Below are 71,434 nucleotides of genomic sequence, written 5' to 3'. Positions count from 1 at the left end.
TCATTATAGCCTGATTGAGTATCAACAGAGTCAACAATCTCAGACCCCAGAGAAACATGCAAAGACGGGGGATGTTCACGAATGTCCCTCAAGTTAGGTAACACAATCAATACAGATTTCTGCAAACACATTTACAATCTCAATTTACACATGATCCATCTAGCAATCATCATGAGACAAATCAAAACACAATTATTGCCTTACATCCTTCTCTGTGTGAGCATCCCTCACAAAGTTTGAGTAGTACTCCATAGCCCGTGATGTAGAATCACTATCTATAACTTCCAAAATCTTGCTGAATGTGTTTGGGAGTGATTTTGCCGTCTCCAAAAGTTCTAACCTCACATTTTTTCCCTGCAAGATTGAACAATTACCAGTTTTATGTATTGATTTCTAAGCAAAAACATACACCAACCTCTTGGCAAAATATCAGTGAAGTGGCCCACTATCATAACCTGCAATCCAAGCTCTTGACAGGCCTCAACATACTTAGCTGCTGATAGAGCTGAATTTCTTTTTATATCAGCTTCCCTGCGCTCTAGCTCTGATATTTGTTGCTGAATCTTTTGCACCTGCTTTTTCTGATATGGTCTTCATATTTGAAAAAGAAGTAATCAATACTATAAACCACATAATCATTAAATGTATAATTTACAAGCTTTTTGTTAACAAGAGGGAAACTGCAAGAGTGCATACATACATTTCATAGTTTACGTTTTGAACCATTATTTGAGCAGCCTCACCAAGGTAAATATGATCCTTCTCAAAAGCATGCACAATCGCCTCCCAAGCACCCTGCCAAATCCTAAGATACATTTCACTACCTAATAAATAGTTTAAAACAGACACACCCATGCCCGCCCGCCCACCCAGAGAGAGAGAGAGAGAGAGAGAGAGAGAGAGAGAGAGAGAGAGAGAGATGACTGTCTTACAGCGGCACCTGATAGCCGGCCAAATATGTTCCGGCTTTCTGGAGTTGACTTTAGAAGAACATCATATATTTGTTTGGACTCTAAGTAACCAATCCCTGAAAACAGTATGCTAATCATCATACAACCATGAAAAATGGTAATAATAAACAACACAGCACACTAGCATCTAACCCCATATGCTTCCAATGGAAATTGAATAAAAAAAATCCGCATGTAAACTATGTGAAACCTTTGAACTCTACAGCTCCACATTGCAGATATGTCTCAGGCTAACATTAGTATTAGAATTATAGCTCAATATTTCATGAAGACCCACATTATTATTATTAATATTATTATTCTGTGACGTGGAACCTCGAAAAGGCCGGGCCCTTCGGACCCACCCCTGAGGAGTAAACCACGAATACATGACCCCACCTGCTAGAACCGTGTATCAAGTAATCAAGGGAAACTCTTAGTGCAGAATCGAACATAAAATGTCCGAGTTTACGGCTCATCCCAAGCCTGCCCTTTGACCACTACCCTGCACCCCAATGGATATGAAGACCCACATTATAGACTCTAATAAATAGCATTATTCATAAATTAAGTACTAACAACAACAAACAAAAATGCATAGAACTAAAAAATTTAAAATTTAAAATTAAAATAAAATAAAAAATAAAAAATTGAAAATAGCACATATAACTTAATTGAAAAACAGAGTGATGAAAAGTAGTTATTCTGCAAAGGGGAAACTACACTTACCCCCTCCAACTTCCATCCTATTTGTAACGTCCCCCCAAACTTTAAAAAGCGCCAATTGACCCTCTCAAATTACCAGGCTCTCACGTGCCCATGTAGATAAAAATAAATAAATAAACATTGTGGAAGGAGACTGTCAGATTGGTCGTGGGTCTCCATGGCCATAAACCAAAGGTTGTCCCTTTTTTTTTTTTCCTAATCTAAGGACATTGTTGTATTTTCACATGTCTGTCAGGGGGTATAATGGACAATTTAAGCCATGCGTACAACATGTGACTCATTTTCTGTCGAATTTAACAGAAAATTCTAACGGAGGGAGCTAAGTGAAATGGCTAGGGAGTTAAAGGGGGTCAATTATAAATTTTTAAAGTTTCGGGAGACATTGCAAATGGGGTGTAAGTTGGATGGATAAGGGTAGTTTTGTTTTTGCAAAATATGAATTATAATTTTGGTTCTTGGAATCCATAGGGTCAATAAATCTGCCATTGCCCCTTCGAAGGCAATCTGAATTATATATATATATTTTTTTTAATGGTGTGGAACCTTATCAAGGCAGGGCCCTTCGGACACACTTCTGGAGAGTAAACCCCGGATACACGACCCTACACGTCACCGTGTAGCAAGAAACAAAGGGAACTCCTAATGCGGAATCGAATCCAGGATGTCTGAGTCTACGGCAAGTCCCAAGCCCGTCCTTCAACCACTAGGCTGCACCTGACGGGTCAATAATACGAATTATATAATTAACTTGACCATGTCTATAAGATGATGGCATGGTGTTCAGATTTTTATCTATAATCTAGTTTCTATTGTTTTGAGTCTGCTGCACAGATCCAGTTCAGTCTATCCAATTTGTCAAAGGAATATATCTTTCAGAACATTTTGAACTAATTCCATTAATTTTCTTCCCCAGCAAGTTTTTCCACAACCAAACAGAGGCTACTGGATTAGCTATTCTGACAAAAAAAAATAGGAAAATAAATTCCAACCAAATTGCAAGTCTTAGTATAACTAATCCAAAATCAGCAATTTCGCCAAGTAAGGATAGGTCCTATGAGCTGAGACCAGTACCTATACAGCCTTTTTAGTGTCAGCTTAGGCGACCCTAACACCACACACTACTTTTACTCTTCTCCATTTTCCAAAAACGAAAACAACATAAACATCGAACTCTCATCCTTCAATTTTCTCCGTAACCAAACACAGTATAATAAATTCTAACTCTCACATAAAGTTCATAATGATCAACAACATAATTTGGCATCTGAAATACAAAAAAAAAGAAGCCAACCTTCAGAGTCTAGGGTTTGGAAATAGGGATCGATATCCTTGGGCAGCGTCGAGAACTCCTTCGAAATCCGAGCCCTTATCGCCGCCAAACGTTTTCGCCAATCTGCCGGTATTCGCTTCCGATCGGCCAACCATTCTTCAATCGAAAATGAGATTCACCAAATTCAAATCGTGTTTACCATCCAAACATCAAAAGGGCAGGGCTAAAAAAAAAAAAAGTGGCCACAACTACGGAATTGAAGGTGTGGATGGGAGTGCACGTTTGGTTACCTCCGAGACGAGAAAACGTGATGTCGATGGGGAGGTTGCGAATGTCGCCGGGTGCCTGCATTTTCCCGGAAAATATTTTCCTCGGGAAATGAGCGAATCGCTAGTTTCAACTTTCCTTTCCAGTAAGTTTTTGAGAAAGTGAAGGTTTTTGCTCGCTACTCACGTTGGTCTTCAAGAAGTCGGTAATGGGTTTGGGCCAAAGAAAAAAAAAGGGCAAATGTTTAATAAATTCATGAGTCAAAGCACCATTTGAATTTGATTTCACCTTTTGAAAATAAGTATTTGATGTTTAACTTTTTCGCAAATTTAAAAATAATCATTTCATCATTTTTCCATCTATTTTTTTAACTTTCGTCTGGGTGAGTCAATATTTGTCCATGTAGACACATATAAATCATAGTAAAAATGATAACGTTTTGATTTTTGACTTTACACGTCATCCCCAACACGCACGACAAGAGTTTTAAGCATAAAACTGAAGATTGAAGCCCATCGTCAACTCTTGGGGAAGGATGCTTAGAAAAGAAAAAAAGTTATAAGAAGGAGAAGTCGCTAGTGGAATGGAAGCCAAATATGATCAAACCCATGCAAATAAGGTTGAATAACGGTAATTTTTTTACACCATAGTTTCATATCTTGTTTCATACTGAAAGTTCTCCAAATTTGACTGTTTAGGGTTTGCAATCACCGTCATGGTTGTCCTCTTCAATGTCGTCTGTGAAAGCTGATTTGGGTGTGGATGCACTAACGTGCAAATGCGGCCTTTGATCTCCATTAAGAACCTCTTTGACGACTGCAAATTTTGGGAGGCGCTTCTTTGGGTGTTTTATATATGATGCACAGAAGGTAAGTGAACCGTACCCCAACTATTTGATAATATGCCCAAATGAGTATCACTTATGTGAATGTATGTATAACTGGTCCTTTTTTTGGGTGTGCCGTGTATTATGACGCTTATTCTGTTTTTTGTTTTGTTGTTTTGGTTAGAAAGCCGGGCAATGCCGCTTTTTCGTTTGGTTTGACAAAGAGACATGTCCCTGGGGAAATGAAGTACTGCCTCAATTGCGTAATGAATTGAATTGCTTGAAGGAAGAGGTTATACAATTTAGAGCATGAAAGAGGCAGCTTACTCAAATGTTGTTGTTTTTGACAGTTGTGTTTATTGCTTTTATGAGAGTATGGTTGATGGGGTGTAAGGTCAACCATTGACAATGTATGTAATGGTAGTGCTTGTAATGTTTTTATCTGTTTGTAATGGTAGTGTGTTTGTGAATGAAGTGTTTGTGATGGTACATTCAGCTTTGGCATTTTTGGATGGTTGATGGAGTAAATCTAACACTCTCATTTTGTGACTTTGGATCATTGTATATATGGTACTCCTATTATGTGGAATGTGCAACAATTATGTATAATATCTTATGTGGAATGTGCAACAGTTATGTATAATATATGTTTGTCATCATCATAAATACATGTACAATACCAACACAAAAACAATAACACAAAATATTGTTCATACCACCAACATAAACTTAGGGACCACATGCATCCCAAAACCTTAACCGTGTTCATCAAACCACAATGTATATTATCTACCTATTTGTCATCATCATAAATACATGCACAACACCAACACAAGAACAATAACACAAGAATATTGTTCATACCACCAACATAAACACAGGGACCATTTGTCCAAAAGAGCAATATTCACTAAATACATCAACAAAATATTGTTTATACCACCAACATAAACCACATAAACTTATCCAAAATAGCAACATTCACCTAACTACATCCACAAAATATTGTTTGATAATAGCTTAAAAGTGCATATTTTCTCTATTAAAATAAGCATTATCATACTATGTTTTATTCTAATTCTTGCATTTAATATTTAATTGTAGAATATTGTTTAATTATTAAAGTTGAGCTTAAATTGATATAAATGCAATGAATTGTTATTTTGAAGAAGACCAAAAGAAAAGAGGAAATAAAAAAGAGAAGAAAATAAGCTAGGGACATGCATGTCTTTTCTTGAGAATTAAGAGAGCCCAGATTCTTTCCAAGAAGAGAATCATGTATGATTATTTCCTTGATAAACGAAGCAGCAGCTGTGATTTATTTCCATAATGAACTGGCAGTACCACATATTGATTGGACATTATTTACTTTCCAAACTGGTAGAGGACATGATTATTTCTATGAAGAGCTGCAATACAAAGTTATGTTTTCTCGTCTCTTATACACATACATGAGCGGCATCAAACAGAAAAGTCAAGTTTCCTTAATAAGGAAAGTGCGGCACTGCAGACCTAGCCAAATTCTCATATATATGCTTTCTTTTTTCTTGGGGTGGAGAAGGAGAGAGAATAGCCAAGGAGCACAGAAGAGCATAAAAGCGCAGAGTTTGAATTTTTATTTTATTTGTTTTCAATTTATGTTTAGTACTTTGATTATGGAATTTATTTTCAAAACATGAATGGCTAAACCTCTAGCTAGGGCTAGGTGAAGCCTAGTATTTTTATTATGTTTTCTTGGGACTATTTGTTTTTTATAAATGAATGATTCAATTTTGGGGATGATTTTTATTTGAGGGTAATTTAATGAGACAAGATTATTTTGATTCCTTATGATTTTTGTTTATATCAAATGCTTACTTTGTTTGATTTGATATGATTCGAAAATATATTGAATGCTTAGTTTATTGTGTCATGTTTTTGAAATCAAATTCTCAATCAACCCATGTTTGATCTACTTTATATTTTTTATGTCTCATGAGTACGTAATAAAATATTAGGTGGATCCTTGAAACCCTAGTTTTTTCCAATATTTTATTCCAAAGCAAATCTATTTATTTTAGTTTCATAGTTTACTTTTTAATTTAAATTATATTCCTTTGCTCCACTTTCGAATGGAAACCAAAAGCAATTCCTTTTTTTTTTTTTTTTTTTCAATTATTCTCTTGTATCTAATCATTCCTTGTGGATCGACATCAGACTTACCGTGATTTATTACTTGCGAAAACCTACACTTGGGTTTGTACCCTTTTTGGTCCAACATTGTTCATACCACCAACATTCACCCTCTACTGTTTATCCAAAATAGCAACATTTATCTAAATACAACCACAAAATATTGTGGATACCACCAACATAAACTATCCATTGTTTATCTAATATAGCAACATTCACCTAAATAACCTTCTATACACAGATTGTTCATCAAACCATTCTACCAACTGACACGAATGTTTAGATCATTACAAAAATGGGAAATTACACTTTACCCTCCTGATGTATCCACCTATTGGCGATCTAACGTTCAATGTTTAATTTTTGGTAGATGACGCCCTGATGTTTACCAAGTGTGTCAATCTGGACCTTCTGTCCACTTAGTCTATCAAAAGCGACGGAAAAGAGGTCACATGCCACGCACGTGACCTTTTAAAGCCTAACTTTCCAAAATTACCCTTGCTTTTATTCAAAACACACCGTTTCATTTAATAGCCAAAACACACCGTTTCAACAACCCCTTCTCCCACAACCAATCCCGCCACGTTGCTATCCTGTCCTGCAAACCAGCCAAAACACACATATATGCTTACAGGAAAAATGGGAAGCGAAGCTGGTGGGACTTTCAAGGAGCCGAGCTTGGTGTCCATTGTAGCAGCTTGTTGGACAGAAAATGTGGAGAGCTGAGCTAGACAGAAAATGTCGACCCAACGACATTCGAGTCCGACCCGTAGTTGTTGAACTTGCGTTCAGAGCCTCATTGTTGTTCTTCACATAGCTACTGAATCTTTGGTCACTGGCGTTCTCGCTGTAGGTTGAGAACGTGTGGGCATGGCCATTGGAATTGTCAGAGTAGGAAGTGAACCGGAGGTTGGGGACGTTCACGTCGTTGGTGTACTTGGAAAACACACCGGAGCCACCGGTGGCCCATCAAGTCTCGACTGTACCGACGAAACGAGTCGACCGGGAGATTCTCGTCGAAGCTGTTGTCTGCTGTCACGTGTTATCATCTCAACAAAGCTCTACGAAGACTAGGCCAGAAAAAGCAGAACAACCCAGGCCTCCGATGAGCCAAAGCACTAGAGGATCATCTCATGGACTCCTCTCAGACTCAATGAAATAGTAGAAAAGTTGCACATCATCCAACTCCCCCACGCTTATGTACATGTATGTCTAATTACAAAATTCATATTAATCTTCATTATCACCTTCCTTTCTGATGCTACTGTTTATATATGCATCAGAAACAAGCATATATATATATATATATATATATATATATATATATATATATATATATATATAAATCACAAGTTTGATGGACAACCCATTACCCATGCATGCTGAACATGAGGGGTAACTGAAAATATTGTTGGCAGGGGTGAACAGAGGAATGTTAATGGCCTCTGGTTTCTCAGGGTTCTGAAATATTAACCTCTGGTTTCACTGTATAAGCATGCGTAATGAACATGTATTCGGTTTTCATTTGTTATAATTTGTTTGATCAAGTTATAACAAACATGTAATTCTACTCGTGGTTTTCTTGAGGACCTAGAGCTTGAGCTATTCTTCATTCTAACAATCGAGCTAATCTAATTAATCTCCTGCACGCTAATAACCTGTTAAAGAGCCTGATCGATCCCTGTCTTAGCTTTACCATTTTCTTCCAATATTAATGGAAGAGCACCTGATCACTAGTTCAAATGTCACGTATTTAGCTGGGTACACGTCTAGGTGGTCTATAATGACATACAAACAACAATCATAAATATGCTATAAGTGACTAAACAAGATCATTGTCGTGGATGTTTTGTTTGTTCAAATTGAGGTTATGTCTAACATATTTGTACAATATATATAACCATTAATTGTCATTCTCACTCCCAACTTCACGCAAATGTCCAGCCTTGATAAAATAACCCCATCTACACCTAAATGTTAAAGCTACCAGCGTAGGCTTATAAAGTTGGTGGGAGAACTAGAACTGCATGCAATAATTGTATGGAAAATTTGGTATAGAAGATATGTTAGATTTCCTCTCCACAGCTGCATCATGTAGCCTCCAATGGACGGCGAGTTCTTCGTTTTCTTTGCATTCCCTACATCATCATAGCCTTCACGCTTTGATGCTCGGTGCAGTCACCACCACCGCGAACCCGTTCTACACTTCGGGTCGATGGCGTGGGAGCTGAAGTCTATGGGACGGTGCTCCATTAACAACACTTATAGGAAGTATACCATGGGGTCGGTGTTGTCAATCAAATGCAGACTCTTCGTGGCAAGTGCATGCTGCTTCCACGTCCTAGATTTCTCTCAAAAAATCACAACAATCCAGAAACTAACTAAACTACTCTAGCTGTAATCCACGTGCTCAACCTAACTTCACGCCAATGCTGCCACGTGTACTAGGATGAACGTTTTTTAGCCTTCTATCTGTTTCCTTTTGCTTTTTCTTTCAGTTTGCTTCTGGTAACGTATGGTGCAAGTGGGTTGCTTTGGATCATCACAACTTTGGTTGAGGTATTAAGATTAGAAGAAGAAGCCTATGCGGCGTCTACCGTGTGAAGAAGAAGCCTTTGCGACTGATTATGATGATGGCTTTGTTGGGGCCCACACGCAGTAGGTCCCTGGGTTAGAGCCCTTCGAGGTCGTCGGCTTTGTTAAAACCAAATCCAAGGCCTTGAAAATTTACAGCGATCTGAAGAAGGTGAACCAGCCGATATGCCGGGCGTCCAAGGTAGCCGAGGAGGTCACCATGTTCTCTAACTTGGGAGGTCACCATGTGCAAAAAAGGAAAAGAGAAAATGGAGTGCTTGTGAAACACACCGTTTTGGAAGGATGTGGCTTAAAAGGTCACGTGCAACGCACCTGACCTCATTTTCGTCTCTTTAGACGGACTAAGTGAATGGAAGGTCCACATCAGGGGGGTCATCAACCAAAAATTGAACATCAAACGTTAAATCGCCAATATGTGGATACATTAGGGGGGTAAAGTGTAATTTCTCCTTACAAAAAAAGTCAACAACATGTTCATTGAGTAGCCATTGTTTTGCCCTTACACCTTCAAACATGGGTCTGCACAGGTTGGGCCACTCTTTAGGCCCTGGCATAGCATGTACCTATAGTTCATATGCCTGCATGTATTTTTTCATCATGTAATAGCTATCTAAAAATTGTTCAGGCTTTTGTTAGTCTATGTAAATGGCAGCACAAACATGTGCACAAGGGATACCATTGAGCTGCCATCTCCCACATGGGCATATACCTTGAGCCAAATTCATTATTCGACGTGCGTCGAACATGTAGTCAACCTCGAACTCCAACTCATTCTACCATATGCATATACAGTTCTTTGCTTCGTCCTTGGATATTTCCAACTTCTTCTAAATTTTGGGACATATTTTGTGAGTAGCGGCTCGGACTCTGTCTTTTTTTTGTTGGAATCTTGTCATCAATTGTCTTCGGATCATTTCCAGCATCGTCAAGAGAGGCTTGTCCCTAGACTCTTTGATCCATGCATTGAATGTCTCCGCAAGGTTATTTAGAAGCATATTATTCTTCGAATGTGTAGAAAAGGCATGTCTAGACCATGATGTAGGGTCAACATCATTAAGATACATAAAAGCACCAGCATCCATACTTGCTATCACCTTCATGTGATGTTGAAATAGCAATGCATTTGATGCTTTTGCAGCTCACCACAACTCATCCTTGAATGCTTTCCCTTTGTATCCCTTTGACTTGAAGTTTGCATGTAGATGACACACACAAAATCGATGCTCAGCATGTGGCAACAAATGGTCTACTGTGGGACCAAGCCCTTGCACATTTGCAACGAATTATATCAATAAAGCTCAGAAAAAAAAAAAGACAATAAAAAAAAGGCGTAAACATGACTTCCACATTACCTTCTGTCGATCAGACATAACAGTCCACCCACGACCTTCCCCACTTCCCACATAAACATCATCAATCAGAAGTCCTATAAACCACTCCTAAGATGCCTTTGTCTCACCTTCTGCAACCGCATACGCAATGGGGAACATATCATCATTCACATTCTTCCCAATGGCACACAACAACTGGCCCTCTACTTTCCCTTTAAGGTGGCAAGCATCCAAGCATACAACTGACCTACAACCATACTTAAAACCTTTTTTGCATGCATCCAAGCATATATACAACCTCTGGAAGCAAGATCCCTCTATTTTCACGTATGCACTACTATTGAGATTTGACTTCATTATGGCTTCACAATACTTCTTTATATGGCGGTATTGTCACCGCCAATATGTTGGGGGTATGTTACTGGATATCACCATTCACCCTGGTGGAGTAGTGCAACACAATCTTGGCCTTCAGTATGTTGGGGGGCTAACGGATGAAATCAAAAACTATGATGTTGATTTCATTTCGGCGTGGGAAATTGAGGACGTTGTTAGGGATCTTGGGTATATGAATGACCTAAGATACTGGTTCAAGATGGATGACAATGATGTGGAGGAATTGAGGAAGCCGTTGACAAATGAAGAACATGTAGTTGATTTTCTCAACATTGTAGAAGTATATAAATTGAAGAGTGTTCACATATATGTCGAACATAGCGTTGATGAACCAGATATTGTTGGGGAAGAAATGATTTAGAATAAAGTTTGTCCAACTGTTACTAACATGTAGCAACATAAAGTGGACAAACTATGTAAGAAATGATTTTAAGTCAACGAACCCAGGGACCACATGTCAATTGCACGTCTAATGGTAAGAATTTAAGAAATTGTTTGAAAACGAGAAACTCATGGACCACAATGTCAAACACATAGTCACTGCTTACTTTATTTTGAAATACATACCCAGGGACGACAATGACCCCACTGCCCCGCATGTGAACTGCTTAATTTATTCTCAACTACCCATACCGACAAACACATAATCCTAATTTATTGCTCCCACCACCCATTTTACAAGCCATCACAACATCAACATCTAACCCACATGTCCGAAAGTTTGCAACATCTAGACAAATATCGACATTGAAGCCGACAACTCAACAATAACAAATTCTAAACTAAAAGTTATATAAAATCATATCCACATCGGTGATCAACATCATTTCTTAAAATTTGGACAAAATTACCCAAAACCCTAAATTGAGAAAACCCTAAAATTTAAAATTATAGAAAGCTCGAGATGTTACCTTCAACACAAGGATGCCGGAGACAATGACCACGAACGGTGATGAGTGCCAAATATTGCATATGTGGACCCCTTAATTTGTATTTGTTAAACCTTTAGTTTTGTTATTTTCTAATGATTTTGATTAGTTTTGAAATTTTAGCGTTTTGCAGGTTATTCATAAATAATGGTGATTTTTGTGTGAAATTGTAGAGAAGATGAATTATTTTTCATAACACATGCACGTTGTCTTGAGTGGTGTGGCCCAATGCAGGTTATGAGTGTGTGAGAGGCACGATTTCTTCAAGTATTTCTTTCCATAAGACCTGGGTAGCACCTAATTAAAGCAATACATGTGACAACTCAAGACCGGCTGCCTCTTATGTGTTGAAGACTTGCCAAGTTGATCTCCATGCACAAAGGCAACACGTGATTTACCATGCAAAGCTGGCAGCAAGGGTCTTGGAGTTAATTTTGTTTCCTTATTCTTGAAGACACGTGGTACAGCACAAGAGAGGACTTTCTTTCCTTTGCAAAGCTGGACAGCATTGAACGCAGGGGCATTTTCCAGCAGGCAGCACATGGGTCTCTCCATAACTAGCCTGCACCGACTCATTTATTTCCATAATAAGCAAGCACCGATTCTTTCCAAAAGAATTGAGAGCAGCTCGATTTCCATGCAAAAGAGAGATACACACGTGAACTGGGCAGCAACAAATTCTTTCCATACACGTTGATTTCCATACAACTAGGCAACAACACCTCTTTCCAAACCTGGCCAGGAGACCGAAGCCATGCAGATTTGCAGCAAGCCGTGTGTGATTTCAGAATTTCCATAACAAGAAAAGAGGAGCAGCTCTTCACGGCACAGTTGGCAGCACCTATTCCCTATCCTTTTAGGACTTGGAGACATTGCATTCCAGCTTGTTCTAGCCATCCCTTAGCACTATATATAGGTCCTTCTTCTCTTGTAAAAAAGTGTGTGAGGTTAAAGCATAATTTTGGTGTCTTCTTGCAACAACTTTTCTAGTAAGTTCTTTTAATTTTTAATGTTTTCAATTCAAGTTAGCATGTTATTTTTAGCCATGAGAGGCTAAATCCTCAACTAAGGTCGAGGATGAAGCCTCACTTATGATTAGCAACTATATTCTCATGTGATGTAATATTTTCCAATTTTAATGAGTTTGATTTTCAATTGTTTTACTTCAATTCAATTTTATGGAATGATTCTTGGATATCTTTTGTGATTCAAGGATACATTTGATGATTTAGGATAGTTCCATAGAATTGATTGTGCTTGGTTTTCTTTGTTTAAAAAAAATTGAATATCCCTTGTGATTTATTATACGGATACAATTGATGTTTTGATTTAAATTGGATATCTTGCTGTGATTTACGGATATACTTGATGATTTAATTTAAATTGGATTTCTACTGTGATTTGTGTAGAGAATGGATATATGGGATGATTTTGATTGATTATTTGAAGTAAAAGTAAAACATACTTTAAATTTTATTGTGAGAACTTTGGGAAATATTATTGATCATAGGAATAGGTGCTATGAGTTTGTGAGTGCGGACTCCGATACCTTAGTGCTTTTTTTTATTTGATTACATTCACTCTAGTTAATTTTGTTAATGCTTTTGATTTTTATTCATAAAAACAATCTCTTAATTTTTGGAACTAGGTTAGGATTAAATTAATTTGGATTTAAATTTTATTCGCGAAAACGCAATTCCCTGTGGATAGGATCTCGCACTTGCACATATACTATATTGCAAACGATTCGTGCGCTTGCGAGTATTAAAATTTGCACATCAAACGGAATGGCTACTAAGAGATTTTCCACAGCAACGCTAGGGACGATGAACGGAGACCACAAGCACAGTCTTTGTTTTTGGATGATGACATGTCCCTACGTTTTCCACTGTCTTCTCTATTTCCTCCCTTAGTATTCATGAAAAATTTCAAAATGCCGCCCATTATCTTGTCACACGTGTTGGGGATGACGTGTAAAGTTGAAAATCAAAACGACATTGTTTTTACTATGAGTTGTATGTGCCTACGTGGACAAATGCTGACTCACCCAGACAGAAGTTAGAAAAATTGATGGAAAAATGATGGAAGGATAATTTTCAAATTCGCGAAAAAAGTTAAGCGCAAAATACTTACTTTCAAAAAGTGAGGGATCGAATTCAAATGGCGTTCTGACTCAGTGATTTATTAGATATTTACCTTAAAAAAAATAAAAAAATCAAACATCGTGCTTAAAGAAAGGGGGAAAAATGCAAACATAGGGTTCGCCCCTATTATGGTGTTTGGGTCCTTGTGACCCAATACACTTTTCAAATCACCTTCATTGATGACCCTGACTTTATGGCATCCGTGCCTCAAACTAAAAGGCCCGCATCTTCATAAGCATTGTCCCTGTGTAATTTCGTTCTTAGGTTTGTTTTTGGGTTGCCCAACCCTTATTGTGTTTTTTATTTTTTGTTGTAATCTGTTTCTCATATATCTAAAAAATAAATAAAAAATAAAAAAATTAGCTCTTTATGTAAAAAGTGTGATTGAATAACTTTTTGTCTCTTTGTAGTAACTCAAATTAACAAATAAGTCTTTTCGCCTTATACTGGTCTAAAATTTTGACGAAAATTGTTGAAGTGTATTTTTTTTTTTTGAAACGTGCGTTCACTGTTAAAGTGTGATGTTAATACTAATAATATTGTGACACATGTTTTTTATAATAAAAAATTAAAAATAGAAATTAAGCTATCTTCATCATATTTGGTAGGAAAAAGTCTACACATACCCCTAAAAATTACCACTCAATTGATTATGTCCTCCGAAACTTTCAATTGGGACAATGTCATTCTCAAATTACCAAAAAAAATTTAATATCCCCCAAAACCAGCAAAAAGACAAAAACGACATTATGATTTTTTCAACAAGACAAAAAATATCCCTATAAAATTTTAAAAAGAAAAAATAATAAGTTTTTTAAAAAGGACAAATTTTAATTTTTTAAAAAAAAAAAAGGGAAAGATTTAATTTATTTGAAAAAAAAAACAAAATTTTAATTAAAAAACGAAAAACTTTTATTTATTTTTCTTTTAAAATTTTAATTTGTCCACCTTTTTTTTTTTTTTTTTTTTAATTTTTTAATTTTTAGTATTTAATTTTGTTTTAGTAAGGGTATTTTCGTCATTGGGAGAACATAGACAAATTAAAAGTTTGGAAAGACATTTTTCAAATTGAAAGTTTGAGATGAACATTATCAATTGGGTAGTAATTTGAGAAGATACATGAACTTTACCTTATTTTTTACTTGCAACCTTTATTCTTTGTTATTGGCAGATAATAAGTCATGGCTACTATATATTATCATGTCTATAATAGAGATATAATCTTTTACCACCACAAATACACCACTCTTGATCACCTTGCCCATGTGGCAATGTGGTTCCCTAACTAGCTTTAGAATTTTTTTAAAAAATAAAAAATAAAAAAAAATAAAAAAATAAAAGTAAAAGTTATCACATGGGCAAACTGATAAGTGCTGAATGTTATACATTCAAGCCTCTTAATTTACATATGTTAAGCTCTTAGTTTTGTTATAGTTTGATGTTTTGTGTTGTTTTTGTGTTTTCTTGTATTTTACAGGTTTTGTAAAAAAATCCATCAAATTCCAAGATTATAACGAAGTCAGCAAACTCACTTTTGGATAGATTCAATTCCAATCAATTTTGAATTTAAGGAAAGAGAAGTCGGCAAAAATTCGTTATTTTTTAAAAGAATCCAGAATGAGCACGTTTCGGTAATTTAATCATAACTTTCGGCTCAAGTATTTGATTGCAACGAAATTGGTGGAATTAGAAAGCTAAGACAAAATTAAACAAATATGTCAGAAATAAGTTTTTCCTAATTCGGACTTTTACAATGCCAAAATTACCCCGCAATAAAAGACCGCAAATCTGTACGAATTTTGGAATCCTTTTCCTACTTGGATGGAATTTTCAGAAAAGAAAAATACTTGTAATTATTTTATTTGGACTATAAGTCCTATTTATAATTGTAATAGGATTCCTAGAGCATCTAGAGCTTCTCTAATCCCTATAAATAGGCGAGTAATGATAGGCAGGGGCCATCTTACCGGCCCCTGCCCGGCCCTTTCCTACGTGGAAAGGGTCATTTTAGTTTTACAGGTTTTTTTTTTTTTTTTTTTTTTTTTTTTTTTTTTTTTTTTTTAAAAAAAAGAAAAAATATTTCAAATTTTGAAAACCCCTCGGTTATCTATTCCCATTAGACCATTTTCTTCATTTCAGTTCAGAGCTTCCCCCCAAATTTTTCCTTCCCTCTCTCCATCTACCCATTTTCTTCCCACCGTCGACCGCGAAGAACGACCCGCCACCGCCGTTCTCAACGCACGACCCGGCACCGTCGTTCTCAACGCACGACCCAACTCCGTCGTTCTTCCAGTTCCGGCGGCGACCATTCGACCATTCCAAACGTCTTCATCTCTGTAACCAATTTGTTGGTCCCCAAAACCACTACAAACGGCCACTGTCGTTCTCCATCTCCGGCCAAAACCCAACCACCGTGCGATCTCCATCTCCGACAGAACGACCGCCGACGAGCCTTAGGGTTCCGGCGACCCATTTCCGGTCCAGATTTCCCTCATTTCCAGCTCTGGTACCGATCTCCTCCATTTTTGCGTTTTTTCAGTTGTTTTCAGAGTTGCTTTCTCTCTCTCTCTCTCTCTCTATCTTTACGGTTTGGTTCTTTGGTTTCGTTGTTTAGTAATCTCTCTATATGGGTCGGTGTGTATCGTCCGTACGTACAGCTAGGATTTTCTGTGTAGGTGTGGGAATCTGTGAGATCGGGTTTTGTGGTGATGTTTGGTTGGTGAGAAAGGTTGTTGAAAGCGAGAGAAAATGGAAATTGTTGCTGAAATTGGAGTTGTCTATGCTGTTTTTTGGTTCTCTAGAAATGGCAACGAAATTCAAGAGTGAGAGTAAACGTGGAAATTGCTGCTGAAATTGGAGTTGTCTATGCTGTTTTTTGGGTGAGATTTGGCTGATTCTTGGTCATTATTTCGTGCCCTAGATCTTGGGGGGGGGGGGGGGGGGTTTGGTTTGTCAAGGGGAGTATGACTTTAGATCTTGTTCACTCTTATTTCTGTCATTTATTTGTTGACCTGCAATCACTTCTGTTGCTATTATTTTTGTAAATTAACCATGGGAATTTGTCGATGAAGGAGTTTCAGCTTATTTACATCAGCTTTTAGTATGATTATATAATTCATGACAAATGCTTAGGGCTTTACTGCTCCTATTTTGCTGATTTCAAGATAAATTGTTTTATCCTTCCTTTGAGAATGATAGCTAGTTCCATTACTATAGTTGGGTTGTGATTATTTTGGTTGCAGAGGAAGGTTGAAAAGAAAAGAAGTTGGCTTGCAATTTTGGATCATGCTGTGTGGACCCAAGAAAGTTCAAACTCAAATTTGAGACAGGGTATATGGAGATGTTTTTGGTTAGTTAATATGAGTTTTCTTTTTGGAATTTTGAAACACTAATGGGTTTTACTTTCCTATATTGAGTGACTAATAGCTCAATATCAATTTCAGTTCCTTAGGAAGATGGCTCAACCATATGATAAAGCTGGTAGCAGCAGTAGCAAAACCCTTTTGTCCCAAGAAGATGTGGAGAAGATGAGTGATGCCAACTTGAACGAAATGTTGTATTGAGGGCTTATCTGCCTGGTAGAAAATTTTCAGTCTGATGGGTGCTTTTTTTGTGGTTCATCCTTGGTCCATGCTTACAAAGAGAATATAATTGGTTAAGTTGCGAAAGGTTGTGGGAAGAAGCTTCCTATTAAAGCAGAAAATACCCAAGTTTTCAAAGCATTAAATTTTCCCTGATCGTGGAATTTGTGAGAGTGTTAGAATGTTCTGAATGGATTCACATAAATGAATTTTGTTTTGTTCTCTTCTTTTTTTGGCGTACAAATTCCATTCTGTCTCTCTTGTAGCTCTAGTTGCACTTATTTCGACCAATATGTTATACAATTTGATAATGATTCAAATTCTATTCAATTTTGTTGCGTTTAAATCGTTTCTCCGTTTGGCTATGCCAAAATCAAAATGTGAGCTTCTTGTGATTCATCAACACTTTGCTGATTGATCTTTTACATTATGACATTAGGGCAATTCATGAATGCTTCCAAATAGACCTTGTTATGGTGAATGCTGATTGGCTTTGTAATTAGTCTTGGAAAATGTGGCCTGAGGCCTCAAATCCGCCTGCTTAAAGTTGTTTTAGTATTTTTTTTAAAGAAGTGAATGACAAATTCCAGTGTGGTTTGAACCGTCGAAAAAACACATATGCTGTAGTTTTTTTACGGCACATACGCTGAATCCATCTGAGCTATAAGCTTATGAGGTGGTAACTGTTGAACAGGTAAAAGGCCATAAATGCTGACTAACAAGGTTGCCCAATTTTAGATATTGTTGCTACGTACTCTTTGCCATGCAGCTGCAAAGATGACTATAGCTATACAACATTCAGATATCAATTTCAAATATAGTGTATCAACAGGCGTTTATTAGAGAAATTCCATATTGCATTTCTTGCACTTTTATGCTATTACACATACACTTTGTTAGATTGACTACTTGATCTCAACGACAATCAGAAAAACACTATAATTGTACACTACTACTTCATTGATTAGTCAGTAATTTACAGGTTCCCCCTTATCATATTTCTGCAATTATCTAAGGGTCAGTATGGGAAATGATTTGATTTATCGCCCTCTTCACCTCCACAATGCTTGCTTTCTTCCCATTGACACTCTCCTTCACCTGACGAGAAAGAAACACAAAAAAGAATTATCGTCAAAAATAATAATAATAATAATAAAAAGAAGATTGTCACAAGAAATCTTAAAAAGAGAAATGGGTGACTAATAGCTCACTTCATAACATCACGGCAAACATTCGGTAATTTAAGCTAAAATGGGTGACTAATAGCTCACTTCATAACAGCAGCATAAATATCAAAATAAATAGCGGTATTAGTGTCACGAAAAAAAAAAAAAAAAAAAAAAAAAAAAAATAAGAAGAAGAAAAGGAAAGAAAATGTGAAAGAACCACAGGTAAAAGAGAAAGTACCTCTGAGTAGCTCGAAGCTCCAGGAGAACAGTCAATGTAAGCACTCCACTGGCGGTCCTTCAATACGGGGTCCTTATAGCATATCTCATTGCACTGCTCCAAGCCTGGAAATGCAATTATCTTATAAAATGAAGCTTACAAACAACTATGAGAAAATCAACTCCCTGCTCCCATGAATTAGCATGCACTTCCTTTAGTTTTAGTAAAATTACTCTTTTCAAATTAAGTATAAAGGTTCAATGCATGGCTAAATCATTCAGTTAAAAAATGGCCTAGCCAAAGTGATCCAAGGATGAGTTTAAAGACATCATATCAAGACACAAGCTTAGTCACATGCTAGTGGCTTTGTAGCCCAGTGGTTCTCCTTTAAATGGGGAAATACCAGTGCTCAACAGCATCAAATATGTAGGAAAATTCTGGAATTTAGAGGAGGATTAATCACATAGTGTAGCCGCAATAACCTAAACCAGCTATATGACTAATTGACCAGCCAGTAGCTCACCAATGCCCCAAACCCTTTCCTAGAGGGAAAAAAAAAAAAGAAAAAAGAAAAAAGAAAAGGGCTTGCCTGGCCCATTATTGTGCATTTCATCAATATGTTAACACATCATCATAACTTTCTGATAAAAAAAAAAAATCCCCTTTGTGGCATTTATTTCCTAATTTAGTTTCAATAGTTCAACTATTGAAATAAATGGAAACAAGCTGCTAAACATAACACAGCATTCATCCAGCTCAACTGCAACACCGGCACCCAAAAAGATTTCAATTAAGCTCAAAGAATTTGATGCATAAAAAGCTTGGAAACAATGAAAGTGTACAGCAATGATATGCTAATCAGTTCCAGAAAACTGTACACTAAAAAATTTCAAATCTTTATTGTTTCTTTTATTTATCAAAAAATAAATAAATAGATAAATTTCAAATCTGACTTGAAAATGACAGTGAACACAATACATACTCATCCAAAATGCTTTACAAGCCAAATTGGCACAAACAAGGAAAGTAAAACTTACATTCTTCCCATGTCTCTCCATCAGCATCACACCCCTTTTTGCAAAATACTCGCCCTAAAGAACCCATGTTGGACCCAATCAGTAAGTTCAGATTTTAAAAGAGCAATAATCTTGTCGAAACAATTTCAAGAACAAAGAGTTCAAAGTGAATACTACTTGAAAAGCAGCCCTTAACCTGATTGAAGGTTTAATAGACAAGTTTTGAAGAATCTTGCGTGAACCAAAACCTCTGATGCACAGCCCCATCTTAAAACAATTTGACTAAATTGTTCAGATTCATACATTAAGTATACTTGCTATAACCTAAGCAAGGTAACTCACATGCCCAAGTGACCAAACAAAGTAGATTTTATGGTAAAATGACATTCATAAGATGATGTTGCATCACTATTGCTAACATCGATTACTAATCAGGCTTATTCAGTACAATATAAAAACTACTTACCGATTCTATAAGTGTAATGAAAACCCAATGGATTGGAAACGATTAATACAAGCAAAGCACTTCAAAATTTCCACAAAAAAGCATTGGTAGAGAAAAATAACAATTTAACAACATTAAACATCGATCCCAGTCTAGCAACATCCCAAGTAACAACTTGGTGATAAAGTAATACAGCGAAAATAGCGAAACAGACTTCAACCAAATTCGAAATTCACACTAAAAATCAGCAAATATGAACACATGCTATAGCGAAAGAGAGAAACCCCAAAGAATTACAACCCATGTGAAACGGATTCAACCACTACTATCTACAATTAACCAACGAGAAACCTTGAAAATTCCAGAATTAACTTACCCCTAATTTGGTGATGATGATGCTGTTTAATGGAACCCCAATCGTGGTCTCGGCAGCACCCGCGAACCACCGGATATGGCGGGACCAACAGTTCCCGGATTTGGGGGGAAGACGGAACTGGAAAACGGCCGGAGATGGAAGACGGCCGATGGGTGGGCTTTGGCCGAAGATGGAGAACGACGGTGATGGAGATGGAAGTAGACGGTGGGGGACCTCGTCGGAACCGGAAGAATGACGGAGCTCGGAACGGTGGTGGGCTCGTGCGAAACTGGTTGCCGGAACCGGAAGAATGACGGAGCTCGGAACGGTGGCGGGCTCGTGCGAAACACCTCGTCGGAACCGGAAGAATGACGGGGCTCGAAACGGTGGCTGGCTCGTGCGAAAGTGGTTGCCGGAACCGGAAGAACGACACTCCTCCGAACGGTGGTCGACGGTGGGAAGATTTTGGGGGTAGATGGAGCGAGGGAGGGAGGGAAAATTTGGGGGGAAGACAAAAATGAGAAAGTTGGGGCCCCGAACTGGTTTTGCAGTATTTTGAAATTTGAATTTTTTTTTTTTTTTTTTTTTTTTTTTTTTAAAAAAAGGTGTAAAACTAAAATGGCCCTTTCCACGTAGGAAAGGGCCGGGCAGGGGCCGGCAGGATGGCCCCTGCCTATCACTACTCTAAATAGGCACCTAGCCTTTGAAGAAAAAGACACACAAGCTTTGAGGAAGAATCAAATGCTACATCAAGAAGGAGGTTCTTCCTAGTTTTTATTTTCTTTATTCATTTATTTATTTTCTGTATATATATAATTTTAGTTTATATTTGTTGTAACTAATACTTTAGTTAGGGTTCGATTGAAGCTCTAATCATGTCTCTTTAAGTTTTTCAATTTGCTTTGCTACAATTTATATATTGATGTTTAACTTGATTAATTCTTGTTTCTTGAATTCCTTGCATGTTTATGTTTGGCCATCATATGCATGTGGTAACGATTTGTTATTTATGTCAATTTGGATGATCGAGTCATGGGCATAATAGAGTAACAAAAGAACCCCGACACAGGTTCTTTGATTAATCAACATAAAGACAACTGGAATAGATACCATATTCCAATTTGAGTGTGTTTACCGATTTCCATAGATTTATGCTTCCTTGAAGAACAACTTAGTAGATACCATGCTAAATCCTTCAAGGAAGAAAAGAGTTAGAGTAGATACCATGCATAACTTGTTGCTTAGGGAAATAAATAGCTTTAGGAGAAGATACTATTCCCTTGTGGCTGGTAAATATTAAGCATCATGTTATGATTGTAGTACTGTGCATATTGCGAATCTTATTTGAGTATGATTAGTGGTGGATATTGAAGCCCTACCTTTTCTTCTTATTATTTTTAATTCAATCTTTTATCCCGTCTTATTAAATTTATTTCTTTTAGGAATATCTTTTTAAACATAATTTACCAATCCTCATGGGAATGATTTCGTATTTGCCTACTATACTATCTTTATGATCTTGTGCACTTGCGAGTAAAACGTACAAGTATTTGCCTATTTATTTAGGTAGATATTTGCACAACACAAACGTGGTGAGGAGTTATGTCTTGGGGTGACAATGTATCATATTTCTCTATAATATTACCACTTAAAAGTTGGCATACAGATAGTACTTGTAAAATGACGTTTGCAGCTAGCTAAATTTCGTGACAATTTTTATAAAGAGATATGATTCATTGCTAACTTTTCACACAACTAAAAACACAACTATTCTATGTGGCAGGGAATCATAGGCTCTCTAAAAAAAAGAAAATCACAACTATCCTATGATTCTCTACCAAATAAAATAGTTGTATTTTTAGTTATGTAAAAAGTTGACAGGAATCATATCTCTTTTAGAAAATAGAACCGGCCGATTCACAAGATTGAAACTTATCTTTTGCCCAAAAAGTTTCGGCCAAAAAAAGGACAAAAAAAAAAAAAAAACAAACAAAAGAAAAAGAAAAAGAAAAAGAAAAAGAAAAAAGGTTGTATTTTATCTTGTCAATTCAATTTAATACGTGGAAGAAGAGTTGAAAAAATAATTCCTACAGAATGTATACGAGTAAACAAAATATAAAAATTTCTTATGCTTCGTTTGTTTTGGCGTAAAATGATTTCGGCATTTTACGATGTTTGGCAGGGGCGAAAATAATGGTCAATGGAAATTATTTTTAGTTTGACCATAAAAGCTTATTTAATTTTTGAAAATCGATCGTTTTTCGAAATTAAACGCTTCGTTCTTGCACGCACGTTTGATATCCGATTGTCGGAATCTAGCCGGTGCCGGAATTTGACAACATCCGGCCATCGAGAAATTTCCGATACTAGAATCCGGCAACATCCGATCGCTATCGTCGGAGCCGGCAAACCAGGTTCCGACCATGGTCAAAAGCGGCCGGAATAGGCCAAAATAGCCGGGATCCGGAGGAGTTCGGTCGGAATTCAGCCATTTTGGCTAAATCTGGCCAAACCTGCTCACCGAAATCCAGTAACGGTGACAGGACGTTGCTGAATTCCGGCGACAATTGCTTGACTTTGATTTTTGCCTTTCATAATTTTTTTTGTGTAAACTAAACGCTGAAAAATATTTTCAAGAAAATCATTTTTTCTAAAAATGATTTTACCAAAAATATTTTATGACTAAAATTATTTTATGTCGAAACAAACGAAGCATTATTCTCATAAGTCTTATGAGATTCCTAAATTCCTAATCATTCTCGAAGGTAAGAATCATCACATTTCATGGAGAGTAATTTTATTTAAATTATTTCCAATAAGATAGTTGCTTTAGAATTTGTTTGGTCCAGTGAAGCTCACAAAATATAAATTTGACTTATAATATTTTTTATTCAAATCAGTAGAAAATCTTCAAAAAATACTATATGTTGTGAATGATACATGCTTCAAATAAATTGGGCAAAATTTGTTTTCTCTAACTCAATTTGTTAAACCATTAAAAATGTGTGATTTTTTTTTTTTAATCAAATTTAAAATGATGTTAACGAAATTTCTGGAGCTGATGACTTGGAATTCCGGGTTGACACGGTGTATCGCGGCTCACAAGGTTGGTGAGAATCAAGTAAGGGTTCTTCAAGTTTTCTGCAAAACAAAAGGGGTCGTCGGGGTGTCCCGGCAACGCCTCCTCCGACGATCAAGTTAGAATTGGTGAAGAAGTCTAGTCGGAAAGAATAAGTGCATATATCTTTAGAAGAAGAAGATACCTCCTTTTTTATATCAGAAAAACCTTTTATATGTCTACCCCTCTTAAATATCCTTCACGTCAACATTTATTACCTGAAGATGCCTTTCTTTTCCTTTATTAATTTGAGCCCGTGAACCCAGGCGTTTATGCCGGCTCATCCCTACTTTCTCTGATCGGCGGCGAATGATCATCGATTAATAAGACAAAAATATTGATTAGAGAGAAGTCTCCCACTTCATTCAAATAGCTCTGCTCGTAGCTGTAGACTCCAGCTCATCTCTCTACCATTTCGATTTATGGCGGGAAATTCCTTAACAAATGAAAAGTTTGTTTAGGCCTTTTGGGTCAGGATTCTTTGAAACTTACTAAAAATTGAAGGCTTTTTATGCACAGTCAGTCTTTGTAGTTAGCCTCATTTACAAATCGTTCAATGTGATATCAAAGTGAATTCATAAGTCCTTGTGTTTGGCCTAATTTACAAATCGCTCTTTGTAATTAAATTCTGTTAAAAAATTTGACAGATTCTGTTAAATACCACGTAAATGCCAATAAATAATGACACGTGGCATTATTAATAAAAAAAATATAAATATAAAAAACTAAACAATTAATTTTTGAAAAAAGAAAAGAAAAGAAGTGGTTGTCGGTTGAGCAGCCACCTCCAGCCCATGAAAGTGGCCATGCGCCACCCTCGACCACCTACGGGGGTGGCGCACGGCCAACCCTAGATCCCTTTAATAATTCTTTAGTTTTAATTTATTTTTAAGAATACGACGTAATGTCATATTTTTAGCTTTGACATAATACATAACTGAATCTGTCAAATTTTTTAATGAAATTTGACTCTAAAGAACAATTTATAAATTAAGCCAACTACCGAGATCTTTAAAGTTATTTTGATTTCACGTGGAGCAATTTTTTATATTAGGCTAACCAAGTGTACTTACATTTTTTTCAAAATTGAATTGATGTTTATTTATGAGTCATATTGAAGTTTTTGCCGAACAAAAGAGCAAGGGTAATATGGTCAATTGGCGAACTCTCGGTGATGCCGTGCGAGACTGGCGACTGGAAGGAGTAGCAGCTGAGCTCTCTGGAGCATTTCTTTTGTAAGCCTCCACCAAAGGCTAAGAGTAGCTCTCGTTCACTCAGCATTTCGTCAAAGCCTCAAAAAAGGTAAGCCTTCAGTTTTTCTCTACACGTCTTCGGTCGTATATTTTTGTCAATCCTGGGTAGCAAAATCCGTTGTTAATTATGCGTATTTAGTTAGGGTTCGAATAAACCGATCCCTCCATTTGCGTGTTTCAAATGACCCCTCGGTTGGATCTAAATCCAGGTTTCTTTGTGGTTGTTTGAGATAACATGATCGAATGCTTCGATTTATTGCAGCTATTTCATTGACAGTAATGCAATTAGTTTGGATTACATTTTGTTTCTTTTGGGATGTGGTTCTTGCTTTTGTATTTCCGTTTGTTTTCTCGTAGAAGGTGCTTGTAAATTTTCAATCAGAGGCATTTCTCACCTTTATTTATGCATCATCTTTTCAGAAAGTAGATATTCCTATTTTACGTTTCATTTGTGTTTCTTGTTTGCTTTAGTGTGATTTTTTGGGAAATTGATTTTTCCAAACGCTGCGCACTTTTCCCAAAAAAAAAATGGTGAAATTCAGTTGCCTTGAGATATTTATCTGTGAAGGTGGTATAGGTTTCCCATGCGTATGATCAAATTTCCATCGAGTAAAATGGGGGTAAACAAAATTATTTCGTGAAATTTTTTATGTGAAAATCTTTTTTGTTGAGCCAGAGAAACTTTTGCTTAAATCGAGGGGAACCTGTTATCCTAGTTTGGCATAAATGTTGTCTTGGCATAGTCACTTTTGTCTCTGAGGAGTCAAATATTGTATAAGTTCTGATTGTTGTATTCATTTGCAACTTTGGTCAGTACCCAGTTAGAAGAAAGCCATGGATCTGGACCCTGCAGAACGTAGGTATTTGGAGGAAGAGGATACTCCACTGGTGAAGACAATGAAGGGTGCAACAACAGGTTTCGTTACTGGAACTATTTTTGGGACCATTGTTGCAACATGGTATGATGTGCCTCGTGTCGAGAGAAATGTTGCTCTTCCAGGGCTATTAAGGACCCTGAAGATGATGGGTAACTATGGGATGACATTTGCTGCAATCGGGGGAGTTTACATTGGCGTTGAGCAGCTCGTGCAGAATTACAGGATGAAGAGAGACTTTGTCAATGGAGCTGTTGGTGGTTTTGTTGCTGGGGCAACTGTTTTAGGTTTCAAAGGTGAGTATTTCTGTTGATGTGTACTTTTTACTTATACTGGAATGTGAATTAGGAAGAGCACAGAAGGGTATAAGGCATTATGAAATCATGCAGGGATAACATACATAACATGATAAAAGGGAAATACAAATTCATGCAAATAAATATATAGTTCTCATGTGTCTAGACCATCTAGCTAGAGGAAAAAAAGGGGTAACATAAGCATGATAGCCAGCCGCACATCATTTTTACCTTCACCTTTTTCTGAAATTAAAAACCAGTAGCTTGTTATTAATGGGATCAAGACATATCCAGACAGAAATACGACAAATCTAGCATGCTGGAACTGGTGAGCAGAAGTAAATGCTGATCTTTTCATATCTGAATTATACACCACACCAAATTCCACACTAACCCTTAAGTCAGTTGAGCCAAACTAGAATCAAGGCTAAACTATAGTTACTAGATTCCCTACCACCCCTTGGGAACCATGTACTGAGACACGTGAGCCCAATTATGGTACATCTTGTCTTCTGGAACTCCAATTCAAGTGATCGTCACTGTCCTCAATATCATTACTATCGATCCCAATTTCCAAGAATAAACAACTGATATGATCTTAAATTTAAGAAGGAAACAAGAAAAATTTATTTGCTATAGTTTTTTCCTTGAGAAAAAAAGAGAGAATATTTGATTTGATCCCCATACCTAAAATAAAAATCTAACATGATCTTCTGAATATTCTCTTCTTTTTTAAATATAAGAATATTCGATTAGATCTCATACCTAAATTAAAATGTTTAATCTAATATTAAACATTTTCTGTGATATTATGTTAGAGAAATGATTCATTTCCTCTTCTTGTCCTTCTCCCATCTTCCCACTTTTAAAAATCACAATTGGATCTACGGGATTCACATGGGTCTTTCATATGGGCCCCACAGATCTAATGGTGATTTTCAAAAGTGTGAGGATGGAAAAAGGACAGGAGGAGGATGTATTGCACATCTCATTATATTATTGCAAGTCGGTTTGTTACTATTTTATACCAAAATGGTTGTCTCTTGTTATTATTATCTTTTCTTTTCTTTTTTTTGTTTAAATATACTACATAATAAAGATCTACATAAGATATGTGTTTGTGCGCACACTCGTGCGTGCATGTGAAGATTTTATAAATTGGCCGTCAAAATACTAAGGGAGTTAGTCAGGTGCATGGCATGTGACTTTTACCTTGTCAGTTAGAATCAACAAATGATATTATTACCCCTTTAGGCTATACACACAATGTTACAAAATTACCCATCAACAATTGTTTCATCTTTTTGTAAATAGTTGAGAGAGTCACAGGGCTAATGCAACAACAATTTTCGTTGTCCCCAGGTCACTTGTCGGTAGTGATCCAAAATCCTTTGTACCTTATTTCTTTTAGTTGAAAGATCCTTTTCTCCTTTTCATCTCTAGGCACTCTCATCAATTGGTTTAGGGTTTTTGAGGAGAGAAGGTGGCAGTCCCTTCTCCAATGCTGATCAAGAAGGAGAGTAAGGAGAATAAGAGAGATCGATCCTATCTACCTCCTTAGTCCATGTCCTCTATGATGCCTTTAATGCCCTCTCCGTTTGCCATGCGGCCCACCGCCACCTTGGGAAGGACTTCCCTTTGTTGGGTTTGGTCATCACCGTAAGAGCTCTACTCGCTTTGTTGGTGGTTATTGTGGCTAGCTAGCTTAGACGTTGAGCACAGTCACTCCTAGTCAAGCCTTGAGCCTGGCCCTTTCAGCCGTTGGCAACCTATTCTAGTGTGGGTTACAGGCACACAACATGACGAGTCCTGTTGTCTCGGTCAGCCTGTAGCCATGGCTCACCATGAAACCTTGTGATTCAATCCAGAAGATTACTGCAACTGGTGGCAGGGCTCTAATTGTGAGGATTTGAACCGGGTTTTTGAGCGGTTTGTTGTTGGGAGAGTTTGTTAGAACCATGGGTACACCATTTGATCAGTCCAAGGAAGATGGGTACACCATATGATCTCAGATCTCTTTCTCATTTTCAGATCTTTACATCTTTTGCACCATTCTATTCGGGTCAAGTGCTTCTTATTTTTCAATTAAACATACCCATCTCCACTCTCAAACTTATTCATTTCATCAGGTCAAGGAAGATAATGGGCGTTTGTGTTGCCTTTAACGATTTTTTTTTTTTTGTTTTTTTTAAAGTAATAAACTTGTTTTATTAAAAGCGTAAGGCGCCCCTAAATACACTGGAAGTATACAAGAGAATGCATTTAGTTAGAAAACGAAAAAGAAAAAGAAATAGCCCAAACAAAGAAAGAAACCCAACAAACCCTCAAACCCGAACCCTCAAGAATCACACCCTACTACAACACAAGAGCCCTACTACAACATGAGAGGACGCGCTTGTATCACCAAATTCATAGTCTCCCTCCTAAGAAAGTCCTCTTCAAAAGCCTCCACAACCGTCTCTAAAAGCGAGGTATGAGTAGTTGAAGCTTTCACAGCTGGCTCGGGTTAAGAAACCCCCGTCGAAGGAAGCCCTTCATCGAAGAAGAAGGGTTCAAATCTGGAAGCACTGCTGTTGCTTCCTTAGCTGAAAGCTTATAGGCAACCCCATTACTGCCAAGGACTCATAAACTAAATTCTCATCCAAAAATCCAGATTTGCCTTTCCTTGCCTTCCGGTAGTACTTCTGGAAAGACTTAATAACCTTTGGCACTGAGGCAGAGGCTGGACCAGAGACGTATGTATCTTTTAGAGTTGTGAGTTTGTTATAGTTGGCCTTAAAGGGAGAATCTTGCTACTTGTTATATCCCTGCGTTCTTCTTGATTGACCTACGAGTTGTTCTTTGGAAGAAGAAGCATTCGCAGTGCACCCAGAAAATGGCGAACAAGGGGAAGAGATCACCGGCAACGCTACACCTGGAGGCGCAAAGGCAGACACCGGATCAGAAGAAACCGGCCCAGAGAGATTTGCAAATCCCTCTAAACCAGGTTGATCAACAGCCATCAAACAAGGACTGGCGTCTTCGGGAAGAAAGGAGAACTCAGCACTGGTCGGAACAGACAACCCAGAATTGGTCAGAGCAGACTGAAGACCCGAAGTAGACCCACAACCCCCGGAGCAGTCAAAACCCGCTTCAGAATTCGAAGGGTGCCCTTGACCCATGTCCTCAATTCACTTCTTTGTTTTGGGCTTCGCTAAAACCCGGCCTAGACGGAAACTTTTGAATCTGAGATTGGATCTAAGACCCAGACGAGCGACCCAACAACGAACCAATGACCCGACCCACCAAACTCACTAGAAGGTTCCTCCACGTCCACAATTTCAAATGAGGCAACGGCTTCCTCGCTGATCCTGGTGTGCCTTGGGCAGAGGGGAGACTGCATGTCCTTTGCTTTGCAGATTCAGCAACTGGTCCTTACCCAACGGTTCCATCTCCAACACTGAGTAGTCCATGGCCACCCTCACCTCCTCTGATGTTGCTAGCCTCACTGCCGGGAGAAAATTGAGCTCACGCCTCTTAGCTGGTGGAATCCGCACCTTGACAGGACCCTCCGACCTCATGACCTCCACGAACGATGGAAAGAGCACCACGCAAAGAGGGCCGAAACCCACCCGAGCTTTGTAAGGAGGCCTTCAAACCCAACACCTCCTTCTCATCCTTCTTCTCCACCGGAAACAGCACACCAACACCAACGGGAGAAGACCCAGACGAAGTTTTCAGGAAAACCAACACCTTTCCAGGAAAATCACCCACGATGTCGTTTTCTTCTTAATGAATCTTGACCATCCATTTCCTTCACAGGAGATGTCCAATTATAAAAATAACTGGATGTAAGCCAGATCCTATCTAATGTTGGATTTCGATGCTAAAGGTTAGGTCCTATTAGTGGAGCTTTTGGACTTCCATGAATGCATTTACTCCTTATCTTCCTCTGTTTCTGTTCAAATCTTGAATCTTTAGATGCTAGAATGTCAAATTTTGGTATTCCTTCTCTTTTTCTCCTCTCCTGAACATCAAATTTATATATTCAAACCAACTCAAGAAAACCTTGTATCTTAACTTTTTTGGACTCTTGAAGTATGGATAACAACTTTTTTGGAGTATCAACCACGAGTTTGTTTTCTTCAGGGCATTTGTCCAACTGGGAGAGGTGTTTAAGTGATCTTTATTGGATCTGATAAGATTATCTTTCAAGGAGATCTGTTGAGTGAGCGTCCTTATTTGCTTATCAAGTTGTGGGTCATTTTGGATTTAGATGAGCTTTTGAAGTGGTCTAAATTATTCATCTATTGTAAAGAAACTCTTATAAAGAGTATGTATTTAGTTTGAACTATGTTTTGTTTTACGACGATTAGAGAGTATGTATTTAGTTTGAACCATGTTCTGTTTTATAAAGATTAGAGCTGTTAAACAGCTTTCTAGTTGCAAACATCAATATGGATTCATTTTGTATTAGAATGAGGGCATGGAATTTTGTATGTGTCTAAGAATCATGCTGTAGGCCTTGTCTAATGTGTCTGGCACAAAGAAAAGTTTTACCTTCTTTCGGCCCCCAATTCACACAGCTATGGTGCACACGAAGGGTGCATACTTGAACTTTACACCTCCTATACAGGTGATCAAATTGAAACTTCATTGACATCAGCCCAAATATGCTTGTTCTCTACACAAAGTGTTTTTGTTGATTATATTGATTGATGTGCTATTCATTCTGCTTATAGTGTAGAGGTGACCTAGAATTATGGGTGATTGAATTAGGGTTTTCGATTCTTAACTTATGTTATGTGCCAGTGAAGCTGTTATCTTCAACAGATAACGTGCTGTCCATTTTACAGGAAGGAGCATTTCAACAGCAATTTCTGCTGGATCAGCATTAGCAGTCACTTCTGCTTTAATTGACGCTGGGGGTCAGACTACAAGAATTGACAATGGCAAGGAGTACTACCCTTACACCACCAAGAAAAGATCCTCCGCCGATTGATCATCGTTCATTGCTGTAGTTGGAAAAGAAGACGCCAGCATGTTACCGGAGAAAGTCATCACTGTTTTTTGAACTGGTTGTATGTCTCTGACCAGAGATGGAATCATACTCTCGACTGTCTTGTGCGCTTTTTAAATTTTGTTTTATAGCTTGAACGAATGATGTAATAAATAGACTTTGCCATGTTTTCAAAGTTAAGTTCGATGTTAATTTCTCGATTTGAGAGCATTGCTACTACTTTGTGATTATTTGATAAGAATTCACTTTAAAAACTACGAGCTGATGCCCAATAAATCTTAACCAAAATCTCTAATTATGTTCTTGATAACGGAGTCTTAAGAGTTTATCCATTGAATGGGAAAAACCATTAGTCAAAAGAAACAAGAACCAGTGAACCACACTATTATTACTACCATATAAAAACCCACTTAAACTCGAGCATGGTGATCATTGGGACTCTTGAGCTTCCAGACCCTTTTGCAGGGACAATAAACAAGAGCTGCATGCCAGGTGAGTCTTGTGTTTGTTGGGTGTATTATTAACGAGGCAACTGGATGTGGTTTTTTTCTTTTTCTTTTTTTAACTAATGCTCCATTTGTTTCGACCTAAAATGATTTCTGGAAAATGATTTCGGCATTTTCCGATGTTTGGTAGGGGCGAAAATAATAATCAACCGGAAAATGATTTCTGTTTGACCAAAAATGCTTTGTAAATTTCGGAAAATGATTTACGCTTTTTAAAAGCGTAAATCATTTTTCGAAGACGCCAAATGCATTCGAACCCTTTTAAACGACATAGTTGAACTTCACTTTAAAGCAGTCGATCATCACCGAAAATCTTGCCGGTACCAAAATCCGACAACCTCAGGTCAATGTCGCTGGAATCCGGCTAAGAAATTCGGCCATCTTCGCTCGAATCCGACGACCAAACTGATCGTATTGCGGCCGGCTGGCTGGCCGGAATTTGTCCAGAATAGCTCGGCCAGAACGGCCGGCAGGCCAGATCTGGCCAGAATATCCCGGCCAGAACAGCCGGATTCCAGCGGTTCTGGCAGATTCCGGCCAGTATGCCGGAGTCCGGCCGTTCTGGGCTGGATTTGGCGGTTTTGGCTGGAATCCGGCCAACCCAGATTTTGACGAGACTGTCCGGACTCAGGATTCCGGCCTTTATCTTGAATTCTGGCAATAGTAACAAAAATCCGATAAAAGTGGCCGGAATCCTGTCGTTCAGTAATGGAATCTCGTCTCTGGTGATTTTTATATTATTTTACATTAATATTTATATGTTTTGAATAAAAATTGATTTTTATAGATTAATATGATTGAATAAAAATATAAATATTTGTAATTTTCTGTACGCGCGCTAAACACCGAAAAATACTTTAGGGAAAAAATATTTTCCTGAAAAATGACTTTTCATTGAAAAAGATTTTTCCTGAAAAAGATTTTTCATTAAAACTATTTTACATCGAAACAAACAGAGTATAAGTGGAAAATGAATAAAAGGTATATTAATTATTAACGCTACAGAGTCCAACCCCATCAGGATTTGAGTCTAAAGCCACTTGAGGGATAAAAATAAAATAAAAAAGGGAAGCCAATTACAAGTGTATAATGATTGTGAAGAGTGTTTTTTTTTTTTTTTTTTTTTTTTTTTTTTTTTTTTTTTTTTTTTTTTATGTGATATAAAGCTGAAAAATGTTTTTTTGTGGGGCCTACTTACACGACAAAGATAGCCACACAACCATTTCTTCTTTGTTGAAGGGGGCCGCACGGCCATCCTTATCGGCAAACAACCATTTCTTCTTTGTTGATGGTGGCCGCACGGCCATCCTTATCGGCAAATATGAGATTTTCACTTGGCAATTTTTTGTGGAGTGCATAAATCATGAAGAACTTGTGAGGTTCACAGGCAGTTATTTCTTTCCAACATCGGATATATATGTTGGGACACGTCCACTTGTTAAAATTTATAATTTTGGTAAAAAAAAAAAAAAAAGTTGCATTTTAATTTGTAGGGAGTTCATTCCTTGTACTGTTTTTATTGGTAATTGATAATTAAAACCTCAAATTAATTCCAAATGTGAACTTGAGAAGATGTTATAATGTACTTTACTATAGTGAATTTGTTCGAAGTTAATTATCTTGTGGTATTTCCTTCAAAAGTGAAAGGTTTTACACATATATCAGTGTGCTTTTGTGTATGCTTGATTTACTTTTTAATTGGATTTTATCTTGGTTTAGAAATTTTGATTAGAACATATTTTGAGAAGGATATATCAGATTTTTTTCACATGGGTGAGTAGCATTTCATTGCAACATAGGTGTAAAGACATAAGAATCTAAATATTGAGCTAGGAAAACGATCACATTACTGCTTAATGCTTATGGTATAAAGTCGAGGTCTCGAGTTTGAATTTTAACTTTACTCGTGTTGTATGATCATATATTCGAGAAGAATGTTAAAATATTAATTCAAATAATTAAATTCATCGTCTCCTATAAAATATTAATGGTATTTTGTAATTAAATTGTTGAATTTTTATCGAATATTAATTCAAATAATTAAATTCACTCTCACCTTAGACTTTAATTTCTTAAAAAAAAAAATTAAAAAATTGTTTCGTCTTGTATTCTCAGACCAACAAAAAGACAAATAAATAGAAAAACTATTTGAGCCGCGATTGCCGGATTTCCTGAGGGGGAAAAAAACACATGGCAGTTTAACTGAAACAGTAAAGTGAAAGAGACGGGAAATTCTCATGCATGAACATGATGCATCGATCATATATAAATTCATATCACAAACGCTATATACATATGCATGTATACATACATACATACATACATATGTATTTCGTTCTTGCTTGTACAAGCTATGACATCAAAAAGAAAAAAAAAAGGCAAAATCATCAGGAGGCAGGAGGGGAATCCGATCCTGATCAACAGAAATAACTGTTCATTCGCCGCCGATCAGAAACAGATAAGCCCTGAAGGCAAATATAGTTGAGCACCCAACAACAATTTGACTTGAAAAAACAACTTATAATTCTGAAGTTTTCACACCATTAATTCCGATTTCCGAGCACATAGAAAGATGTTAAAGAAAGAGTAAACTTGATCAGAACCCTTCAGGCATGCATCAACTTCATCAGAGAAGCAGAAAACAGTGAATAAAAAAAAAAAACTAGAGACGAGAGAGATTTGGGTTAACAGGAAAGTGAGGAACCAGAATTGGTGGTGGAGCTTTTGTTTCAACGAAATTAGGCGTGATCAGACGCTGACTAACTGCATCTACGCCGTCGTTTGAGGCCGGAGAAGGGCGATAAAAGCAGCAGCAGAAGGATGCTAAGAACCCCATATATGCTCGATCGATCTCTTTCTTCTCTTTGATTGATGCAATTTTTGACAAAAGAAAATGTGGTCAGGTTCCAATGGATGTCCCAAACGTCATAATCTATCAAGGATATAAAGTCAGCAGCATGCGCTCTGAGTCTCTGACTAATAATAGCCAGTGATATCAATAAGGAACATGAATGATACCCTCTTTTGATAGACCAAAAAAGTTCAAAAAAAACTTTATTCTTGGAAAAAGAAAAGGAAAATATATAGTCACAAAAGTTTATCGACCAAGAATCATATTTAATTTATAAGAGTATTGTCTGTTAAAACAGTTTTTGGTTTGGCGACACAAGCTTTAAAAATGGAGGATGATCTCTTTATGCAAAACCAAATAAGCAATAAGAGTGCTTGTTAGGGGTGCCAATCGTTCCCACTCCGATGCTTAAGTCAATTATTTGGTAAAATAAAGACAGTGTTTCAATAACAATTTTTTTAGTTAGAGAATATCTGAAAGTTGGTTTGTATTTATAGTGAAGAGGTGAGACGGTTAATCCCTTGAAAAGAGGGGAGAACGTCTCTCTGATCGTGGTCTCCAAAGTGTGGGGTACTACACGTCCCGGAGTGTAAGTCTTCTGATAATCCGGAACATGTATACCCACGATCGGATTGGAGGCTTCTTTGTGGATCGTGGCTGAGTATCTCGGATCGTTGTGGCTTATTGCTCTTTGACAAGAAGTGGGTTTAGCCCTACATTAGACTCGACCAGCGAACCTTTTTTTTGTATTCAGGGTGGGCCTTAGTTGGAATTTCAAGCCCACTCTCCTTTTGATAGGGATTATCTGAATTCCAAACTCATGGACCCAAATTCATTTAGGCTGGACAGACTGTCCGAACCCAATCTTATGTGGTGGGCCTGTTTGGGCCTCGGGAATAATAATTCTCCAACAATGTTAAAAATTACATTTTTATCTTATAATTATTTCATAATGATGAGAAGACGGTTTCAATCAATTTTTGTTAAAAAAAAAAAATCAAGAGTTGATTGAAAGTATCACAGCATTATTGTGAGATTGTTGTGGAATTTTATAAAATCTATTGTATGACTGCATGAATAAGCATGACCAAAAAAAAAAAAAAAAAAAAACATATAGTATGACTGCATGAGTATCTCTAAAGCATCTTTGTTCTTGTTTTTCCAAGTTAGGAGAGAATACTTAGTTTGGTGCGGTAGATCAGTCCAATGTTAGAACCTAATATTTAATTGGTCATGTGTGGACATGCTTGGGCTTTGGTTAGAGAATTTCTAAGCTTAACATTCTAATATAAATTAAGTCGGCCTAAATGAGTTTTTTATTTTAATTGGAATTAGTGTTTTAATTGAAAGGGCATCAATGTTTTGATTGAAAGGGTATCTTTGATATATATGAGGTAACCTTTAATAAAAAGATACTTATGGTTGTCTTTGGATAAAAGTAGGGGTGTAAATCCGGAGCGGGTTTCCGGGTATTGGGTAAAAACCAGGAACCGGCTCCGGGTCCCCGGTTTTTTTGTTTTTAACACCCGACCTCTGGCCCGGATACCCAGTTTTATCTGGGTACCTGGGTAAAAACCGGTTATCCAGTCCGGGTGGTATTCTAAAAAAAAAAAAATATATATATATATATATATATATATATATATATATATATATATATATATATATATATATATATATATTATTTTGGACTTATTTTAGTATTGGACCTAATTTTTTCAACTTCATTTAAACCTTTTTATACCAGTAATGCCTAAAATTGGAAGCAACATTAGACAAACATAAAGAAGGAAAAAAAAAAGTTAAATGTTTTTTGTTTTTGTTAATGAAATAACTATAAGCTACATGTTTTTGTTAGTGAAATAACTAGAATATGCAGCTTTAGAAGAAGTATTTCCCAGCCATAATTTTGATGCACCATGGTTCAGAAGAGAGATTTAGGAGCCACTCTTCGACTCTTCATGAGTGATATCTGTGCCACTTAAAGCAGAGACAATTACCAACACAAATGAAATATCAATTAATCCTGATCTGAAAAAAACCTGATCTAAAAATCTCCTTCAAATAGACAAATATCCTTCAAATATTTGCTTGTTCTGCTTCAAAAATACCAAATCTGTAGAGAAATAGAGTGAACGTGAAGAGTGAGCGACAAGTCAGAAGAACTAAGAAGAAGAAGAAGAAGAAGGCTGGACCGTTTGGTTACCTAGAAGGCCGTGAGTCGGGGAGGAGTCGATGACGAGTGGCGAGCGGCTGAACAAGTGAAGGGTAGACTTTTTCAGTTTCAACGTGATGCGGTGAATCGGTGATGGAGAGTGAAATGGAGAAGGAGATGATTCAGAGAAGTTGAGCGGCGGCAAAGTTTTGATTTTTGAATGGATTTTTGTTTGAAGATTGAAGGTGAACTTGAGCGGTGGCAGTGAGTAAAATTAAAGGGTCTTTGACTCTTTTGAGTTTTGATACTTGATAGGGCAACAAAGTTTTTAAGAAAATGACAAAATGCTCCTCCCCCTTCCTAAGCCGTGTAGTATTAGGATAAAAGGGCAGGGGGTAATTCTTCTTTTTTAAATTAATTAACCTACCCGGAGCCGGGTACCAACCGGGTTTTCCGGTTTCCCAGATACGGTTTCCCAGCCGGTTATATCTGGTCCGGATTTACACCCCTAGATAAAAGAGTGTATATATATGTATGAGAAACCACATCTCTTCTTCAAGCTAAAAGAGCTTAATTTCGTTCTGATCTCTAAAAGGATCATATGTTTTCTTCACTTAAGTTTTTTTGATGCAAATTTCTTCATCTCAAGACATATGGATTTCAAAGAGTCAGGGTAAAAGTACACAATCTTCCATCCGTTTATAATTATTGAATTCTTACAATGTGGGATTAGAGTGGATTATGAAATTTGTCCAAAACGGCCAATGAACCCAAATAACACCTAGAAGTGGGTGAATAGGTGTTTGCAAATAATTACAACCAACAAAATATTTGCAACCACATATATTATCATCAAAATTAAATAAAGGAGTAAAGCAACGAGGCACAACAATTTCAGTCTAAGAAGTTCTTCTGTGAGATATCCTATCATTAGTCGAATTTTCTAAGTTGTAACCCTAATCTAACACTTGCACAGTTACACGACATTTTTCTGCATTCTGTCGAATATCATTAGAACGGTATTTGAGTATTGTTCAAACGATAAGAACCATTATGCCAGTACATGAACAGTGTTTGAATGGTCAACACTATCATAATGGTATTTGACCATCGTCTGAACGGTATCATTGTGGCAGCTCAAAAAATGTTAGAACAATAAATTGTTCATCATTTCCTACTTTCGAAAATTTTCATTTTTAGTTTTTATAGGGCTTCCAAAGGTTCTAAACCTCCAAAAGACTTGCCCTTTCCTACATTTAACAATGTTTAAGGCTTATAGTCGATATATTTTTACAATTCAAGTATAAATATCCCAACTTTTCATCTCTATCATTTTTCTTTCACAGAAAACTCCTCAAAACAACCTAAATCTACTCCTTATAAAGCCTAAGGCTCATCTTTGGTGCCATCTAGTTCAGGTAAAACATTGTTAGGATTTTTATTGAAAAAAGTATACATATTTTTCGTTCCTATACGCTTTTCAAAACATACACATGTTATCAACCCTACCAAAATGTAAAGGCAGTAAGTTTATAGGCGAAATAACTTAGCTATGGGTGAAAGATTACCTGCCTTGGACTCAAATCTTCAATAAAAAATAAATAAATAAATAAATAAAAAAAGAGAAAAGAAAAGAAAAGAAAAAAAACCTCTCATTTCCTTCTTCCTCCATTCTCCTTTCACTCTCTCTCTCTCTCTCTCTCTCTCTCTCTGTGTTCTAGATGACCAAATGGTCGCTAGGTTTCTTAAGTTGGCTTAAATAATTCATCTTTCCGTTTCTGCAACTTCTGAACTTATCTCATTCGCATGGAGTTTGTCATCGTTAGAATGATGATCGTGTTGTTCGAACAATAGGGTTTTTTAATTTATCATACATGGCTTCACACCATACCCATAACTTTTAGGGATATAATTTTTTTTTTTGGAAATTTTTAAAGAGTATTTTTTTGTCTTTGGCACAAGGGGATATTACAAGTAGATAAAAGAGAGAACTGGTAAGGATAGTTTCCCGCGTTATAACTTGTGACTATCATAGTTAAGATCCTGAGGACAAACTGTTAAAAACGGATTTTCACTTCGTGAACTCTACAATATCCAGTTGAGTTCTGCCTGCCACGTGGCAGAAACCCATTACCCCTCCTAAATTTCTTGGGCCACTCTTGTCTACGGTCCGTTAAGTTAGACACAGTCCACAGAGAGAGAGGTAGAGAGAGAGAGAGAGAGGATAAACCACTTGGAATGGCAGGCATTGGTTGTTCATCGACTCTCTCTTCGACAAGGTAAATCTCGTTTTTTAGCCATTAAATACAATGTATGACTACGCAAATTCATAAGTTCTGGCTTATTTTCTTTTCTTTTCTTTTCCACTTTAGATCTCAATCTCATAGTCATACTTTGGGTTCAGTTTCTATTCCAAGAGGAAGAAGTATAATAATGTAGAATTTCATGTTCCGTTTTCAAGTTAATTGGTGGGTCTTATCTGTTTGGATGCTGAGAAATTGTTTTGTTTTCTTGAGCTTAGTTTTTTCAGATGCTTTTATTTTTAAGTTTGATTATCATATAGGTTAGCCTGATATAATGAATCTACGAGCATGGGAGTAAGGGATTAAAGGTTGTGTTTTCAGCAACTTTCGGACGTCTTGGTTGGTATCAGAAACTCACAGTGGAAGGGCCGCGCCATGGAAACCACTTCATCGGAAAATTTTGAAAATTAGAGCAGAAGTGAATTATGTGAATGCCGAAGAAGCAAAGAAACTGATTGCCCTCGAGGAATACACAATTCTGGATGTTCGGGACAAGAACCAATATGAAAGAGCTCATATAAAATCATGTTATCATGTGCCTATTTTCATTGAAAACCAAGACAATGATTTCGGTAAACCTTTCTTTCAATACACTGTTTACTGTTCATTCTTTATGCCTCCTGTAATTTAAATATTTAAACTAAGGTATTCTGAATTCCATAGCTCCTTTTGGGTTTTCCTTTAGCTGTCGATTTATTCGTGCAGGTACAATTATTAAGAGGACTGTCCACAACAATTTTTCGGGTTTATTCTTCGGGCTGCCATTCACTAAACCCAACCCTGATTTTGTGCCATCCGTTAAGAGCCAATTTCCCCCTGAAAGTAAACTCTTACTTGTATGTCAGGGGGGATTAAGGTTAGTTTCTGATTTGTTGCTTAAATGTTTAACTGTCTAGTGTTAGAACATACTTCTCAGCTTCCACTATCATCCTAAGTTGATAATCAATGCTAAAACCCGCTTAGTTTGGTTATTAGATGAATGATTGGGACATGCCCTTCGGAGAGGCCGATCTTGAATTTCGACCTTTTGATTGTGCATTCTTTGTTCTTTCTTCTTAGGTTAGATTGAACTATTAATAACTTGAAATGGGTTTTTGTTCTTTCCTTTTGACATTCAACCTTATGGCTTATACCAAAAAAAATAAAAAATAAAAATTAGATTCTTGAACCAAAACTAGCTAGTTACTATTGCAGTATAGGTGAAGAGAGAGTAATGATGCTTAGAATATATATTAGATAAATTAGTCCAAATAATTTTGGACATAGTCTATACAAGTAGCTGGCTTCTGGCAGCAGCTTCTTCTAGTTACTCAAGAGGGACTAATAAATTTGGGGATATGATCAAGTGCTAAGAAATACCAAGATACCAAAAAATATTTTTCATGCATTTGCTGTGGTAGGAGACAATAAACTGAAGCCAATCATTTGGCCAATTGTAATTGGGAGTAGATTTAGAATTTATTCTTCAATGGCAGAGTGAATGAAGAATAACATATTGCTTGAGTAAGATTTAGTAGCACAGTTATCTCTCTACTTGGAACACCAGATTATTGAACGAATTTCCCCAAGTTGTGTTCATAACTAACCTTTGTTTCAAACTTTCATCTTTTGACTTTCTCAAGCACAATTAAACTATGAGTGTACATCCTTTTGGTTCCTTCTTTTACTATACATTTTGCCTAATGTAGAAACCGTTTGACAGGGTTGTGTTTCCTTTTCAATGTCAAGGTCTAATGCTGCTGCTAATAAGTTAGAGCAAGCTGGTTTTCAAAACATTGCATGCATGACATCGGGCCTTCAATCTGTGAAACCAGGTTAAAGTTTCATTTTAATACTTTGACTGAATATCACTCATCCTATAATATTTGTAGATAAAGAAAGAAAAATGACTTTTGTTTGCAGGAACATTTGATACTGTCGGAACGACCGAGTTGCAGGATGCCGGCAAAGCAGGGTTAGTCACAATTCAGGGAAAGATCTCAGCTGTACTTGGAACAGCACTTGTCTGTAAGTTCTTTAAGAGCCATTTGAAGTTAATACGCTGATATGCTTCAACTCTTTTTAAAAGATATCTCTTTTCTTTATGAATTGTGCAGGCGCATATCTATTCATTACCTTCTTCCCGGAGCAAGCAGAGAAGCTGTTCCAACTTGCCCCAGTGAGCTAGGCTTCATAAAATCCTTAAAATTTGCAGAGTGGGAGGAGAGCCTGTTAATATGTGTAACAGTTGCATCATTTGTTGATAGTAGAAACTCATTTCCATTGAGAACTCAATGCCTTCATTTTTCAAAGATTGCAGCCTTTTTTTATTTTATCATACTAGTTGCCGTGTTTAATGAAGTGGGAACTGGAATTCCATGAATGCAGACGCAATTCGAAACCCATGGCATGTCTACTTTTCAAGAGAAGAGTTTGGATACTCATCGGCCATCTGTGTTTCATCACCTGATTCTTTTTCGCACAAAGCTAGCTGTTCTTATAAATTGCCCATCATTCAAGGGTCTTGGTTGTGAGAAGAATGTTTCTCTCCAGCAGAACCCTTTCCCAGTTTCTACTGCGAGGCAGAAATTGTGATACTATAGCCTGAGAAGCAATCATTTGAAGTTCATTAAACAGCAACGTTTATATATATATATATACACACACACACATAAAAGCATATTCAAGCTTTTTCATTACTAATGATAGGCGATAAACATTCAATAATAGAATTATCATACTTTAAAACAGCATGATTGAAGGTAAATCAAAGAACTTGGAAGAGTCCAGGAATCGATTTGATAGTAGGGTAGCAATAGTTCTCAAAAGAGGCCAATTCACATATTTAGCAGTTTTCCCCCTGAATTAGTTGGGCCCTTCGGTATCTTGTTAATATGCTATCTCCAATCATACCCGGTCCATTTCCCCCCACCTCTACTTGGATTGATTAAACCCTAACCATTTCAAATTCACCCCAAGAATAGTAAACTCAACCTCACGACAAATAGGCAAAACTTAAAAGCTTTTAGAAATTCAGCATGCTAGACCAAGTGGGGAGAAAAAAAAAATACAAAGCTGTGAACCTAGGTTAACAAAATACAGTAAGATTTTCTTTTCTCAAAAATAAAATATTACAATGAGATTAGCAAATGTATCTTGAATTTATCCTGTGCACCAGTGTCAATGCACATATGGCTTTAGCATTCTGAAGTACATAGGGTTGATTCTCTGCTGCCTGCAGTACCACCAGAAATGGCTACAGGAACTTGATGAGGGTCGAAAATGAAAACCAGAGAACTTACTTCTGTACCATCCTCAACTGTTGCCACAGCATCTTCATAATATATTAGTCACCTTGTAGGCAGTAAAGCTGGCGGATGTTTCCTGAAGCTGTCACAATAATAAAACAAATTAAACGGACCTCGTTTGAATGTTATACAGGACTACTCTTCAGCACTAGAAGAAAAACACAAAATAAATAAATATCATAAACTAGTTCTTTTCTTCAGCAAGATTTCAACCTTAGACCCATTTCTGCAAACATAAAAGATAAGGGAAGAGAAACTCACAAAAATAAAAGAATTGCATTCAGTACAAGTTTTTATGCTAGAGATCAGATGAAAATAACAGGTTTAGAATGTAGGGTGCCGAGGAAGGAATAATATTCTGTAAAACCAGAATAATCCCACCAAAAAATTAGGCACCAACCCATATCCGCTTACTCTGCTTCCAAGAAATAGCAGAACCAACAGTAACTAGAATCTGACACTGATCTTGGCCCAAAACAATACAGAAACCACCTCTTGGAAATACCTAAAATTGCACAATTTATATCTCCAGAACATGAAAATTCTAGTATGCAAGACAATCTTACATACATTAGTTAAAGAAAAACAAGCCCAGGGGAAAAAAAGAAAAAGAAGAGTGAGAGAGACAAACAGAAATATAAGAGCGATGATTCAAAAGTTTTAAATATGTCATAACATTTTATCGTCCAATTTTTCACACAAAGTAATGAGCGATGATTTGAGCACTTCAATAATACATTTCCTCACATACAAAGTAAGCCATGCTTCTTTGGAAATGCAATACTATAAACTTTTGCTTATATTTTCTGAATAAACAAACATTCATAATGTATTATATGGGTAAAATTTGAATAGCAGAAAACTATACCAGCTCTAATGAATGATTTGGATAGTAACTTAGTAAGCAAGAAAGAAAACCTAAACTACTTAAAAGCACAAAAAGGCACATCAGATAAGCAGTACAAGAAGCTGAAAGCCACCTCAACTAAAATTTAACTGAATAGAATTTCAATTTTCTAAAACATGGTCAAATTATAAATGAAACAAACAAAAAATACTGAGAACACGGTAATTTTCACTCTGTTTAGGAAACAAGTATGAATAGGGGTTCAAGAGGAAGTCCAAATGCATATGAATTTCCTAAGATTATAGACTCTGTGCATCAATAAAACAAAAACAGATGAAGAGAACATCATTACCATATAACCAGTCTTTGAAATATACATGGAGTGCAGATGATAACTCTCGTTTCCGATTTTCTTCAAGGGGTGCTTCCCTCAATAATTGTTTGATCTCCCCTAAATTCTTTTGCTGAAAGAAAAAAATCATTTAGTTAAAGCCAACATGGGGAGAATCAACTAAGATTACTAGTCTATTCTATAGCAACACTCCCATACATAACTCACCCAGATACTAAAATAAAATACCCAAGCATCTCAATTAATCAGCGGGTTTCAGTGGACATACATTTCTCTGTTGAGCTGCCAAATAAGCATCTGGTAATAGAAATGGGTTGTCTTTTGTAGACCCAGAGGATTCACCACCAAACCAGTCCGGAATCTGTGCATCAAGGAAAAACAGAGGCATATAAAAATATAAAATAAGTTCAAGAAGAGGAAAAAAAAAAAAACCCGCTATGTCCCCCACCCCAGAAGGAAATCATAAAATAGCCAACTCATAGACATACACAAACACACACACCACATTAAAAGAATGAGGGAGAAAACAAAAAACAGAAAATGTCCAGAAAACTACAAAACCAACTTTCATACATTATTCAATTTCTCGCTATCTCACCAACATATGCAGCATTTAAAAAGACTTCCTCACCAAGTTAGTACAAGAAATGTAAAAAACATACCAAAAAATTTGTGAACTGGTCAGGGTCCATGCGTGTGGCGGACTCAGCCTGCACATCAGAGACACCTGCAGGATGAGACAATGAATCATGTGGATCAACCACTCCAAGTGCCAGGGGTTCATCCCATTTATTGATTTTAGCATCAACGCCAACTTCATTCATGTGCTCCTCCAATTGAGAGTAAAATGTATTGTATGGTGCCACCTGAAAAAAATAGGATAAACAAAAGAATTTTTGAAAATTTAAACATCAATAAAACATAGAGATAGAAAATACAAATTATATACTCATGCTTAACAAAATAAGTAGGGTGAGCACCGACCCAGTTGGTCAGTGTAAGCAACATGAGGGCCAAACCAACAATGTCATAGGCAGAATCCAACCACAAAACCAAACCAATTGTGAAGTAGAAACTCAACCAAGTCGAACCAATTAGCTATCAGTCGGTTTCAGTTCAACCAGTAAACTCGGTCGGATTTTTGGTTTTTGCTTTTACCTGCTTGGGCCTTTCATTTCACAGCACCAAACAAAAATTAAACAACCCCATGCAAACATTTACATGGATATACTACACAGTGCACAATATATATATATATAAGTTAAACTAGTGTAACCGAGATTGCAAACTGAAATTTATTGAGGAAACCAGAAACGCAGAAAATGTCAATGGAGACAGACGCATCAGGCGTTGGATTTGAGCCTGGTGAGAGAGCCTTCTTGCGCGCCACAATGAAGATCACAACTCAAATGGGTCCAAAGAGTCCGAAGGGGTCGAGAGCTTGGGAGAGAGAGATTGGGGAGGGGGCTCCAGATGAGACAAGCAATTGATTAGACGTCTTTGGTTGAGGAGAGACAGATTTGGGAAATGGGATTTAGGGCTGAAAGGGGATGCAGACGGGAATGACCAAGTGGTTCTGAAATGGGTGAAATGCATAGGGTTGGAATTTAAAGCCGGTGGTAAAGAAGCTAAGAAGGGTAAGTCAGAAAGTTGGGGTATTTATAAATGGATGTTGGTATGGCTGGTTTTGGTCGGGACCCCAACATTCACCACTGACACCCAAACCAACACTGACAGTTTTTTGACGCATGGAACTGAAACTGACTCGCCTATTTGACTCATGGAACCGAAACCCACTAGCCGTTGGTCAGGTTTTTGGAATCCATGCTCACCCCTATTCATAAGATGAAGGTAAGTTGCTCTTGGTCTAATTCATTTTTTTTTTTTTTGACACTGGATTTATTTCATTCAAAATCAGTTTACATTGACAGCACTGTGCAGGCAGATCTACTCTTTAAAGTTCAAGACTATGAGGAACCAATTGGCCAGTAGGTGTTCCTAAAGCGTAAATTTTTCATCACAATTAGAAGATAATCAAACATCAACAGAAGAAATCAACAGAGTTTGGATGCACATGATAATTGAAAATTTTACCTTGCATCATTTGTAACAACCTAGTTGTCCATTATGTAAATAAGAATTACCAAATAATGAAGAAGGGATAATCCAACGAAATCCTAAGGCCCCTTGTAGAGCAAATATCAAGCCAGATCACACAGCAACTTCAAATAATGAACCAGTCAACTAAAGACCTCAGAGAGAACTATGCAAGCAGAAGAACAAGAACAGAGAACAAAACCACATTCTATATCATGAAAAAAAATCAAGTGTTTCAATTATAAACTCAATATGTTCAAATTTGAGAATGGTGATAGACATAATGCATAAGCACACATGGGGACCTTTATCAATTGTAAATTTCTTCGTTAATACAACATTATTGCCAGTTAGTGCTGGCTGGCAACTTAGTAGGGTAATGGAAGTAGTAGTGGGAGACACACCTGCAGCTTATGGTTATCGCCAACAATGAGCGGTCGCTGGTTTACCCCCAAAAAGAACACACATTCACGGCAATTTGCAATGCAGATTCGCTTCGCTGCTGTAATCACATGAACCCGTTCACAATGTTCAACTCTTACAGCCTGTAAAAATGCATCATTTGAGATGAATCCATCTCAGTTTCCATACAAATGATGTTTTTCATTCATAATCACTAAGAGTCAAAAGTTAGTGACATTGATCACTTGACATGACAGCAGGCAGGATATGCCAGATATGTTACTGTATTTAAAATTGAAATGTTTTACACCAGTAAAAGAAACACATACAAAAATGAAGACATTAGTCATTTATTAGACAAAGAAATGTTGCATAAACCAAGTATATTTATTGCAGGGCAAGCATTATTTTGTTTGGCAACCTAACCAAAAAATGATCAAATAATGGACAACAGCAGATATGGCATCCAATCTCAAGAACTAAGTATAAATGAAGACTGAAACCAAGGCAAACTTTCTAAGTTTCAAAAAGACCATTTGTATCAATGTTCCAACATTCACTAGTGAATCATGAATCAACAGCATACCCAAGGATTAGATTAACCAGAACAGACCCTTTTACTCGTGATAACCATAATAATATTACGAAAAATGCTGCACCAACTTTTTTTTTGATAAGCAAAATACAAAGCAAATGCTGCACTAACTTTCAAGCGAGAAAAGCAATGCTATTATACAATTAAGCGAAGGTGACCAGTAGATAAAGGAATAAAACATCAACTAAGGAGAAACTTTCCAGCTCAAACCGACACAGTCGGTTTCTTATAGTTTTGAGAAGTGTTTTGGATTTTGGGTTTTGAAACGAGTGAAAATTGACAATTGTTTTGGTAGGGCCCCATTTGAAAAATATGTGAGGTCCACAAAAGAAAATAAGTCTAAAGAAGTGTTTCTGAAAAAACAAAAAAAAATTGATAAGCGTTTCCAAAAAAAAAAATAATAATAATAAAGTGAAAAAAAAAAAAAAAAAAAAAAGGTTGTTTGAGCTGGTCCACAGGTGGTGGATTCATTGCGGCAGCCACCACAAAAGTGATTTGGCGGGATCCGACAGGGCTGCCAAATGGATCTAACGGAAACTGAGTCCACTAGACAGTTGTGGTGGCCACCATGGGGGCTGCCAGACGAATCAGGTGGCTACCATGAGGCCACAAGATGGATCTCGCAGCTACCAGCAGGGCCGCCAAACAGATTGGTGGCCACCGCCACCACCAAGCGAGGCTACACCTTTTTTATTTTTTTATATGTAACAAGCAACATCTAGTCATCTACACCTGAAAAAACAAGCCTTTGTTTTAATACATTTTTTGGAAGTGTTTTGTGAAAAAAAAAAAAAAAAAAATTCTTGAAAAGAGTTTAATAGTTTGTTTTGAAAAGTGTGTTAGTAGTAGGGGCTATGTCTGAAAATCCGTTTGGATAACTGATATTTGATAAGAATTTTCAGCATTTGAAAAGTGAAAAAAGTTTTAAAAATTTTTGCCAAGCAAACCCTATATTACTAAATTTACGAGTGCTTGATAGCATCATCGGTGTAGGAAAGCGATTCTTCCCAAAATAACTCTAAAGCAATGGGAAAAGCTACATGGAAAAATAAATTCAATGATATTTTTCCATCAAATGATTGCCATGTGATGTAATCATTTCATGTTGACTCCCATACCCATTGAACTTGTAAGATGTTAGAAATTACTATTTCTACATTTTACTTTAAAAAAATTAAGAAAATTATTAGAAAAAGAGAAAGGGTGAAGCATAAGTACACCAGAGATATGAAAAGAAACCTTAAAAGAAAACCCAAGAAACACCGATAATGACATGGGAGACAGGTAAAATACGATATGGATACGATGATATGGTAATTCTAGAAAAATTAGGACATGATACGGAAAGGAAGCCCCTGTTTTTTTATTAAAAAAAAAAAGATTTTGGCCCCAAAAAAGTATCCCTTCTGTATCTGGAAAGTATCTCAGCCAATCAATCCATGTCCACCCTGTATCCAAATTTCAAAATTACTTATTCTATTGACGGTCATGTATCTAGAGATATCCATGTTTGACACTAATATTTCAGGGGTTTTTGAGTATCCAAGCTTCATAAAAGAAAGCTAGCTTCTGAAAGTTAAAGCATCCAAAACGTCAAATAAACAAAAAGAGAAATAGCCCAAAGCAGAGATCCACACAAGAAAGCAAATGCAAGAGGAAAAGCTTAAGACCATAAATGCCAGAGATGCAACACAGAGAGGCAGCTTTTTGGCGGCAACTAAGTAAACAATTTTTTAGATATTTAATGGTATCCGACTTAACTGAGTCACTTTAAGGTTGAGCATCCTTTGGTAAAATCAATGCTGGTGTTTGAGAAAATTATCACCCTAGAATGACCATGTTTGATAGACAAAGTTAAAGAACAGCTTGTTATAGCATATATCCTTTGCTAGAAGTCAGGCACCTGAAAATTCACATGCACTTAAAAAGCGAGCTGCATGGTATTTATCACCATAAAATGATTCAATGTATCACATCCCAGCCAATGAGAGGCACCAACACATCCTTCCTTCTTCCTTCGAAACTATTAAAGCAATTTTTTTAACAGATCCTGACACTCATAACGATTTATATACACAATATTTATGGATCTAATGGTAGCAGAATACTTTTCAAGGTGATTAATTTATTAGAAAGTGTCAAAGAGAATGAACTCATGTAGTAAACAGGAAGTATATAGATAACACAAACCTGAAACAAAGTAGAATGCCTCAAAAAAAAATTTAAAAAAAAAAAAAGCTTAGTTGAGTTGAATTTTTTTTTTTTTTTCTTTCTGAAAAAAATAAAAATCAAAAATCAAACATTGGAGGATCCATAAACATGTAGTACGAAAACAGTAGGTACTAAAATCTTGGCTATTACCTTGCCAACTGCTCCAAGAACTATAGTAGTATCAGAGCTTCCGTAAATAGTGGCGTATCTCAAAGGTGCTAAGATGTAAATGACAGAATCATGACAATTTAGGACCTGAAATTGCAGGTACTATGTTAGTAGCAGGGCAACATAGAAAACAGACTCTTTTGAGGAATGAGAACACAAGTGAATTATCATACTTGTATGTATGACATGCAAGACAGAAATTTGGTTGTAACCACAACATGAATGACACAGATCTTTTCCTAAATACATTGTTAGGTTGTAAAAACTTAAATCTAAGGACAGATTAATATTACTATGCATTTTTAACCTTGATTTTTAAGATACCAACTCTGCTTATTTTACATCCTAATAAATAATGAGATATCACCAGAAGACCAGAGGTTTTAAACTGCCAGTAGTGAGACTGGAAGTTCTACCAAGTAAATAACGCAGGAATGCCCATAAAGTTTGCATCATCATCACTCTTTTCTCCATCTCAAAAGTTGATATCAGTCTCCATATAGACCCTAGCAATTTGCAGTTAGGAAGATATTTGCTTTAAAATTATATAAAACACCAGTCGGAAGATATCCTGATGCAGCAGAACACAGTTGGGTGGAAAAATAATATCCTCTTTTGAACCCTAAGGATAAAGTTATATTCTTTTATACAACATCTAAAAAGATCTTTTGGTCCAACAGAAAGTGTCAATCGGTATTTTATTCTATATCTTTCTTTTATTTAATCTTCTAGAGTTGAGAGTATTTAGTAATTTCTGGTAGTACTAATTTAAGCCAATAGTTGTGGCGAAAAAGTCTTTTATTAGTAGCTGAGTGTTGCTGAGCTAATGGGCCTTAACATGGGGTCTTTAACTAAGTTGACTAGTTAAATTAGTGCTACAACATTGGAAACCAATATGTCATGATTTTCTTTCAAATGATGCAACAAAATAAGATACATTTTTATGTTGTGGGGCTCAAGCCCTCACCCATCTCTCACTGTTATGTCAATGCATAGATTTAATATCTTCAATATCTAAAAAGAGCTATATTATTTTGGACAGGTAAAATTGTGTCACAGAGCGGATAAAAATAGTAAGAGAAAGACCAGTAAAATTTATGGCATAAAAGAGAATAGCAAACATGCATAAAATAGAATAAAAAAATTAAAAATTACATAACAAACAACAGAATTCGTAGGTCAAATTCAGTGGGGATCCTAAATTCTAATCCATGTATGTTAGATATGATACCCCGATATGAGCTTAAATGTAAATACCAACAGATTTTAAGTACAATCCACAATTAAATTTACTTTCAGATTGGAATATGGATGGGAACAGAATCCAGAAACAAGGGTCAAGTATCCAAGTATTTCTAACTTAAAAATTCGCATGTAATAACCTATGATATTATAAAATTCAACTTACTTAGTATTATAAACCTACTATGCATAAGCGATCCAGAAACTAATCAGATTGAATCTACCTCAATCCAAGTTCATTCATCAACAATCAGATCTCGATAATTCCGATTCACGTTCTAGATAGAGATGTAGGATCTGTTAATAGGCAATGACATGTAACATTTCTTACCAAAATTCAACAGGTGGAAAGACATACAAACCTTTACAGAAGAACCTTTAAGATCAGATGCATGCTTTACAAGGGATGACTTAGAGACCCCTTCAATAAAACTAGGACCTCTAGCACTTGGTGAGGCCTTGACTAAATTTGTGCAGGCATCAGCCATAGCAACATCCTGATCAGAGGCATTTGGTGGGCCATTTTCTTTTGCAGAAGCTCTTTCCGAAATATGTTCCAAAGCAGAAGCTATATTCTGTAGAAGCCAATCATGAACTTGGGCTGCAGGAACAGGTACATCAGGCATGTCGGGATCTGAATTTGCAAAAAATGGAGCATGTTGGCTCAACTGATTTCCTTCAGATCCCTTATCACCAAATTGAATCAGAAACCCAAGGTGCTCGAATCTATCCATAGTCAAAACCTAAAACAATAGGGTGAATTAGCACATTACAAGGAGGCCAGAGAAATACTTGCAAAAACAGACAAATCAAAAATGCCACAAGACAAATAGTAAGATTACTAAGTGAAAGCAAACCTGAATAACTTAAAATCATTTGGACTTGGGAGTCAAACATGCGATAACTCCATAATTACATTTTCCACTAACAGGAAAAGTAATGATTCCATCCATATAAACATAAACAGCAGGTAAATTAGCAACATAACTTGTTATGTCCAATACAGCAAGAGAGTGGCCCAGGTACTTCTACCTTAAGTTAGTCATTGAAAAGTCAACAAATGTATTTGAGCCAATCAATAAGATTCATGTTCAAGTCATTGCCGGGAAAACTTGACAAATAAAATGACATTAGAAACAGTGTTCCACATGGCTTCAAATGTATTAGTCTAGGGATTCTTAGAAGATTCCAAAGCATTTCCTAGGACTCCCAAGTATGTACAAAAAAATTGTCCACATCTTGCTTTCGAAGTAGTTCCCTAAACCTGCTTTAAAATTTCAACCTCCCCTGCAGAATATGTAATATAACATGAACTTGTGTTCAAGCTGCAATTATTTATTAAGGAAGAAATGAAGTGGATTTCCTCTCCTCAGCTCTAGGATGCTCATGGATCCCCCTTTGGAAGCATTTGAGAGCTATTTGTTGACGCCACATGCAAATCATATATCTAACATAAAGCTATTTGGCCAACAACAATAATGCCAAATGGTGATAATGCCTTTTCAAATTACAGATCTCGTTATAGACAGAACTATTTGCAGGGAGATAATGACTAAGATGCATTGCTTTCTCCTAAACATGCCTAAGATGCACTGTCTTTTCACAAAGCGCATGGTATTAGCCAATTTGCATTGCTAGTATCCTATTAAACCAGATGGTGTGACAGTGTGGGGGGCATGGGATTCATAACTCTTCTATTAGTGAAACTTTGTGCATTGTTGATATTGTTTGAGGTGGCACCAAGCAGTGGTTGGACTAATACACAGAGCACAGGTCTGGGGACAACCAAAGCTTTTTCTCTAATTGGGAGAAAACAAACAATGGGCAAAGGTAAAAACGAAAAATTCTAGCACTAAATTGAACATATTTAGAACATAATTGAATATGTACAAAATATGAAAAAGAAAACAATGAAGAAGTACAAGCTCCATCAAACTATGCATGGAAAGAAAAAGCAGTTTCACAAACCAGGGATTCTTCGCCGTCCCCCTCCACAGGCTCTGCTAAGAGAGAGAGAATGTTAGCCAAGTGCTTTTGTAGATATGATAACTGATGGGCCTCTTCATCAATCTGTGATGGCATAAACCGACGGCTGTTGCTACGTACAAGCTGCCATATGATGGATATCCAAGCTTAGAACTAGTTTGACTAAAATCAATCTAGCAAAAATTAAAGTTTCTAGTGACAAATTTGAAATCAAACTATAGCAAAACACAAAGACACAGTGAGATCCAGCATTAAGAGTTTTAGCTGAGGCAAACATCATAAGATATGCCTAAAGATAACAAATTGAAATTTACATACTACATAATTCATTAAAATTGAGATTAAACAGAACCTTATCCAAACAATTTGGGTTAATCACACGAATCCTACTTCCAAGCATTCAACAAATAAAAGAGCAGAAGACTGACATATGAACAGTTGCAGGTAAATACATTTTGTCACTACATATAAATCCTAACCAATGTGTTGAAAAAAAATTGCAAATCTTCCTAACATGTTAAAACAATCGAAAAAATAAATGAAATATTCAATATTCACGGAAAAATTTGAAACAGTAATAATTCATGTGAATTCCTTTTGAAACAAATGCACAAAATTAACCAGAAATTCTCACCATATTTTAGAAACATATGACAAAAAGCAGTTGAAATATTATATCCAAGCAAACTCAATAAAAAGGTCCTACACCGCATGATATCAATACACCGAATTCCTCCCTAATAACATTGTAATACACAAAAACCAGCCAAACAATTTCAAATTGCAAATCCCTACCAAATAACCAGCATTCCAACGCGCATTTAGAAATCAAAATTGAATTCGCATTTCGAATTCGCAGCGACAAAGAAAATGACCTGGAGCGGCGAGAGGGCGGACAAGTAGCCATCGAAGGCGGAGGTGGACGGCCAGACGTCGGCGACGGATGCGGAGTCCTTGTGCGTCCTGGGGAGCAGCTTCTTGTAGGACTGGATGTAGAGGAAGAGGAGTAGATCATGGACATCGGCGCCGGCGGAGTCAATCTCGTCGGGTCTGGAGTGGACGAGCGGGTCGGAGTCGGAGTGAAGGATGGAGGCGAGGGTGTCGAGGACGAGGCGCGCGTGGGCCGGGGAGATCTGGAGGGACTCAGAGAGCGCGGCAGAGTCGACCCGGCGAGTCGTCGCGGCAGAGGAGGAGGAGGAGAGGAGCGTCTGCTTGAGGGGGATTAGGGTTTGGGTCGGGTCAGTGAAGATGAGCTTCGGGATGGGGAGGAGGCCATGCTCGAACGGCTCCCGCCGAGGGTGGAGAAGAGAGACCAGGTTCGGGTCTTTTGCCGAGGACGACGAAGATGTTGAGGGTTCAATGGGGTCGCTCATGGCTCTTGGATAGGGAGCGAGCGAGCGAGCGAGAGAGAGAGAGAGAGAGAGAGACTTTTTAGAGCGAGAAACAAGAGATTGGCGTTGCAGATCTTTGAGAAATGAAAATTTGTGAGAGAGGAGAGTGAGAGGGAGAGGGGTGGTGGGGATTAGGTGTGTGGAGGTTCAGGGTAGAGAAACTGCTTGGCTGTGTGTTATAATGTTATTGGATTGATGGGAGGAATGTGAAATATTTAGCTTCTTTTTTTTTTTTGTAGTATATTTATGAATGAAAAATGTTAAATCCTTTTTTTTTTACAATAAAATTTGATAAATATCACACACTCGTCCAACGGACCTACCCATTTCACTGAGTCAACAGTCTAGTAAAATAAAAATGGAATAAATGGAGTTATGCAAGGAGAAATGTGAAATAAATTTATTAATGTGATATAAATTGATTACTATGTGGTTCTTGGCCGGGAGTTATTGCATTCCGAAAATTCGACTACTATTTTTTATGGGCCAGTTGTTTAGCGAACAATCGCAACTATAAGAGTCGTGGGATATCCTGTATAAAAAAATAAGTAAATAAAAGGAATTTTAAATTTTTTGTGAAAGGAAAATAAAGAAAATTGTTTAATAAAAGGAGTTTGACTTTGTTTTCTATATATATATATATATTTGTCTAATACGTATTAATTAGCATTTACTCTTTTAGAATTAATTACAACTATTGTTAGAGGAGATTATGATAAGTTGGCGGAGCTTTGAAAGTATTGCACTTTTGTCTTTTGGGACGTCCATGAATGCTTGCAATTCTACTTGGAAAGATTACAACAAGGGATGCAATCGTGGGTGCTATGCATGTTGTCGAGGAGTAAAAGCGTGAAATTTGCCCTAAAAAAAAAAAAAGTGAAATAAGACTGCAATCTGCAAAATTAACTTGTAGATAACTGTTAGAGCAGTTGACGGTTGGCCGATGCGGAATGAAATAACTACAGAGGGCATAATCTAAATTTTTACATAAATAAATAATTTTTCTGTGTATATGTGCGCATGTTTATATAAAATAAAAACAAAAAAAAAAGTCTTAAATTTAATTTCATATTAAGTCATACACGTATACAAAAATTACATGTCATAAGTCATAAAACAATATAACATAAGAATATAAGAGTAGAAACCGGTCATATGGGGTCATAAACTATATTTTCGACGGGAACAGAATATCAGAAATAATATTTTTATAAGCGTATTAAAAAAAGTTTGGGGTTGCCAAAAACCTCTCAAGGTAATCTTAGTCCGCCCCGGCTGCAAATAAATATAAAGATAAGTACAAAAATTTGCCGGATCCGGTAAGCAGAAGATAGCTTAATGCCAAAGTCATATTTTTCGAGTGGTCAGTATCTAAAGAAAAGTAGGGAATAGATACTGGGAATTAAATTTTTACTATTAAGATATTGTCATTTGAATTTGTATTTGTATTTTTCTTTTTGTTTATATGAGTAATGCTATCAAATTACTCTGTTTATATAGCAACTATGAATAAATGTATTCTTGATTAAATCATTAATTGACCGAATATACCAAGGCCCCAAATAATTGATTTTCATTTGCAGCTCTCGAAAATTAATAAGAAAGTTACTTTTTGCATCTCCTGTAATCTTCTTTCCAAGAAAAAATCCGACAATAACTTCAAACGTGAGAAAAAATGCGCCAACTACCGCTCATTGATGGTATGTCGGTAGTTACTACTGTGTCTAGCTCAAAAAGCACCATAAAAAAAAATACAGAGCATGGCAAATGGTCAACTCAAGACATCCTAAACTCTTACGTTTCTTAAAGTTAAAGTAAAAGATAAGCTTTCTAGCTGAGTTAAAAGGAAAAAGATAAGCATGAGCACTACACCATCAAGGAAAATTTTGAAATATGATCAAAAGGGCGAGCCGAGCTGGGCATTGGGCAATCCCCTGCTGAAAACTTCTCTAAAATTGTTTTGATTCAACGTGACCAAAACAGAGAGCGTTTGCGTTACAATTTATATTATCTGTGCTGTACAGTTTGAATTTGTTGAAGATATATTGAAGACAAACTACAGTAATGAGAAGTGCATGGGCCATGTCCGTTGATCGAACTCAAATTTGGATGTTACCGTTGGTCTCTTATGTGACAGAAGGGGACGATAAGTCCATGTCTGTTGTAGCCGTGTTTGTTATTCTCTCATCTGCGTTATCTGCAGAATTTGTTGACTTTGTTGGTTAACATCCCCTTCAAGCGAATGGGAGGGATACACACCATCAGCTTGCCCGAAGTATGGAGAACATAGCAGAAGTTACCCTTTTAGTCAAAATATAGGCTGTTTGATTAGAGGTTGAGATAAATTTGATGTAGATGTCCCGATTAACTTCCTTTCCACGCACAAAATGGAAGTCCACCACTCATCATGGACAATCCTAGAGTCATCGATCACATCCTTATGGTTGGGATACAATCATAAACTGCTGATCTGGTCATAGTTTGGTGAGTTCGATGCCTTGTTTTTCCTTCTTTTGTTATCTATTTGGGTGCAGGGTTGCCGTCATGTCATTTTATTTGTCAAAGCGCCTCAACTCTATTGGGGAAGGCGATCATGCAATAACATTAAACGCTAAAATGACTTTTATAGCATTTAGCGTTCACGCTTCAACTTGCATCTAACACGCCCATTCTTTTCGTGTCTAATTAGAATGAGCTTCCTTGATTTGTTAAGAGTTCGTCGAATTAGCCCATATTGTTGGGCTTCTTCCTTGTCAATTGGGAGGGGCACCCTTGGTCCATTCATATTGGTTCAGAGACTCCAGACTCAAGAGGTCATTTTCATCATTTGTCGGCGACTACTCACCCAATGGTTTATCATAGGGCTCGTAGCCCTGTAATGGCTATTTGTCATTTACTATCAACTAAGGTACATGGTCGACCAATTGCCCAATAGTCTAACCTGTCCTAAGGTACATGATACATTTTCCAAATATGATATGGGGGCACATAACCAATTGCCTAGTGCAATTCAATTAGTGCCCAATATAACCTTAGGTTTATGGCTAATTATCTAATATAATTTGTGGTACATGACCAATTGTTTAATCTAATTAAGGGTACATGATCAATTGCTCGGCTAGGGTGCATGAACACATACTAGTCAATTGTTTAATCTACCATGGCGGTACATTAAGTGCTTGACCAATTGTTCATATAATATTCTTTGGGGTTCATAATCATATATTGATCAATTGCTCAATAATTACGTGTTTACAGAGTATATGACCATATACTGATTAATTGTCTGGTCATTATGCATTTTGGAGTATCAATTGTCTCGTTGTCATGGATTACCGGTGTGGAGTCCCTCGTGAACCCAATTCATGAGTTTTAGTTACAGTTCAACAATTGTGTTCATAGGTCATTAATGATCACGCATGATCAGCTTCTCGGCTTCGATCCATGTCTTTCATGAGACTTCATTGTGTAGCAATGATCGCATATTCTATGATTTGTAGGTTGCCCATAGTTGCGGGTCTAGAGATTGGTCCTTTCTTATTTTCGGCCCAAGGCCCAGTGTGGGTCATTTAAAATTGTCTCTCAACAAATGGCATTATCTTTAGAGCATTAGATTCTCACATGATTTTTAAAATCGCATGTGACCCAATTATGTAAAGAAAAAGTTTGTCCAATCAATTATAATCCCGTTAAGTATACACTCAACATATACTATATAAGGCTAAGCCCATAAATAAGAAAAATCATTCAATACCTCCCACTCCCACATCTTCCATTTTCTTGTCCCACCTCGATCAAAACATAGGCACACACATGATCATTCTAAACCATAATTTTGGGGATGTTTAGGGATATAATTCGGTATATGGAAGACCTTAATTATTGAGTTAGACGCTAACTAACCAATTGACCTATCTTTCTTCTTTGGAGCATAATCATGGCAAAATCTCATTAATGTTCAAGTTTTGTGGTGATGACCATTTTGACTCTTCACTACTCTTATAAAAGCATGAACCGTACATGCATGCATACAGCCAAAAGAGTAAAGGTGTGAAACTAACTAATCATGGAGCCGACAATAATATACATTTGTATAGAAAACATATTTTAAATTATTAATAACACAAATCAGCTCCAGGAGCCTATAAATGCATGTCTATCGACAACATCATCATCTTGTTATGAACGCACTGACCGATAACTCATAGCATCTAACAAAACTCACCTTCTTTATACACCACATGCCTTTACACAAGTACATGGTGATGCAGAAATTGACGGATTTTTTTGTTTTTGTTTTGTTCTTCTTCTGTCATGCGCGCGTCGCATGGCCTTCTTAATAACGAGCTCAAAAAATTTCAAAACCGTTATCATTGTAATACAGGAGGGAAAGTAATTATTTTAGATCAGAAAGGACAGTCATAGCTAGGGTGTGCAATTTGGGTTCGTGTCGGCTCACTTGACCTGTCAATTCTAACACGTCTCGTTTAATTAAATGAGTCAAACTCTTCAACTATAACACGACATGTGAGTGACTCGACACGACCCGTTTGATATGGTTAACCCGCTAAACCTAACCCAACACGAACCATTTGACCCATTTCAACCTGTATTATATATATATATATATACTGTTGACCCATTTATGTAAAATCCTAACTTTTTAATGTCGTGTTAGACTCGTGATTCAGATATAAAATTGTTAGTCCTATATACTCACAAGAATGTTCGTTTATTACCAAAAATGATTTTTTTTTTTTCCCCCTTAAGTTGAACCGTTTATATGTTGTATATGATGAATAAATTATCATTTAAAATTTTCATAGGGCACCAGACAAGCTTGAGCTGATGAATGAAGATGAAAATTGACTCTTTTTTATTTTATTATTATTTTTATATTCAAATAAGGGAAACCCAGGAAAGGGGGAAGATGAAAAATGACTTAGAGATTAAGATTGGAGGCTGCGCATTATATTAAAATATTGATTAAGTGATTAAATTTATATTTTTTTATCAACTTAAGCTTTTAGGACAAATAGCGATTTAACATAGTATTGGAGCCAAAGATCCTGAATTCGAATATTAACTTCGTCATTTACTCAATTTTAATTAAATATTTCACATAAGAGTGTTAAAATATTAATTAAGTGATTAAACTTACATCTTCCTATTAGTTTAAGCTTTTGAGACAAGAGGTGATTTAATACATTATTCTCAACAACAACAAAAAAAATATCCTTTAACTTGAGATGCAATTTTTTTTTTTTTTTTTTTGAACAAAACAGCCAACATATATTTCATTTCTCAATCAGTACAAAAATTGATCCCAGACAGATAGGATATTGGGATAAGAATATTCCCTAAGAACAATGCTACCAACACTAAAAAGAGTATCTTTCGACCAACATAGATCAACATAATTGTTTGAGGCCTCCTTAGGTATAAGTGTGGGCTGCAGAGTTACACTCGTGTGGAGTAAAAGAAAAACTCGCCGATCTGAAGCAACCCTTCTTTAGATGAATATTTTCAAAGGAAATGGCCAACCCGTCAAGGAATCATACCTCTTTGCTGAACTACATAGCAAATAACGCTGCCACCACTTCCGCCATTTTAGGATCTGCAATAACCTGCTTGGTACCACTTCTAGCCCCCAAACAAAAGCCATTACTATCCCACCCGGGCAATGATTCCCAGCCCAATCCAGCGTCTCTTTAAACTCGGGGAGGCATCCCAGTTGACTTTGAGATGCAAAATTAGCTATAGGATGAATGACCAATTATGAGAGAAGAGAGAATAAGGTGATCAATTGCTTGTTAAAGCTACACCGCAACCAACTCGATCCCTACCGTCCAATTTCAGTTGCAATGGCCCCCAATAATTGCATATGCAAACAAACACTGAAGATTCCATCCTTTTTTTTTTTATTATTATTATTTTTTATTTTTTTATGGATACTTTTGAATACATCGCCATAAAGATTCACAAAAGCACTTATCATACTCAGCTCGCTCGAAAAGTGAATTTTTTTTATTGCGAAAAGATGTAAAGAATATTCATAAAAGAACTGGGACCTTCTCACTTCTTTATTTCTTGATTCTTCTTGCACAAAGTTATTAGTTGTACATGGTAATACACCAAAACAAAGGGCATTTTCCATAATAATTCATCTTTTGCATTAACTATATCATGGGATTTATAAACTCATTTTAAACTTACATGAATTTATTTAGCAATAACTTCACTTATAACTCTCTATTTTTCATCACTTTTGACTTTTGAAAAAAGGTACACAAATTTTAGAAAGTGTTAATTTAGGGTATCCATCTTTCAACTTTTTCAATTTAAACCCACCGTTAGAATTTTCTGTTAAATCTTGACAAAATTCTCAAAATATTCCTCATTGTTTTTAGGAAAAAAAGAAAAAGAAAAAAATTGCTAGAATTTAGGTATTGGTCAGAATTTAACGTAATTTGTAAAAATACCCATGTTTGAATCTTCGAAAATTTTTATAATTTTTTTTTTATAATAAATACAGGGGTATTTTGAAAATTTTGGTTAGATTTAACAAAAAATTATAACGGATGATTGAAATTGAAAAAAAAAAAAATTGATAGATAATATCATAAATTGATACTTTTTAAAGTTTTAGTATTTTTTTTTTAAAAAAAAAAGATAAAAAATCAAATATTATAAGTGAAGTTTTACAATTTGATTTATTATAATATGAAACCATATAGATAAGTTTAACAAGTGTACCTTAAAAAAAAAATATATCGACATGTCGGTCGGCCATTAGGAAGAAAAGGTTCACGTAACCTGGTCATATTGCTATTTGTATAATTGTATTTCAATCTTACTTGTCTTTGGAAAAAAATTAAAAGTTAAAAAGCTAGCCCTTGGCTCTTCGCCTCATACAAACTGTGCCTTCTGTAAGGTCGGGGGTAATGGCTATGGCGTTTTCTGTTGCAGGGATTGAGAAGCGAAAGTGAAACCTCCATTGACGGAGGCATAGAGCTATACTGTGCTACAGCTGGTGTTCAATGAAAAAAAACAAGGAATATCTGACCACATAAGACACATGTAAAGGACAAAGCATTTACAAAAATTACAAGCCCCCCTTTGTCTTCTGTACCGAGTAGACTCACATATCACCTGTCGGTCTTAGATTTTCCATGTAATCGTGCTCAAGGAATGACACGGGCAGTTCGGTACCGAAGTGCGCCCATTCCACAGTTGCTTATAACGTGGTTTGGGACAGGTGTCGAGCAAAGGAGTTGGAAGTACACAATTTCGAATGTTTCTGGCGATAGAGCAAGGTTTTTTTTTGTTGCCCTTTTTGGTTTTAATTTTTAATTATACTTTATTTATTTATTTTTATACCAGCCTATTTTATTTTTACACAGGACGGTTGTAATTTAAAATAATAACTACTTTGTAAAAGATGATGGTATAAAAAAAGTAAAAAACTGAAACTGATGGCCAAAAAGAAAAGGCATTTTAGTAATCAAAATCTTGTTTTATAATTTTATAATATCATTGATTTCTATAATTTTTGTGAATATCAGTATGGTCGCATTTAATTTGAATATGTCATTGACAATCTCATAGTATTTTTACGTTATTGACATTTTTTTTAGGGTATTTTTATTTTTAAATAAAATTATTAAAACAAGTAATATTTTAAGGTGATGTAGCAAAAAGAATAACGTGACACTAACGGAAGTTGCTAAAATTGACAGAAAAGTGATGGAATGACTCGTTTCAAATTCGCGAAAAACTGAAAGAGTTAAAACTCATTTTTAAAAAGTAAATGACTATTTTCAAATCACGCTCAAACGTTAAGGAGTTATGATACATTTATCCTCTTTTTTTTTTTTTTTTTTTTCCCTTTTTCTTTTTCTTTTGGGATAAATATATTTTACCCCCAAATTACTACCCTTTCTCCAGATGGCCCCCCAAACTACCAATGCTTAGATTCTGGCCCCCCAAACTTCTTTCTGATTTTTTGGCCACATCCGTTCATTTATGCCGTTAATTCTAAACAGAAATCCGAAAATACCCCTCATACACTTTGAAATTGTCACGGTTAAGGGAGGGGTATTTTTGAGTTTTTGGCTAATTTCTATTAGAATTGACGGCATAAATAGATAGATGGAGCCAAAAAACCAGAAAGTGATAGTTTGGGGGCCATAATCTAAGCATTGGTAGTTTGGGGAACCATCCGAAAAAAGAGCGGTAGTTTGTGGGGCTAAAATATATTTAACCATTTTCTTTTTTAAGACAAAACTTCATTCTTTCATTAAAATCACGGGGAAAATTATTGACCAACAAGTATAACACTTCGAATAAAAATGGGATTATCCTCATTTCATACTTGGTCTAGAGACTTAGAGACTGATGGATAACTCCTTCGTCGAACGGTGGGCAGCTTAGTTTGCCTCCCTTCTGATGTGTACTGCAAACTAAAATTGGAGATTATATAGTTTAGCTCTAGTCCTCGATCAATTTACCGTATTGACTTCAACAGTATTTCTCTTGTCTCAAGGCCTGCACAATTTTTAACACATCTCCCATAAAATAATTACTCGTTGGAGCTCCAACTCTCCACAAAAAATTATTGCCTTCCAAACTATCACCGCCTCGACTTCTGTTAGGTCAGTAATAAATGACACGGTGGTATGCATAGAAGCTAGAACAAGCCTCTCTACATCTCTAACTATGACACCTCCACACCCACCTTCTCGTTCAGATTATCAAGAGATTTGTCCCAGTTTAAGTTGCTTTTGGCTAAATATAATTGAAAATCACACATTTAGCTACTGACAGCAAAATTTGAAAAATCATATTTCTAATAATAATAATAATAATAAAAGGACATAGCATTCAGAAGGCCCCTCGGGTTTCATTATTATTATTTTTCTAGAGTTTTCATGATGAATTAACAAATTGTAAGAATAATAGTTCACCCTGAGACAGCTCAACTTAATAGATAGTTTTCTTAACAATATGAGGAAATTATATTTACCTTTCTCAATTTATCACTTTTGTTGTAGTGTTTTTCAATCTTCTAATTTGATTAATATATCAAGCTAATTTATCATTAAAATTGAAATATCTCTCTTTCTCTTTCGTATCCAAAATGATAAAAATACTTTACATTAAATAAAAATTCACAAAAAGAAAAAGCAAAAAATTTGAAAATACTTAAGTGATGTATTTTATTATTATTATTATTATTATTATTATTTTTTATGTATGATATTTTTGGTATATCCGGGCGGAAGGTAATAATAATAGATTAGTAGGGGTGTATTATCTAAATTGAAAGTTTGAGGGTTAACCCAGAAAAAAAAAATGATAAATTGAGGATATAAATGCAATTTTTCCTAAAAATATGAACAGTTGGAAGTTCGTGTCGGCGCGCATTAGCCTTTTGTTGGGTAGGTGACACATCAACCCGTCCAATGGCACAAATCCGGTCCCACTTTAATTCTAAACTTGCTAGTCTTGCTTGACTAAACTTGACGAAACGTTTTATTTATTTAAAGAAAAAAAAAAAAAAACTTTGAAAGTATTTTAAAATCTTACAACTTCCAAAAACGACATTCTTCACATATCCACCGGCTCTTCGCTAATTTAAAACAAGATTTTATACTCGTTGAACCAATTGCTGAACGCTATACTTTTCATGATGTGTTGCTTGACCGTAATCTAACATAATTCCAAATAGACGTGTCATTATTCTGGTAGTTTCAAGAACTATATATTATTATATTAATAAGTTTTAATAACAACCCATCAATTTTCTCAGTTTGCCACATCCCCCAACAAATTGCAAGCTTTCCTTAGAGAGAAATGAGTAACGTTAAAAAGTAAAAACCGTACATTTTTAAATTTTTTTTTAAGGGAAGAATTTTTTAAATGTTTCAATTTAGGGTATTCATTTTTCAGAAAGTTTCAATCTTAATCATCCGGTAGAATTTTTCGTTAAATCCTATCAAAATTTATAAAATACCAATATTTTTTTTAGGAAAAAAAATGTTAAAATTTAGGTGTTGGTTAAAATTTAACAGAATATGCAAAAATACCTATGTCTGAATCTTTAAAAAAATAAATACAAGGGTATTTTAAAAATTTTGATAGGATTTAACCGAAAAATTATAAAGGATGACTGAAATTGAAACTTTCTGTAAAATAAATACCCTAAATTGAGACGTTTTAAAGTTTACATACATTCTTTTAAAATGGGTGAAAATTTAGTGGTTATAAGTGAAGTTCTTATTATTATTATTTTTTTTAATTATTATCGTGATAGTGTTAATCAGTCTTTTATTTATTTTTTTAACTAAAGGTTGATTGACACTAACAATCATGTTAGGGTGCGTTTGAGATTGCGATTTCGTAGATAATAAGTGCGATTTTAAACCAAATCGCAGAACATAGATCGTTTGGAAACTGCGTTTTTAAAAATTGCGATTTGAAAACGCAGAAAATCTGCCTTTTCAAATCGCAGATAAGATGGTGCTTTTTTGAAAACGCAGAATTTTAAAAGGTAAATTCGCGATTTTAAAGGCTAAACTGTGATTTTGCCAAACGCTTAACTGCGTTTTTAAAAATCACTTTTTTTAAATCGCATATTTTAAAATCGTTATTTTAAATCGCACTTTTTGAAATCGCAAACCCAAACGGACCCTAAGTCTTTTGAGCTTATTTGTCAATATTTTTTAGGACAATTTTACGATATTAACAAACAACTCGACACAAAAATATTCATAAAACACTCTATACTACTTTTAATTTTACGTCATATTACAACTAAAAAGCAAAAACACAATCTCAAAAAATTTTACGTAACCAACCTAAGGCATTGTTTGTTGACACTTTATATCTCTCGTTTTTTCATTTACACAAAAATGTCGAAATATTAACAACCAATTTTTCTTAAAGAAAATGTTACATCAAACCTTTTTTTTTTTAAAAAAAAAAAAAACCAAAAAAAAAAAAAAAAAAAAACCCTCCCAAAAAGACATTATCAGACAGAATTAGTTTATAACATTACTCAAAACGGTCCATTAAAATATTAAATTACATGCCAAAAGTGAAAAGGAGGAAAATGCCATCCTCATGTGGTAAGTGACCTCCACCGCACCAACAGGGCCACATGGGGGAATCCAATGGCACGGTGAAAAAGCCCCTCATCCCCCCCCCCCCCCCACCACCTCAGGTAGGGAGGGGGAAACAAACAAGTGAAACAACGTTATTCCCACGTGCGAGGTCGATCCGACCATAATCCTACGCACACTTGACCTGGGCCCCACGCACCCCACCGCCGCTGTACAGCAACAGTCTCTCTCTCACCCACAGAGACAGTCAAAAAAGAAATAAAGAGAGAGAGAGGAGCTTCTCTGTATATCTCTCACATATTCATCAGATCCCACCCTTCAAAAGCAAAAGCAAAAGCTCTCTCTCACTTTCCCTCGCTACGCTCTCACTTTCTCTCTCTCTCTCTCTCTACGATTTCTAACCTTTTATCTCTTTGATTACTCTCACCAAAAACAGCAACCCTATTTTCGTTTGCTTCAACCAGACGATGAACTCCGGTCTAGGGTTTCGGTGACCCTCTTCTATCTTCAAGGTACTGCCTCGAAACGTTTTGCTTTCTTTGAGGTTTGTGGGTAAAACTGTTGTCATTTTACCATTCTTTTTCTTACTCAATGTTTGGTTGCCGTGAAAATTTGTGGGAAATGTAAACAACGTATTTGTGAGCATTATGCTTATGTCATTGGAAGGAAAGGGAAAGGAAGAAAATAATTAAATGAACTGAGGCTGATGGATTAGTTTGACGTAGTTGAGTGTCGGATAGTTCCTTTTCTAGAGCCTGCATTAAATGAAAGAACCAGGATTCAAGCGTTTTTTTTTTTTTTTTTTTTAATTATTATTCTTTTAAAAAATTCATTTTCCTTTTTTTTTTGATACTTGCTTTGTCGGTTTTTCCGGGTTTTCTCATCAACCAAACACGGCATTTGAGCGTCTCTTTTTTCTGCACTTCGATCTAAAATGTATAGACTTGATTGTACTATTCATGGTTTGTGACCCTGTTTCTTTCCGGTATTGCTTCTTACAGGTTCCGAGCATTTAGATCCGAGGTTCCTAAGGTCATTCTCTACCTTTAAACCTGCAAGAATTTTTCTTGTGCCAAAAGATCTGGGGTTCTTAGCGACTACTCTCCGTTTTACTTTTTATCTGTTGTCGTTTCCAGTTCTTAAAACTAATTTTAAAAAGCCTTTGTTTTCTCAGTTTCTGTTTCTCTCTTATCTATCGTTTTGTTTTGCTTTGAATATTTCAGCTTTTTTCTCCCCATTCAAATATTTTATTGCTATTATTATCTTGTTTTCGAGTTTTCCGAATATTTAGGTAACTTAGTTTAATATTGAGTAACGGCTACTTGACTCTGTTTTTTCGGATGTTTTAGGTTTGTGGGAACCTTTGAATTATTATAAACTCAGGCCCTTCTTCTATAACATCTAACTCTTCAACTTCGGCTTCAGTTCATTCCATTTGGGTGTCTCTGCTTTGAACCCAAAAGATGCAGAGGCCTCCACCAGAGGAGTTCTTGTTGAAGGAGACCAGTCCCCATCTTGGAGGGGGAAAGGTTACCGGTGACAAGCACACCAGCACCTATGACCTCGTTGAACAGATGCAATATCTCTATGTACGAGTTGTCAAGGCGAAGGAGTTGCCAGCAAAAGATGTCACTGGTAGTTGTGACCCTTACGTGGAGGTAAAGCTCGGAAACTACAAGGGTACAACTAGGCATTTTGAGAAGAAGTCAAATCCTGAGTGGAACCAGGTGTTTGCTTTCTCCAGAGATCGGCTTCAGTCTTCAGTGCTTGAGGTAACAGTCAAGGATAAGGATTTGGTGAAGGATGATTTCATCGGTCGGGTTTGGTTTGATATGAATGAGATTCCGAAACGGGTTCCCCCAGATAGTCCATTGGCACCTCAGTGGTATAGGTTGGAGGACAGGAAGGGGGATAAGGTTAAGGGGGAGCTGATGTTGGCTGTTTGGATGGGTACCCAAGCTGATGAAGCGTTTCCTGAGGCATGGAATTCAGACGCAGCAGGAGTTAGTGGAACTGATGGTCTTGCTAATATTCGTTCGAAGGTATACCTCTCTCCTAAGCTTTGGTATTTGAGGGTCAATGTAATTGAAGCTCAGGATTTGCAACCAGGGAATCAGGGTAGGTTCCCGGAAGTGTTTGTGAAGGCTATCCTGGGGAATCAGGCTTTAAGAACCAGGATTTCTCAGAGCAGGTCTATTAATCCTATGTGGAACGAGGATTTAATGTTTGTAGCAGCAGAACCATTTGAGGAACCGTTGGTATTAAGTGTAGAGGACAGAGTTGCACCGAACAAGGACGAAGCTCTGGGGAAGTGTGCAATTCCTTTGCAGTATGTGGATAGGAGGTTGGATCATAAACCTGTGAACAGTAAGTGGTTTCATCTTGAAAAACATGTTATTATAGAAGGGGACCAGAAGAAGAAGGAAAACAAATTTTCCAGCCGGATTCATATGAGGATCTGCTTGGAAGGTGGTTACCATGTCCTGGATGAATCAACTCACTATAGCAGTGACCTTCGACCGACAGCGAAACAGTTGTGGAAGACCAGCATTGGGGTACTGGAACTGGGGATTTTAAATGCTCAGGGCCTGATGCCAATGAAGACAAAAGATGGGCATGGAACGACAGATTCTTATTGTGTGGCAAAATATGGTCAGAAGTGGGTTAGGACAAGGACTATTATCGACAGCTTTACACCCAAGTGGAATGAGCAATATACTTGGGAAGTATTTGATCCGTGTACCGTCATAACAATTGGGGTGTTTGATAACTGTCATTTGCATGGAGGAGATAAGTCTGGAGCTGCAAAGGATTTAAGAATTGGGAAGGTAAGGATTCGTCTTTCAACCCTTGAAACGGATCGGGTTTACACACACTCGTATCCGCTTCTAGTTCTACTCCCCGGTGGGATGAAGAAGATGGGTGAAATTCATTTGGCTGTGAGGTTTACTTGCTCCTCGTTACTTAATATGATGCACATGTACTCACATCCACTTTTGCCTAAAATGCACTATATTCATCCATTAACTGTTACCCAGCTTGATAGCTTGAGGCACCAGGCAACTCAAATTGTATCGATGAGATTGAGCCGGGCTGAGCCACCGTTGAGGAGAGAGGTGGTGGAGTATATGTTGGATGTGGGCTCCCACATGTGGAGTATGAGAAGGAGCAAAGCAAACTTTTTCAGGATTATGGGAGTTTTGAGTGGCTTAATTGCTGTAGGAAAATGGTTTGATCAGATTTGCAACTGGAAAAACCCCATCACAACCGTATTGATTCATATCTTGTTTATAATACTGGTCATGTACCCTGAGCTCATCTTACCCACAATTTTTCTCTACCTTTTCTTGATTGGGGTTTGGTATTACCGATGGAGGCCAAGGCATCCTCCCCACATGGACACTCGTCTTTCTCATGCAGATACTGCACATCCCGATGAACTTGATGAAGAATTTGATACATTTCCAACTTCCCGGCCTGGCGACATTGTAAGGATGCGATATGATCGGTTGAGAAGTATTGCTGGGAGGATTCAGACAGTGGTAGGTGACTTGGCTACTCAAGGGGAGAGGCTACAATCTTTGCTGAGCTGGCGTGATCCAAGAGCAACAGCTCTGTTTGTGATTTTCTGTCTGGTTGCTGCTATTGTCCTCTATGTAACACCATTCCAAGTTGTGGCACTTCTCACAGGATTTTATATGTTGAGACATCCAAGGTTTCGTCATAAGCTTCCTTCAGTACCATTGAATTTCTTCCGGAGGTTGCCGGCAAGGACAGACTGCATGCTATGAGTAAAGCAATTTCATCTTCAATTGCTTTTGCGTGGGATGAGTGAGTTCTCCTCGATTGGGTTGAGTCAGCAGAAACAAATGGAGCTTGTCTGCTCTCCTCGTTTGGCAGATGTTGAATTCTGTGTGTAACCTTCCTCTGAAGGTAGTAGATTTTGGGATTTGCTGCTTAATCGATGCCATTTTATGGTATTTCTGTTTAAAGCTTGACTTTATGGTAATCAGTTATTGTTCATCTATAATTTTGTAGGTTGTGAATTAGCCTATGCTGAACCATATCCATGCTTAATTATATTACTAGATTTTGCTTGATGGAACTTTTGATGATAAATTTCTGTATCTTTCTAGATGGAATTAGTTTATTTTTCTTTAACAACTGATTGAGAAGTAAATTGACTTGTATTGAGCCTGAATCTTAGTATTAACTGCAAAATGTGAATGTTTTGTTAAAAATTTGCTCCTGACATGAATTCTTGTGCATAGTGTGATCAACTATGACTCTCTTTTTAGTTTATTAGATTTCCATGATCTCTTGCTAGTTTGGTATCATCACACTAGTATATTATCTATATGAAAGGTCATCTGGAATTTTGTGACAGTGATTTGTTAATATATGGCAGTAGTATATTAACTAAGATGAATGAATGTGGACACTCTTCTTCTCGGACAGTGACACAAACTTAAATTTTTGATTTCTCAAATCTAGTATCATGCCTTGTTTATTTCAAGTTGGTTTTGTTTTACTCTGATAAAAAAAAAAAAATCTTATGCAACTGGGACAGACAGATAGATTCCCTTCCCTCCCCCTCCCCGTGCCCACAATTATGGGGTTGTGTTATCTTTTTTGATAGATGATGAGTGGCACGGCACTGTAAATGCTTTAGTAGAGTAAAATATGATGAATTTGTTCTTATTCATTTGTTTTAGTGTAGAAATATTTCTAGCATGATATTTCGAATATTTCAATGTTTACCCTCGAATTAGTCAAGGAAGAAATGCAGAACCTAGCAAAACATGTTTTGCTCTTTGGATATGGTTGTTTATTGTCCAAATGACCTTAAAGGCTCCTTCCCATGTGGTAAACTAAATTACCTCTGCTTCTTTACTGTACCTCAAAGTAGATCGATTAAAGTGCCCTATACAGCGGAGCCTGTCTGATTTTCGACAGCAAATTTTGACTGCAAGGACTCATCCATATTTGAGGGCCTTGGAAGTTAGAAAAAACGAAAAGAAAGAAAAGGCTCATTGATTCCTGGAATCCTGTGGCCGCTTTCTGTGTTCTAGACATGTGGGGACCCTATTTGCTGTGCTCTCTCTCTCTCTCTTTACAGTCTGTAACGAACTTTCTTCCCTCTAGTCTTTTGTCTTTGCTGGTCTGTCTGTCGGTCTCTCTCTTGTCCGCCCACATTCAGGTCCTAGGGGTTAACAATGGCTTGGTGGCTATGCTGGTGGCCGTGGGATGAGACGGTGAGCAGTGCAGTGTTTTGATTAGGGTTGGTAATTTTTTTGGGTGCATGAGATGCAAATCTGACACAAATCTAATACAAAATTAGCTGATTAAGACCGAAGAGCGGAGCGTTTAATTAAATAGGTTGGGTTAGGATTAGACTTGTATGTCTGGACACAACCTGACACTCAATATTTAAGGCTAATAATTTTTATTTATGATTATGAATTGACACAAAATTAGTGAATTAGAATTAACTTATATTGTCTTATTATATATATTCATGACATGACTTGCTTTGTCATTGGACACTATTTTGGGCAGTCTTTCCAGAATGAGTTACTTTTGCTTTATAATTGGACTGTTCGACAAGTGGGTCTTATTACAGGTTTACAAGCATGAATAATTTAATCTGTTCTGAAAATATAAATTGATTATCAGATAAAAGTTCAATGCACTTAGTAGATTGTTACTATGTTTGCATGGATGGTGACTGGTGAGGAACGTTACACACTTGGCCTTCTGATTAGGTAGGTAGGTCCCCTGCAAAGCTGATGTAGGGCTGAGTTAGTCGGAGTCCCACGGTTTGAGCCCATATGTGCTCCAGCCTCCAGGTATTGTAGTCCGTTGCAACCTTTTAGTTAAGATAGGGCCTTGAGCAGGACCGGCTTGATAAATTTATTAATTATGAGGCCTAGGGTGATAGTTTTAAGTAAGACTTTTTCTTATATTTAAAAATTAATTAAATGGTATTTATTTGAATTTCTATATCATAATTGTTTTTTTTTTTCTTTAAAATCCATTCTCATTTTACTAATTAAGTTTTTGTTTGGTTCTATTATTATAGACCGGAGATCTTTCACACGCATAAAAATGAACGATCAAAGCACAAAACTGTCAGAGAAAATGCATAGGCTATGAAGTGTTGAAACTCTTACACCAAGCGAGAAAATGCACTCACAATTTCATTAGCTAATAATTAGGGCCTTTTTCTTTTTCTTGAGACATTTTTTTCCCCATCATTTGGTGGGCCTAGCAATAGTTTAAGGATACGTTTGGTACGAAGAATGGCTGATTCATTAGAAATAATTAATAACTTTTATTAAGAATAGAAGAAAGTAGAATATAATAGTTTTTGATGTTAAGAGTATATGATACTCTTAGAGCATTCTTAATAGACTTTTTAAAATTTCCCTAAATTTTAATAAAAGAATCTACTTTTTTTGTGTTTAACTATCACTTTTAAAAAGTTTCCTACATCAACCTCTCTAAACATTTATCTATTTTAATTAAATATTATTTTTTATTAGTTTTTGAGCAACTACTTTAACTATTTAAACATAAAAAATTGAAGGGGATCGATTTCCCTCGCAAGGATTTGGCGGAAAATTGAAAGAAAATAATTAAAAATTGAATAGAGAAAGGATTTTGGAGGTTAAATATAGAGAGGGTTTTTGTCATTCACCATTTTAGAGAAATTTTAAAGAGTTTGATGCATAGGGTGTTTTGATAACTTTCACCAAAATTTGGTGAAATTTTTGAAGTAGAGAGTCAATTGAGGACGCTGTCACTTAGAATTGCCATTTTCATGGCTCATGAGAAAATTATTATTTCTTAAATTGATGAATAGTTATTCCTTTCTAAACGACCTACCTGTTGGGCTGGCCCCTGACCATTTGTTTTCTAGTTTTTTGTTTTTTGTTTTTGTTTTTGTTTTTTTGGGAAGATAGGGGCATAGGTCCTTTTGGATGAT

General features: G+C 36.5%; 6 protein-coding genes across 11 annotated transcripts in view; 3 read left to right on the top strand and 3 right to left on the bottom strand.

Moving 5' to 3' along the window:
- Window positions 1-3,397, bottom strand: part of LOC133873889 (CDK5RAP3-like protein) — a 6,639-nt gene extending 3,242 nt beyond the window's left edge. The window contains exons 1-7 of one of the 2 annotated variants that reach the window (XM_062311682.1): window positions 3,237-3,397; window positions 2,968-3,102; window positions 933-1,027; window positions 701-795; window positions 447-591; window positions 205-354; window positions 1-119 (exon numbers count right to left, since the gene is read on the bottom strand). The exon at window positions 1-119 is cut by the window's left edge and continues 448 nt beyond it. In XM_062311682.1, coding sequence (XP_062167666.1) covers window positions 1-119; window positions 205-354; window positions 447-591; window positions 701-795; window positions 933-1,027; window positions 2,968-3,102; window positions 3,237-3,297 — 800 coding nt within the window. In that variant the 5' untranslated portion in view covers window positions 3,298-3,397. The remainder of the gene's footprint in view (window positions 120-204; window positions 355-446; window positions 592-700; window positions 796-932; window positions 1,028-2,967; window positions 3,103-3,236) is intronic. The other variant, XM_062311683.1, reaches the window with a different exon arrangement.
- A 14,626-nt stretch (window positions 3,398-18,023) lies between these two features.
- LOC133873197 (uncharacterized) lies at window positions 18,024-22,984 on the bottom strand. Its single transcript, XM_062310928.1, has 5 exons — window positions 22,911-22,984; window positions 20,411-20,928; window positions 19,611-19,664; window positions 18,595-18,698; window positions 18,024-18,285 (listed from the first exon to the last, which is right to left on the bottom strand). Exons 1-5 carry the CDS (start codon window positions 22,982-22,984, stop codon window positions 18,199-18,201), a joined length of 837 nt encoding a protein of 278 aa, XP_062166912.1. The 3' UTR covers window positions 18,024-18,198.
- Window positions 22,985-24,639: 1,655 nt separating this feature from the next.
- LOC133873787 (outer envelope pore protein 16-3, chloroplastic/mitochondrial) lies at window positions 24,640-31,128 on the top strand. 2 transcript variants are annotated; one of them, XM_062311553.1, is made up of 3 exons: window positions 24,640-24,809; window positions 25,582-25,931; window positions 30,767-31,128. In XM_062311553.1, the coding sequence occupies exons 2-3, from the start codon at window positions 25,595-25,597 to the stop codon at window positions 30,910-30,912; spliced, it is 483 nt and encodes a 160-aa protein (XP_062167537.1). In that variant the 5' UTR covers window positions 24,640-24,809; window positions 25,582-25,594; the 3' UTR covers window positions 30,913-31,128. The 2 variants fall into 2 exon arrangements, with proteins under 2 accessions (XP_062167537.1, XP_062167536.1); XM_062311552.1 differs by having other exon boundaries at window positions 24,642-24,809; window positions 25,575-25,931.
- Window positions 31,129-38,570: 7,442 nt separating this feature from the next.
- LOC133872704 (rhodanese-like domain-containing protein 9, chloroplastic) lies at window positions 38,571-41,059 on the top strand. Its single transcript, XM_062310275.1, has 6 exons — window positions 38,571-38,721; window positions 39,067-39,317; window positions 39,451-39,601; window positions 40,474-40,559; window positions 40,648-40,752; window positions 40,842-41,059. Exons 1-6 carry the CDS (start codon window positions 38,681-38,683, stop codon window positions 40,910-40,912), a joined length of 705 nt encoding a protein of 234 aa, XP_062166259.1. The 5' UTR covers window positions 38,571-38,680; the 3' UTR covers window positions 40,913-41,059.
- A 670-nt stretch (window positions 41,060-41,729) lies between these two features.
- Window positions 41,730-53,471, bottom strand: LOC133872703 (uncharacterized). Its single transcript, XM_062310274.1, has 9 exons — window positions 52,808-53,471; window positions 51,915-52,055; window positions 50,309-50,689; window positions 48,687-48,791; window positions 45,733-45,873; window positions 43,894-44,097; window positions 43,500-43,592; window positions 43,232-43,343; window positions 41,730-42,114 (listed from the first exon to the last, which is right to left on the bottom strand). Exons 1-9 carry the CDS (start codon window positions 53,303-53,305, stop codon window positions 42,071-42,073), a joined length of 1,719 nt encoding a protein of 572 aa, XP_062166258.1. The 5' UTR covers window positions 53,306-53,471; the 3' UTR covers window positions 41,730-42,070.
- Window positions 53,472-64,717: 11,246 nt separating this feature from the next.
- LOC133872517 (FT-interacting protein 3) lies at window positions 64,718-68,551 on the top strand. 4 transcript variants are annotated; one of them, XM_062310040.1, is made up of 3 exons: window positions 64,718-64,958; window positions 65,448-65,478; window positions 65,872-68,551. In XM_062310040.1, the coding sequence occupies exon 3, from the start codon at window positions 65,910-65,912 to the stop codon at window positions 68,235-68,237; it is 2,328 nt and encodes a 775-aa protein (XP_062166024.1). In that variant the 5' UTR covers window positions 64,718-64,958; window positions 65,448-65,478; window positions 65,872-65,909; the 3' UTR covers window positions 68,238-68,551. The 4 variants fall into 4 exon arrangements, with proteins under 4 accessions (XP_062166024.1, XP_062166022.1, XP_062166025.1 ...); XM_062310038.1 differs by having other exon boundaries at window positions 65,796-68,551; XM_062310041.1 differs by lacking the exon at window positions 65,448-65,478.
- The last annotated feature ends 2,883 nt before the right edge of the window (window positions 68,552-71,434 follow it).

This window comes from Alnus glutinosa, chromosome 7 (genome assembly GCF_958979055.1).
Source record: "Alnus glutinosa chromosome 7, dhAlnGlut1.1, whole genome shotgun sequence".
Lineage (NCBI taxonomy): Eukaryota > Viridiplantae > Streptophyta > Magnoliopsida > Fagales > Betulaceae > Alnus > Alnus glutinosa.
Note: the sequence above shows the minus strand (reverse complement) of the source record. Positions and strands in the feature narration are given on the sequence as shown.

Coding starts and splice junctions, on each gene's coding strand:
- LOC133873197 (XM_062310928.1), bottom strand. CDS start 22,984: ATGAAAGGCAAAAATCAAAGTCAAGCAATTGTCGCCGGAATTCAGCAA. Junction 20,929..22,910: donor GTCACCGTTACTGGATTTCG/GTGAGCAGGTTT, acceptor CTGCAAAACCAG/TTCGGGGCCCCAACTTTCTC. Junction 18,286..18,594: donor GAGCTTCGAGCTACTCAGAG/GTACTTTCTCTT, acceptor CTTTCTCGTCAG/GTGAAGGAGAGTGTCAATGG.
- LOC133873787 (XM_062311553.1), top strand. CDS start 25,595: ATGGATCTGGACCCTGCAGAACGTAGGTATTTGGAGGAAGAGGATACT. Junction 25,932..30,766: donor AACTGTTTTAGGTTTCAAAG/GTGAGTATTTCT, acceptor TCCATTTTACAG/GAAGGAGCATTTCAACAGCA.
- LOC133872704 (XM_062310275.1), top strand. CDS start 38,681: ATGGCAGGCATTGGTTGTTCATCGACTCTCTCTTCGACAAG. Junction 38,722..39,066: donor TCGACTCTCTCTTCGACAAG/GTAAATCTCGTT, acceptor TTGTGTTTTCAG/CAACTTTCGGACGTCTTGGT. Junction 40,560..40,647: donor CCTTCAATCTGTGAAACCAG/GTTAAAGTTTCA, acceptor TTTTGTTTGCAG/GAACATTTGATACTGTCGGA.
- LOC133872703 (XM_062310274.1), bottom strand. CDS start 53,305: ATGAGCGACCCCATTGAACCCTCAACATCTTCGTCGTCCTCGGCAAAA. Junction 52,056..52,807: donor CCGCCCTCTCGCCGCTCCAG/GTCATTTTCTTT, acceptor ATCATATGGCAG/CTTGTACGTAGCAACAGCCG. Junction 44,098..45,732: donor GCGATAACCATAAGCTGCAG/GTGTGTCTCCCA, acceptor TATTTTTTTCAG/GTGGCACCATACAATACATT.
- LOC133872517 (XM_062310041.1), top strand. CDS start 65,910: ATGCAGAGGCCTCCACCAGAGGAGTTCTTGTTGAAGGAGACCAGTCCC.